A 72,089-nucleotide genomic window follows, 5' to 3' on the forward strand; every position below is an offset into this window, starting at 1 on the left:
AGTTTTTTATCTTTTTTTTTTTTTTTTTAGTTTACTCGAAATGGTCTTCCATGGACTTGGGTCGTTGGTATATTCATATACTCAATTAATAACCCATTTTTTTTTTTCCGGTGGTGTCTTTCAAATAATGATAATAATAATGATAATAATAATAATAATAATAATAATAATAATAATAATAATAATAATAATAATAATAATGACAATAATTACAGCTATGCAGCAATGTACAGTACACTGGCGGTCCCAGGCAGGGTAAGGGTTAGGGTTGGGATTAGGACTATCTTCTAACCCTAACCCTATCTTCGCTTGTGTACTGTACATTGCTTCATAACTGTGATTTTGTTGTTGTTGTTAAAAGACACCAAAGGTGGAAAATGGATTGCTAATTTCAGGCACACATGCAGAAATTACGCGACACCCAACCATTTATAACAAGCCTGGTGGTTCATACATGTACATGCAGGCAAGGTGAAAGCCCAATGAAATGTGTTTGTGTTTCCTTTCAAGCATTTTTTTCAGGGCTACATCACTGGACACCAGTTGCAATTTGGCTTATTCATTTTGACATTTTAAGGACAGGTGATGTCATGAGATCAAATTAAAATCATATCAATCTAGCTTTTAGAATGTAAGATTTAACATTGAATCGCAGATGAAGGCCATCTATAGTTGTAAATAAAGTAGCTTGTGCTAAATACAGACTCAGATCACTCATAAAAAAGCACGACCAATGCTACTCTTTTGGATATATTTTAAGGTCTTTTACATCCTGTTCTTCTTTACATGAGCATGACTTCAAATTGTCCTATTGCTGTCTTTTCCAGACATATTTTAATGAAAACTGATATTTTTTTTTTTATACTCCTGGTAACTGAGTCTGACAATGATATACAATATAGAATGATCATGCATTATTGAAACACTTGGCTTCAATTGTCAATGAAAACCACATCCCAGGATTGAAGGAGGAATGTTCTGTAAAGTGCTAATTATGTAAAATATGTACATTCAACCCCCAATGTCGAACTTTCCTGAAATGATTCATCTCTGCTCTGTAGTTCATATGAAAATATGTAATTCTCTCAAATTAGCATGGCTTGAGTAGTTTATGGAGTGAAGTAAAACATGGATAAAAATGCGGGTTAGACGTATAAAAAGGTGAATGAAGTGCCTTAAAAGTGGTCGGAAATTTACCTACAGAGAGTTACTAAAGAACACTTCATACTGTCTTAAACATTATCGTTGTGATATCATGAGTTTCAGAAATATATATACTTACACTACAATGGCAGCAACAGTTACCCTGTATGACATATCAATCCACTACTTTTTTTTTCATATACCAGAGTAGCAGCACAGTATAAGAAATATTGGGATTATCACATTATGCCATGACGAAAGTTCCCCTGTTTTCTTGCCTTTTGGTCGTTCTCTACCTTGTAGTCTCTTCTCAAATCTTACTTTATGATGTTCATCTTCTCGTGTCAAGGATATGATAATCAATGGATATTTCTTGAAATGCGGTTTTTTCTTTTGTTGATTCCTCCTCTTTTTAAATATAAGTTTACTTAAAGCCTCTGCTTTGTACATGTCCATATTCCGCGACACTTTAATGTACAAAGTCATTGTGTTTCATCAGATATGTAGAAGATTAAATGCAGTGAATGAAGTATTAATGCGCCCAGCCTTCGATAATGACGCGTCATTTTTCAAATTATGTTTTTGGTGTTATAAACATTTCAATTTTTAGCTCTTAGGAATAAAGTATCAAAAGACGGCCGCATGTGAGCATGAATTCCATGTATTCTTGCTAAATCTTGGAGTTTTCAGGGTGTTGCCAGTTTCTCTCAATATTATTGATAGGCTTGATTTCTTATTGCCATCTTTATTTTTCGTCATACATCTCCTGACCACTCACCACAATGAAGACAATACTGATGCCACATAAAATAATAAAAAGTATGATATTAGAAAAAGGATAAATGACTGTACAATCTCCTTGAATTACAGTAAATATGAGAAATGACTGAACTTGAATTAGATTAATTGGTGTACAATCTACCACTTATTTGGCCTTTAAGCATTTTAGCTAGATTCATTTATTCCAGATTTATTACATATTCTTCATGTTCTTTGGTCGTCTTTATGCAGTGTTTTTTTTTTATTTACCTATCCATTCGGATGCCACAATCAAAGCCAACAAATAATTACGTTTCTTTATTCGCTCATTTTGAATTTTGCGCTGTTGTTGATTGTTATTGTTTTTCCCCTGCACCCTTGCCGTAGCTGACGAAAAAATCTGAAGTGAATCTGAGAAAATGTACCGTAGTAGTCTTTCCAAATTCTCCTAGTATTAATGAGACGACTGTATTAATCATGTTGAGAGTTTGAGCTAATAAGATTATGTACAATGTGAGCAATGTTGATTTAAAAAAGAAAATTACATTTAATTCTTTTTTTCATGCAATTACTTTTCAGAAGAGAGAAGACTGAACTTAAAGGGAAGGTAAACCCAAAGAGCAATGTGGACTGAGTGAAAGCAGCAACATCAGTAGAACACATCAGTGAAAGTTTGAGGAAAATCAGATAATCGATGCAAAAGTTATGAATTTTTAAAGTTTTGGTGTTGGAACCTCTGGATGAGGAGACTACTAGAGGTTATGACGTATGAGTGGACAACAATACAAAGAAAATATAAAGGAAATTCAACAAAATTCATTTTTCTAGCATTATGAAAAGGCACTTGACTAACCTCTTTCAGAAGGCAGGGGGAATAATTGCTACCCTTAACATATGTCAGTATCAAGTTGATGGAATTTGTAATTTTCATAAAAAATGCATTTTTTGTGGAACTTTCTTTATATTTTCTTTATACTGTTGTCCTCTCATACGTCATAACCTCGAGTAGTCTCCTCATCCAGCGGTTCCAACACCAAAACTTGAAAGATTCATAACTTTTGCATGGATCGTCCGATTTTCTTAAAACTTTCACAGATGTGTTTTAATAATTTTGCTGCTTTCACTCAATCCACATTACTTTTTGGGTTTTCCTTCCCTTTAACAATCTAGAACCTCAGGCTCTGAACAGGGTTTCCGACTCGACCGAAAACGTTTACTCAGTTGAGGGTATCGCCAATACGTAGGTACCGTGCGCAGAGCAGCGTTTTAGACGCATTATGGGATAGCTCATGTTGCAAACTAGCCCCGGTTTTGGCAGCACATGCACTTACAACACGCTCTGTCTTTATACAGATGTATTTTTTTGTTGAAGATTTCTTCGCCTTCCATCATGTGACCAGCACATTGAAGCCTTGCAGTAGTAAACCATGACTCTAGTGACCGCAAATCAGTAAAGCTTAGACACTTTCAACTCTTTTAAGCTGAATTATAGCCAAGAAAAAAAAAAGGGGGGGGGGGGGGCTAACAACGGAAAAGCAGACAAAGAACTCCATTGAATCGTATGGGAACTGCGACTCGCATTAGACAACCGGAAGCGAACAATGGACTGAGGAATCCCACAGTGCACCTGTGACTGAGCTCTATAGGGCTCACAGGGGTAAATAATTCCCCATAGAGACGTGTGTTAAAATTCTAATTTCCAAAAAATTCTGTAAAATAACTGGGAGAAATGAGGTGTTTCAGCTTTACTGACCTGGATAAGTGAGATATACCCTTTCATCCATCCAATTTCCAGGGTGGGTTCTTCTGCTCAAATTCTGTCCAAGGGTCCGCAAAGCCAGACTACGAGCTCTTGTCACTCAAAAAATCACCTATTTTCCCTACACGTACCCAATGAAATATAGTCCCCTCAAATTCCATCAGAAAAGCTTTCATCTTCCAACCAAAATGCAGTTTGTAGAGGAATTCATACTCAATATCTACAGCTATTCAGTTTTTTGCCAAACTACATCATTGATTTTTAATTAATTTTGTTTTCTTCATTTATTTTGGTATCTTTGGTACGAATTTGTGAAGGGGTCTGGGACATTCCATTTTATTTACAGGTGTGAGCCCTTTAGCGTGCGCAGGAGTTTTTTACGTCATTGGCGATAGCGAGAATTGACGAAGGCAGTGTGGTTGAGAGCGAAATGATTGGCACGCCCTCTGCGGCAGGACTGGTGGCATCGCTGCGGCTGCAGGTTCCCCTTCGACTACCGGCAATGGTCACGTCAACAGAGGATTGCCGAGCATACATTCATATGCGGACGTGGAGTTCCGCGGCGATGAACTCATCAGTCCGTCGTCAGACTACGGAACTGCTGAAAGTTGAATAGACAGGTTTATTCCATTAGATTTCTTGGTATAACTGTAGACAGTTAGCTTTCTTGGAAACAACATATAGATTGTATAATTATACCGTACAATTTCCAGTAACATAGGTGTAATTAATAAAGTAAAGTTTTGCTTTCCTGTTAAAACGTTGTTATTGTTCTATTCAACGTTAATTTTACCTTATTTAATGTATGGAATTATAGTATGGGGAAGTACACATTCAACTTATTTGGATAGATTATTTTTGTTACAAAAAAAAAGCACTTCGAGTAATATGTAATACCTCCAGATGTTACCATACTGACGGTTTATTTGTGGAGAATAAGGTTTTGAAAGTAAGGGATTTGTATTATTATTACCTTGGTCGAATTATGTACAGTTTGCATAACAATTCACTTCCTTTAGTTTTTGAAAATATGTTTAATAAGAATAAAAATATTCATAAATACCCCACTCGTCAAACAGATGAGTATCATTTGCCCCTTACCAGAACTCTATTTACAAAATCCACGTTATTTACAGTAGCCCAAATTTTGGAATTCCCTCGAGAAAAATATAAAAAATTATATTAGTTTGAAATCATTCTCTAGTAATCTAAAGAAATATTTGACTAGCTCATATGTACCCCATGATTAGTTTGACTGTTTGGAATTTTTTTTTTTCTTCACCCTGCATCGAGAATGCTGACCTGCCCTTCGCTCTCTCTACTCCCCCCTCTCTCTCCCTCCCTCCCTCTCTTTCCCTACTCTCTTCTGTGTGTGCACAATGTATGTAAAAGTAAGCATGTGTGTGTACGTGCGTGTGTGTACGTATGTGTGTGTGTGTGTGTGCTTGTGTATGTGTGTGTATGTGTGTGTGTACGTATGTTTGTGTGTGTGTGTGCTTGTGTATGTGTGTGTGTGTGTGTGTGTGTGTATGTGTGTGTGTGTGAGTGTATGTGTATGTGTATGTGTACGTGTGAAAGCGTATGCTTCATGTTACCATTCGATTCGATTGAATGAAAACTGTATACTTTCTATGATTAGCTTGTACGGTACATGTATCGTAGTATTGTGTTATAAAGCCATGTATAATTAATATATTGCAGTAATGTAACGTAGGTGAGGGGACTGCACTATACAAGTTCGCTTTTTAGCAGCCCCTCAATTTTCATTTCCATCAAGTTCTTTAAGAACCAATATGTATTATTATGTTCCAAGATATGTAATCATTTGAAGAATATTACCTGTTTATATTGATTGGAAATGAAAAAAAAAATGCATGTGAACATGAATATGTGAAATGAAAAAAAAAAAAAAAAAGCGTCAGAGGCAGTGGTGGTGACGCCGATATAACTGATGGTGCTGCAGGCCCCAGTGCTCACGGAACGGAAGGTATACGCTCAAATGATCGATATTATTTTGTTTTGGAATCTCCAAATGACAGCGTGTCTGCTCTAGCAGCTCCACTGCATTCACAAATAAGCGATGAAGCAAAAACCGTAGGGTCTGGCGAATGCCACTACAACTCTGAAACTGATACAGCAGGCACAGGTCTGCAAAACGTTGGACAAAGAGATAGTCGCGAAGGATGCTCATCATGATAACGCGGCCCTCTCCGACAGAGGACGCTGTTTCGCTGCATTCCTTCGTGTCAACAACGTCTGGTTACGTGAACGGTGATTTCAACGCAGTTCCCACTGGGTTGACTGAGAACACATTGTTCAAAGCGAGGGCTAAAGCGTTAGAGCAGACCACTGGAGCAAACGCTCAAGAGGAAACTAATCATCTTCCAGCTGAGACAGATGTTGCCGGTGTCGGCAGGCCGAGTGGCGATGACGATGGAAATGGAAACTGTATAGCGAAAGATTCCGTGCCTCTGTCTGCAAAGACACCAACTCCGCGCTACATGAACACCGATTTTCATGCAATTCCAGAAATGATTTTTATTCCGCCTCCACGACGACTCAGAAGTAGGGAAGGTGTGACATTTACCAACGGTAGTTATTGACTTAATAACCTTATCGTAACGGAGAATGAAACCGAAATGTAAATTATGGTTTTATTTTTCAGATGAAATAAGTGCAGTGATATTGATGGGATACAACGGTGAAAAATATGACGAAAATCGGACAATCCGATCAAAAAATTCAGCATATTTTGATTTTCCTAACATAATGAAAGAGCACTTGGGTTACTTCTTTCAGATAGCAGGATGAATGTACAAGTTCAAGGAAAGTGTACTCGTTAAAAAAAAAAAAAAAAGAATTACTGTGAAATTCTCTATACTTTCTGTACAATATTGTTTTTATACAGTGGCAGTCTCTGAGTGGTGCAGCCTTCTTTTTCCGGCAATTGAGACTCTGAAACTAAATAAATCTAAATAAAATTTTGAACGGATCTTCCGATTTTCCTTCTGCTGGATTCCCGTAATCCAATATATATTTATATTGTGTTTGTATATGTATCATGGAAATCATACCACTTTCATCATATTTACAAACCACCTCTTTCTTCATATTAACAAACCATGCTGTACGCCATTGTGTATGTGGTAGTAATTGTATTTTTATATCGTTGATGTGAATATGACAAAGGTAACACCTTTTTGGAGCATCAATACGATCAGCAAATGTGCAGCCATTATCATAAAGTCATTTCTGGTTTCACCAACACAGGCAGGATCGGCATTGTTTTACTAATCCAATCATGGACACATTGGGACTAAAAGAAAAGAAAAAAATGAGAGAGAGAGAGAAAAACAACAACACGAGTACCGTTAAAGGACAAGTCCACCTCCATAGACATGTGAATGGAGTAAATGCAACGATACTTTGTGGAATACATAAATGAGAGTTTGAAGTTTATTGGATAATCCATTCACAAGTTATGCATTTTTAATGTTTCTACTCAGTCACTGCTGGATGAGAAGACTACTACAGCCTGTGATGTCACATGTGTACAACGATGTAAAAAACATGAAAAAATCCGCATATTTTCACTCTTCTCGCATGATAAAAGAATACATGACTTCCCTCATTCAGAAGGCAAGGGGAATAATGTTACCTTTAAGATACGTCAGAGATAAGTTGAGGAAATGCGCACTCCTTTCAAAAAAAAAAAAAAAATATATATATTTTTTTTTTGTGAAATTGCCTTTGTATTTTCCTTATAGCGTTCAATGCATGTGACATCATACGCTATATTAGTCTTCTCATCCAGCAGTGACTTTGCAGATGCTTTAGAAATTCATAACTTTTGAATGGATTGTCAGATTTTCCCCAAACTTTCACTGATATGTTCTACTAATATTGCTGCATTCATTCAATCTACATGTATGTGGACTTGTCCGTATACAACAGTGACAAACAGAAATGTGCGTTTCTTTACATGACCTAGCATTCCAGGCACGAATCCCTCTAATCTTTTTCATGAAATGCTAAGTTTTGAATTTGAAAATGTCAAAATTCTTTCTTCTCATAATGGTATGGTTATTAATGTGTATGTGTTCGTGAGTGTGCATTTTGAAAAAACATATGTTTAACTAAATTTGTAAATAATAAAAAGAAAACAAAAATGAATTATTTCCTGTGTAAATTATGTTGAGTTGAGTGGACAAAGTTGTGATCGCATGACACTGATAACACAGTCTGGTTTCACAATGTGACGCTACGTTGGTACCTGAAATTCTGAACGTCACGACTTTAGTATAATGCTGGCATTGCTTTGAAAGCTTGAAGTCTTCACTTTCAAAATCTGCCCTTAACTTGAAATTCATGTCAGGCGACAGTATGTTGGTTATATAATGCAGGGTCACATATATATGATTAACACAACAACAAAAAAGGAAAAATTGCTACGACTTTATAGAGAGCTCTTTTCGTTTCTTAAAACGCTTTACTTTCAGCTCTAATGGCTTTTTAAAGGATAACGCTGCTTTTGAAAAATAGAATTAGTCATGAATAGAATGTGTTAAAATACTACGCATAATTTCAGCTTATTCCGATAGTAACTTCTTTGTTGCTATGCAGATTTACTTATTTTCCTTTTGTCCCATTTACTGCAAAAAGCTAATCTGTTTATTTAAAAGTTAAGCACTTGAATAGACTTAAACTTTAGAAGCTCTTTTCTCAGTAAACAGTTTTATTGAGTGTGTACATTCTTTCTATCATTTTTTTTATATGTGGTCAAGCCCACATATTGCTAAGATATTAGCAAGAGGTAACCCCTCCAGAGATTGACCCTGGCACCCCATCTTCGAATGGAAGAGTCCAACACTTTCTTAAGGGTTGTTATCTCCTCTGCGGGGTGAAAGCATTCAAGACTTGCTTTTCACTACAAGAAGTCTGCCATCTCTCTCTCTCCATCTAAGGTGAGTTCAAACATTTTATGGTATATTTGCTACAGTTACTTCGTAAAGATTTTAATAGTGAGCAACTAATATCATCAGAAGTAGACATTTTATCCTGAGTAGATGCTATTGAAGGTATACAAAAGAATGGATTCCAAGAGAGCGCTCTACGCAGGTTACAAAAGTTGAGACATAAATGGCAAGCCTGAGAAATTCTACAAATTCGATAAATGCAGCCGAGTTGGCCATTACCAATATAGTTTCATTGTGAATAGCCAGTAGATTAATTGCTTTAAAAATGGACCACTTGGTCAGTTAAGCTCTACGTGTTTTGCGATTGTCTCATGAAAATAATGTCCTTGGTTATATTGTATACTCTGTAAATTGACGAAGGAAACGGGACAATTATGTCAGTTATCCAATATGTTTCACAAACTATCCAATAACTCAGTAAAGCTAAAACTACAGGGTATATAGTGTTGCATATTGTCATAAGAAAAATGCAGTACTCGATGAGGCGTACAGGAGGGTATATAATGTGGGCCTGTTCAATAATAATTCTATTCTAGAAAATATTGCGAGTTGTTATGTCTGTCTGTGCATGCAGTGATGGTATGCATGTGGCTAGTGTAATGATGTGGCTCAATGTGCACTGCAATATCAGGGCATAATTATAAGATTGTAGAATTAGACGCTGTAGTGAAGAAAAGTCAGTGTACGCTTCATTCTAACAGACCCCATCAAGACAAAGAAATCTCAGTGGTCTCCAAAGAAAGGCACGCAGTGGAAAAGATAACAGTTTGATGGGCTAGGGGTACTTTCACACGGGAAGACTAACACACCACATGAGACAGCGTATGCGGGAATGTCCCTCGAGGGAATTTGTTGAGACTGGTGTTGAATGTTATAATTGTGTGTAGTGTAGATACTGTGTGCCATAATTTGACAATCCAGGTTGAGGGATGAGTAATAGATGACTGTCTCACACAATTCTAAGTTAGATACTCCTCTTTAAGTTTTGAAGTGTTACAGTATATATATGATAATACAGGATTGTATTTTCGCTAATGAAATTGAGTTGTGTGTTGTGGGTGTCAGCAGAAATAAGTAGGGTTATTATTAGGTATACGAGTTTGATGGGGGAGACGGAACTAGAATTAGAGTGTGAACACTCCTCCCACTGCCGGAGTGAAAACCACCGGTATGCACACCAGCGAGCCAGTGGTTCTCGCTTCAGCCCTGTGGTCGGATGTTGATGTGATGTGGTCACTCCTCTCCTGTCTCTCGCCAAGGTTGAGATAACTCTGTACCTCGGCAGTGTAGATAGCTTGCTACTTTCTTCCCCCTGCCTAAACAAAGTCTTTGTTTTAAGTTTTGGACACCACTTGGGAAAGTGAGAGAGTTTATCTCCTCCTTTTGAGGAGTGCTGGGGAAAAGAGAGGAGATGTTTTATTTTATTTTAGTTCAGGAAGACAAGTTAGAAAAGAACCAGTCAGTGCAGGTTGGTAGTAGAAATTTAAAACAAATGTCAGTGTTATTATATGTAGCCTGAAAGAATCCAGTCATTTGAGTCATCGAATTGTTTTAAAGTGAGAAGGAATAAGTTTAAGGGCTATTTCCATATGGATTGTTATTTGTTTTGGAACAGAATGGCTTAGACAAGAGAACAAACATTTTTTAATTAGTTACATAAGGAGTTGGCAGGATAAATTGATTGGAATAATGTTGAAGTTAGATTAAGTGAGTTGTAATTTTATGACTAATCATGATTTGTTTATTTGTAGCGCCGATGAATTATAGGCATTGATATGGATGTACCATAGAACTGCATTCTTACCTATCGCACAGCTCTATGGGATGTAATCGGTAATAGAGATAGGAAAGGGATCAGTGAGAGATTGTGTTATAAATCATATACCTAATGAGTAACCGCTTTACAGCTAAATAAAGAAGGGTGTATTGATTTAGTTGTTTACAGCTGGGAATAGGGTAGGCAGACTTAATAACAGAGTATATCACATATGTTGTTTTGTTTTCACACAGAGTGAGCAGTTCTCACTCGTAATTACAGGCTGGTAGCACTAAGCAGATGTTGTGTAAACACGGTGTGCTGACATAGAGCCGTAATTGTTGTACATGATTTTGTTTATAAGTTGTTTGTGTTTTATCATTGGAGTATTCATCTGGTCATTAACGGAATAAAAGATTCAAGACTTGCTTTTCACCACAAGAAGTCTGCCATCTCTCTCTCTCTCCATCTAAGGTCTACGAGTGCGAATGAGCGAGAGGTGGGCTACATATATAGTTAGGAATAATCACACCCACTTGTATTCAGTTATATATCCTTTTAAAGCTTAGAGTCTGCTCTTCTAGAATCTGCCGTTAACTTAGAATGAATATCTGGCTATCATTTGGTGTTTTTGTGATACAGGGTCACATTATTATGGAAATAATTATATTTACAATATAAACGCATAATTATATTTAATATTGTTATTTTTTGACTTATTTTGCATGATGATGCTTTACATATTATACAACATAAAGTGATCTGTAAACATACACACACACACTCACAAATAATATGTACTGTATGTATAAAATTAGATTAAGTATATCTATTATGTTTTATACACGCCATATATATATATATATATATATATATATGAAGAGTTTGTTTGCAAAAACCGATAAGTCCATATTTACCAAATGGAGATATTTGCGATTAAAGGTCAAGAAAAATAAAGGGAATAATAAGAAAATTTTTGCTTCTTTTGACCATAACTTCAAAAATATACTATTATATGTAGTGACCAATATATCATTTAAAAGGTATTATTTTGTACTTTATGACAGAGATCGTACTTCAAAATCTTCAAAAATGGACTTATCGGTTTTTGCAAACAAACCCTTCATATATATATATATATATATATATATATATATATATATATATATATATATATATGTACACGGTATCATTCAAACATTCACACCAAAAACAACAACACAGATTAGCATGGAAAACGTACTGATAGAAGTGAACAAATACCAATGCATAGGGAATTACATTTATTTCCATCCAACCCAAATATAAGCAACCCTACATGTCAACCATTTACAAGCAACCACCAAAAATATGAACACTTACATTACTCACATTGAGCCTGTGATATTGATAAGTACAATTGTGACGATACCGCATAATAATGTGCATTTTTCTATCCATTGATATACACCCACATCGTCCTTTTTAAGACACGTGCCACTATCTGAAAAAAAAAATCACTGTTTCGTAGCCAAAGTACTATTAAGCTGTTCTAAAGTATGATAATATAGGAATGGTGGAATCGCTGTAGAAAGCAATGTCTCTATTGAGTTAAGATAGTGCTTACACATATCTATGGGAGAAACCTATCTAAAAGCCAAGCCTTACGTCTCGTGTAAGTCTATTAGAAAACTAAGAATTGCTTATACTACCAAAAAACAAAGAACAGAAAAACAACAACAATCACGTGCTGAACATGGATACAACTCTCTAACACTCTTTTAAATGTATAATACTTCTGTTAGTATCATAGTAATATGTAATCATGGTATACATGGACACATGGATATTTGGGATGATGAGTGTAAATGGCAATGACATCCAGCGTCTAATTCATTTTCAATCAAAAGAGCAGTGGATATGAGTAACTTATCATAACATCACAACAATATCAATACCACACATCAAACATATGTCTTAGCAACATTTGACCGGAAGAATGATTCGAGTTAATAAGAACTGCAAAATATTACGTTCGGGCAGATACAGTACAGAGTCAAACGTTAAAGGAATAAAAAAAATGGGTGAATCGTAACATATGTCAATCTATAGAATTATTTCTCATTAGAACGTGACATCGATAATACATTGCAATAACCATTTCGTAAGTATCAGAATCAAATGATTGCCACAGTGGAAATGAGTGAATGAATGAGTACAACAAACAAACTCGGAAATATAATATGGACATTTTTACAGAAAGGAGATGTGATACTTAAAAGTAAATGTCAAGGTCACATTTCTAAAAAAAAAAAAAAAAAAAAATATCGGAATGTTCTGGCACCTTGAGTGTGCATCTTACATCAATCGATAATGAGTTATTACGAGTAGCATTGAAACAGAATTGAATGAACTTCACAGTGAAATTGAGTGAACGGATGAGTATAACAAACTAAATCGAAAATATAATGTGGACAATTTTGCAGAATATTACCTAAAAGTAAATGTCAAGTTCACATTTATTTAAAAAAAATCGGAATGTTCTGGCATCTTGAGCGTGCATCTTACACCAACCGATAATGAGTTATTACGAGTAGCATTGGAACAGAATTGAATGAATTTCACAGAGAAATTGAGTGAATGAATGAGTATAACAAACTAATTCGAAAATATAATGTGGACAATTTTGCAGAATGGAAAAGTGATACCTTAACTCTTTATGTGCCACGTTCGCACGTCCGACTCAGTCGACGGCGTGCCAACTTCGCATATTCTGCTCAACAAACAAAACCGGCAAAACCGATAGATAAATCAGCTAATCTCTGCTAATCCCGCGGCACAATGAAAGCGTATCTCGTGCTTTTGTTTCTCTCATATACATGTACGGCCTACATTCTATGTGGTGATTGACTATCAAGCGGTGTTCCCAACTAGATTTGCTCCTACATTCTAAGTTACTGTCACGGTTTTACGTGCAAAAGTCATGTCTTTACAGTAAAGTAGCAAGTGGTCATTTAAAAGAAAACTGAAAATAGATTCGTCATATAACATTGTATAATTTATATCGAAACAAAGCTTGGCATTCCTCTTTAATTTTGCCTTCTATTATGCCCATCTAAACAGAAATTTGTAGAAGTTATAGAAATTGGAAAAACAGAATTCCTTCTCAAAGCATGACTACCTTCCTGTCTCAGAATAACGTGGCACACATGGGGTTTCCACCGTGGCACATAAAGAGTTAAGGTAATTTGCAAGTTCACTTTTCTAAATAAGAATATCGGAATGTTCTGATATCGGAATGTTCTGGCACCTTGAGTGTGCATCATACAGAAACCAATAATGAGTTATTCCGAGTAGTATAGTTAACAAAAACAGGCAGTTTATCAGAAAAAAAGAAACTCTAGAAATTCCTTTGATTGGGGAAGGATTGTTGTTCATCATTCAGCCACATTTTCAATCAAGCAAACAATGATTTGAAAATCACATCAAAACCATCAATACACAAAAAGGTGTACAATCAAATAGTAACATAACATGTTTAATCATGTACTTAACAGTTTTCGTCCGGAAGCCGAGGGGGCTAAGTACTTTTTCTCTGATATAGTTTTTTTTTTTTTTTTGGTTTTTTGTTTGTTTGTTTGTTTGTTTGGTTTTTTTTTTTTTTTTTGGGGGGGGGGGTAAAATGCAGTGGATGCGTTAGGTCTCTGTATAAAAGAAATCCTCATGCTGTTGTTAGACAAATATGTAACACTCTTCACCTATGCCATTTCAATACTGAAAGCTCATCATCATTTCCATGTGCTTGCCAACATATGTACAGTATATTCACAAGGAATTGATCTCGGAGTAAATAACAAATTTCCTTGGCTGTTGATTTTTTTCCTATCATTTGTTATACAATGTGTGCAATGACAATTCGTCAGACTAAGAAAATAAATGCTTTGAATAACTGTAAGAAATTACCCAAGATATAGAGAGCAAAACTTCTGACATTAAAAGTAATTGTCACCAGGTAAATACTGTAACAGCAATTCATTGTATTATCTGTGAAAAAAACACACACACACATTTCGAGTACATATACATTATTTTCTGACAATGTTAATGAATCTTAGGTAGGGGAGCAAACCTGCGTAACACTTTGCAAACGAAAAACAAGGGAAAATATAACGGTATTCTGCAACTTTACAATAATTCAATAGATAGTAACATATGAAAAACAAATCTTTGTTTATTTCATAGTTCTCTTCGAGAAAAAAAAATGTGTCAATAATAACAAGGCTTATCAAATGACATAAGAAGATCGTTACATACATAGCTACATTTTACACGAGATCATAATGTGTGCGTGTATACATAGAAATTCAACGATATGATTTATCAACATCTTCAAGCCACGTCAAAAGGTATGCCTAGATGGCGTTGGTATAAACTCTAAGAGCGTCTCCAAACAGGGTTATCAATTTTCATATGTAACTCAATTCTGAGCAAAACATTATTTTGTTGTGACTACGGATAATGCGCATTCCGTTCAGCATACCACTTTTCTCATACTATACACACATGTAGATGGTATCAACAGGCATACCGTGAGTGAAGACATACTGTCACAGCACGCACAGATGTATGCTAGAAACATGAAGTGTAAGTGCAATTTCATTTGTTTCCTATGAAACCGACTTATTGATATCAATTTATCTGTATGGCAAAAATATACTATTTCGGATACATGTATAGCTGTCAATACAATCAATAAAAAAAAAATGTGCAGTCTTTTTCCAATATACTCGCAGAATTTCAGACTCTCGTAATATTGCCTGCTTGGACACTGTATTTTCCCTATTGTTCAAAGATAATGAGGCAACCTAGGCCCCGTTGCTAGAAACTTTGCGTTTAAACGCAACTTGCAACTGATTGTCACTAGCCAATCAAAATCATTGTTGCATGCATGTCTTCTTAATAGGGCAGACCCTGAGCCAATCAGAATGGCTGTTTCAAAATTAGCAATTATTTGCAATTGATTGCAACTTTCTTGCAACGGGGCCCTAGTGTTATAAAACGAAAAAAAAAATGATTTTACGTAGAGTCAACAAAACAAAAAGAAACAACTTTAGAAAACAACACGTCAAAGGACAATTTTTCTTCTTACTGGATGCCAGTATTTGTACATTCATCAAGAAACGTGACAACTATACACTTAAAATAGTATGACATAATCGAATTGCGTAAATGAAAGTAAATTTGTTTCTGCTTCCTACGGAACCGACATATTTCTACCCAAATGTCTCCTATGCGAAATGAAATATTATTTCAGATACATGTACAGGCGTAAATACAGTTCCTGAAAAAAAAAATAAAGCGTCGTCAAGATATAATAGGCAGTCTTCATTCAATATACTCGTCGAATTCCAGACTTACTCAGCGTTACACACAACACTACGATGTTTTACAATAGTGTACTATACTGATAAGGCAAATAAGTGTGATAAAATGTAAGACGAACTTAACGTACATTGGTCACGAACAGAAAAGAAAATTCTACAATATACAATACACTGCTGACGACAGGAAATCGAAAGAAGAAAAATGAATGGGGTAGATTTTACACCTCGTCATTATCCATACCTTCATCAATAAATGCGACTGCCCGATGTGTTACTATACCACAACGTAAAAATGCTGCACTTTATAGACACATTATATGTTTTCCAGCAAAAAAAAAAAAAAGATTCGTTGCAGAGAATTGTGAATTTCATTGATACGAAAGTTTAACTTCAACGTATTCTACCCTTTGTCAGCACAAAGATTACTCTGCTATAATGCCAACAGTTCTAACATCATCCCAAGCGTTTACCCTTTTTGTGCATAATATCATAAGTGTAGTAAAAAATAAGTTTGGTTGTGTGACCTCATTTGGTGCCAGGACCCAAATAAACTTTGTGCCGTGAATAAAGTCATTCTTGTTTTTTGATGCCCTGGTAATCAATTGTTCTTTCTTGGTACATAGCGATGATTTTTCTCTGACATATAGCATGTCGATATATTTGTAGAAGTATGTTTTTCTGTATGATATACACAGGAGCAAAAACCACTCTCGGATACCAATGAACCCAAAATGTGATATTTTTCAACTAAATCATGAATATATACAGTTGACAGATATATGGAAAATTCAATCCGATTACATAGGCAAAGTGATTGCATCCTGTTAAATAAACTCTCTGAAGTTGGTTCTCTTAAAAACTCACATACATATATTTCAGTTACATGAATACACTTTGACAATATATAAGAGAAACACACGTCATTAAAACATGCATAACCTTGACATACATAACCTTGCATACAATTATGTACATGACGTTGCATAAAATGACGGTATTTTTCCAACTGTATAATAAATTTAAATGAGGTTAGCAGATGGAGGACAAATCATTCAGAAAGATTTCAGACGAGAAAAAGTGTAGAAAACAGCAAGGACCTGACGGCATGGCATACACATGAACCTTAAGAACAGAGCTACGTTATACATGGCGACATAATGCATTTTATATTGACTAAGGCAGCAATGGAAGTAATTTTACATCATTACGTATAAAGTGTCTGTATTAAAATCAAATCTACACATACACACACACATACACACACATACAAAAAAGAGAACATAATGTCTCATGGCAAGGTCCTTTTTTTCACATCTTTCCCAAATCTGAGCAACAAAAAATTATTTTGTTCTAATTGAACATGATATGCATTTAGATCAGCATATTTCTTGATTTGTGGTCATTCATTTAGCAATATCCAAGCAAACATAAGTATAAGTATGGGCCTTCCGTGATTCAGGAAAGTCATACAACAGCCTTAGATGTATGACAGAGAACCTGAAATATAAGTAGAATATCATTTGGATTTCCTATTAAACAAATTATTACTTTCAATTTGTCTTGTATGACAAAAGAATCCAGATGCATGCGTTAGTTTTAATAAAATTTGTTAAAAAAAAGAAATATATACAGTCCTCTTCCAATATACTCGTGGAAGAAATGAATTTTAGTCTCACGCAGTGTAACATGTGAGAACGCAATATGTTCCATTACAAAAAAAAAAAAAAATACATGAATAATAAGGCAATACGTGGAACTAAGTGAAAACAAACTTACATGTAATCCTCACAAAATAAACGGCTAACGGATTTGGCTAAAGCAAATACTTCGATGCCGACATATATGTGAATCGACCCATACCATAAATCATGTGTAGTGATATTCTATGAAAATAATAATCGCTATTACGTATCGGTAAATTGATACTTCCTTGGAAAGCATGCCATGTGAAAAAAAAAAATCGTGCGTTCCATTCAATCCAGGACATTCAAGTTCATTCAGGCATTTTTTCCTAGAAATTACAACAAATGAATATTAATATCATCCTTAAAAACATACTTTCCAAAAATTATTTACTAATTTCTAAAAGAAAAAGATGTAAAAAAAAATAGTCATTTACATGTATAATACTTTGACAATGGAAACGAAACGCATGTATTTCTCTGCAAACAAGTAGATACGCTCGAAGAAATTGAAGTAACATTACCCAGACAAAGCACATGGTATTGTGCAACTGTTCATAAGTCAATTCAGAGTACGATGCTGAGGAGAAATCTTTTGCAAGATCTTTGAAAAGAAAAGAAGACAATGCATACAACAGAACAAAACTGTCGATAAGACATACAACATAATCTAACTATATTTCGGGTTTGTTTGTTTTTTTCCAATCAAAATTATAAACACCTGTAGACAGATATCGAGACAATATTAACAAAAGAGATGTACAATCGCAAATTTGTCTCTAATATCTTAACTTGAAGAAACAGTGTCTTGAAATAAATAAGCAAACATCCAAACTTTTGTACCATTGCACTTGCTGTTTCATCACCATTACCATCCTTAACTTCTACCAATAATACAATGTGTTGTTCTGATTACGATAGTGACATGACCGATTTTGTTCGGCATAAAATATGAATTAGCAGTTTGTTTCATTGAAATAACAGGAGGTATGAGCATGATTTGTGTCGTCCTTCATGAATGCCAAGTACTGCAACAGGCACTATGGAAGTAAATCGTCAAGATAATTATTCACCTAGACAGTGGAAAACTCGTATTTACGTAATGAATGTGTGGCGATTTTTTTTTTTTTTGTCAGACGAGATCATTACAATACCAGTGTGCAGTAGGCGGTAATGAATATCAAGGTAGATATAATCTAAAATTGTCATGTCACAGTTGAAAAAAAAAAACGGTTGGTTTCTAAGGACAGCACGTTTTGGTAAAAAAAAAAAAAATGTATGAATGTGTTTAGAAGGAAATTCCGAAGGATGTTAGTTATAAAAACACTTCATAGAAGCATTTTCATGGAACGCAGGATGACATGTAAGAATGACAATCTGTCCAAACCATAGATAATCGTTTGCACACAAGATGGCATTTTTTTTTTTTTGTTCTCATGGAAAAACACTTAAGTAATCCCGTTACTCTTTATGGAATTGATAGGTCGTACCACAAGAGTAAATGAAAGGCAAAGCCAAGAAAACAATCAAGAAAATAGGGATAACGATCAGAATGGTGTACAAGAAAAACAAGTGACAAGTACATTGAAGACATTCACGCAAACATATTCTTGATTAGATTGCTGCTGAGGTGTGATGCTGAATAATGAAAGCAAAGACTGCTAGTAGAATATTATGATGTGGAAATGGCAGACTGAGTGCAGTTATTATTCCATAAAGATGATTAAGTATCTGATTAGTAAGAGACGGGGCAGAACATGTGTGCAATTACTGTTGCCAGAAGCGGGATAGAGGACGCTTTTGTTTATTCTGAGAGCCGTTTTCTGATTTCTCCATGACTGCCATGATCTCTTTCAGAACTGGTTTGGAAGCAAAAAGAATGTACATGTGCTTTCCAGGGAGTAGGATCTTTTGGAATCGTGCGCTTGGATGTATCTCCTTCTTCCAGTTATCCAGGAGGTTTGGCGAGATGAAGTCATCATCCTTGCCTCCTAAAACGGTTAGACTGCAATGGAGCTTATCCTTGTGGACATGGCGGTACTTCTTACACATGACAATTGCAGCTTGAATGCTTGGAATGAGAGCATTTTTCCGACGAGCAGTACTGAAGGTGGAAGGCTCAAAGAAACTGAACTTGAAGGAGTTACCGTTTGCAGTCTGAGGTCTCGACGAATCCACATGGCTGTTGACGATGCGCTGCATCGTGCGATAGGTGTGACCATTTTCCTTCAGATCCTCTGGACGGGGATATTCCAGAGTTGGTGAGAACCACGAGCTGATGAAGAGGTGGGCGGGAGAGATGTTGTAGTTTTCTTTGAGGTAATGTGCCAGCTCAAAAGCGATGAGTCCACCGATACTATGTCCAAAGAAGACAAAATGACCGCGTATGAGTGTTGGCAAAATCAAGTCTGCAAGCTTCGTGACAATGTCTGTAAAATTCTGTAGTGGCTTCTCTTGTTCTCTACGTTCCCATCCAGGCATTTGGACAGTGATCATCTGGATATTTCGGTCATCTAGCTGGCGCTTCCATTTGGCAAACATAGTCGGACCTTCACCAACAGAAGGGAAGCATATCAGCTGAGCTGATGGTGTGGCCAAGCTACCATCCACATCAAGCCACAACTCATCCTGTAGAGTCTGGGTCGGGCTGATCATTGCATTTTCTTCCCCGTTCCCTTCGGCAGACATGATCCGTGTGTAGGTGGCCTCCGTCAGAGCTCTGAAAGTTAACGTGTCATTCAGAAACGACATTGCACTCAGGGTGACGCCAAATTGTTCATAGATGGCGTTGCTCAAATCAGAAGACAAATGAGAATCCAGACCGAGAGACACGAGAGTCGCTTCTTGGGAAATTTCTCCGCTGTAGCCAAGTGTGTTGGAAAGAATTGCAGCTAGAGAGGTGCTGATCAATGATTTGGCTTCCTCTCGACTTTCCCGCTTGATTTGCCTTACGAGGTCTCGTTCGCCTAGTTGTGCGTTGGCCTCAGGTGGTATTAGTGACTTCAAAACGGAAAATGCACCATCGGGGTGGGAGAAGTGACAAGAGACCATTACATGGAAAGCCTTGGAAAATTGTAATCCATCAAGGAATCCTACTACACCAATGACAGTGTAATCAGAAGAAAGTATGCCTTCCAACGCGTGTAAGATTTCTGAAGGGGATACACTAGCAAACCCTAATTTCATCCACATCTCTACCAGACCTTCCCTCGCTGCGAATCCCTCGGAACTGATCACACCAGGTAAGAGTGCCGTTGCGGGCAGCCCTCGGTTTCGTCTCATCGTGCAAAGTGACGAGAGGAACCTGTTAGTAGCACTGTAATTCCCTTGCCCTCTGTTTCCAAGCATCTCTGCAACTGAAGACACCATTACAAAGTACTTTAGTGGGAAGTTGAGCTTCGTCGTCAGCTGATGAAGAAGCAACGCACCATACCCCTTCGACATCATGACATCATCCCAGATTTCCCTAGTGAGATTATGCAGGTATGCATCGCTGTATTTTGTTGCGGCATGAAAAATTCCCTCCAGTTGGTGGTCTCTGTCCTCTTTTATTGCCAGTAGCGCAGTTTCAACGTCATGAGGTGAGCCAATGTCAGCCGACAAGTGCGTGATTTGGACCCCGATGTCCTGCAGTAGCTTGTATCGTCTGGACGTTTCGTCACTCGGGCTATTACGTGACAAAGCGTAAACACGGCGTGCCCCGCAATGTGCAAGCCATTCCACTAACGCGAGGCCGAAGCCTTTTGACCCACCTGTCACGAGGTAGGAAGCATCTGGATTTGCCTTGAATGTGGTGGTTTCGAAGTTTAGAGAAGCTGGAATCGTGTCTACGTCTATAGAGACGGTCACATTTTCAAGTGAAGCAGATAGCTGAGACAGTTTTGACAAAGGGGAAGATATGCATGCCGGTTGTACCTGAACTTCACCTCCATTATTGAAAAGGCTGAGAAGAGCAGATATTTCATCTTCTAATCCACTTAGCTGTCCAACGTGAATGTCACACGGAACGAAATTAACATTGGACGGAATTTGAGTCATTTTCATCGTCCCTGATGTTGTGCAACGGAACTGAATGATCGTTCCAAATGGGCGAAGCTTGCCTGCAAGTGCCGAAAGGCTTCTTCTGTCAAGATGAATTTTCCCAGAGAGTACGAGTACGTCGGCTGACAGATTATTGACATGAACATCAAGATTACCATCGGACACTTGAACAAAATGTTTTCCCCTGAGAAAACCTTGTTGTTCTAAGATTGCCTTGTCCGAGCTGGAGTGGACGAACACGCTAGTACCCTTCTCTAGAGCCATTTTTGTCGCTGCAATACCAACATGATCATGTTCAGACTCAAAACACACAATGACTGTGCCCTTAGCAGTCGACTTCAAAGCGTTTTGAAGAGCAAGAAAACAAGGTAAGTATTCCTTGACGATGCTGACCGCGTTGATGGGGGTAGTATTGACAGGGACTGGTATCACTTGTGATGCTCGTGCACTAATGGTGGTTGGCAGGTACTCGTCTGTACGAAATCCGATCACAATTTTACCTAATCCATACTCACTCCTTTCATTGCTTCTTGTTATTTCTCCCGCAAATAGGTAACCACATTTCATTGATTCATGTTCCACCTGTTGAGCGCAAAAGGCCAAGACTTTAACAAGGATTTCACCGTCGTTTGTATCATCAGGAGGTCTTTCTGTCTGTTCCACAAACAAGCGCTTCTTACTCAGTGTTTTGCTCAAGTTTATACGGCATCTGCTTGACTTTGTAGGAGTCGTGAAGTTGGACATGGACTGAACTTCAATTCGTTGTGCATGCACGTCAAATGGAATCCAAGTTCCTGTGCTCTCACAGTCATTCTTTCGTCGCAATGCTACATTATTTTCTGCCACTGTTGGTGTTTTCATGAAGTGAGACAGCCACAAAGCAGCTTCTGTACAGTTCTGTGAAGAGGGTAGATCAACAGTCATGAGACTGAATTCTGGATCTTCTTGCATTATTGTTAGGGAGAGAGATGAAGTAGGTGCCATGAGTGGATGGCATAGATCGTCTTCAACAACAGAATGGGCGCCACGGGTGATAATCCAAAATCGAGGTTTCGTTCCAGGAGATTGTGATGATAGAACACGGTAAAGACTCACTGGTATAAGTCCCACCACCTGTTGTGCATCTGAGAATTGGTCTTTATCGATACCGTCGATGGAGTCGAACTGGTGAACATCGAGAGCTGAAAGCATGATAACATGATTTAGTTCTGTCAGTGTTTGCAACAATTCTCCGAAATCGCGCTCCAGATCAGCTGAGTTCCATGGATCAAAGACAGTTATCTTCTCAGCCTCCAAACGTTTGATTAGTTCGGTGCAGATACCTAATTTATCTTTCACGATAACAACTGACCCACAAACACCAATTTTGACTTCATTGATATTCGACGTCGAATGTGTAAATCCTTTACTTTCTTCCATGGATGAACCAGGGATTGGACACCACTTCCTGCTCCATAGCTGCGCCTCTCCCACTGACTCACTGTTCACCTTTGCAAACGTCATGTTGTGAACGCGGGCAAACACTTGCTTGGTAGCTGCGTCAGCTAAAACAGCCTCCCCGTATGTAACGCCATCCACATCAAACGTATGCAAGTGGATTATCATTTTGGTTGGGGCTTTTCCCATGACTTGCATCTTTTCCACACTATGTGGGACCTGGAATTGGAAATTTGACAGAGTGTTTCTTTGTCGCGCTATTGCGGTCTGGCGAAGTAGTTCAGAGCCTCCGAATGCTTGGAAGATGCAATCGAAGAGAGCAGGATGGAAGCTGAAATGCTGGCAGTCACGAAAGATGACCTCAGGCACTGAGACGTAGACGACGGCTTCCCTGTAGTCCTGACTAAAATGGACGCTGTCAATGCCTCTAAACGCTTCGCCTAGATGAAAACCGCGTTGACAAAGCTCGTCGTAGAATTCGACATGACCAACCTTGAGAAGGTACTTTTTGTTGATAGCTTCCACTGACAGCCGTACGATCTTACAGACCTCTTGCAAGTGTTGAATGGAATTACTGATCTCGCTTGAAACGTCTACTACGGCCAAACTGTTGACAGTCCAAGTCTTGTCAGTATAGTTAAAGCTCCGTAAGGTGAAGAAAGCCTCTCTCATTCCCGTTTCCAGACTGACTTCTATTGGCTGTTTGTCTGGCGCGAAGATGAACTTCTCGAATTTCAAATCCTTAACTGTGATCAGGTTCATGTCAGGATAGATCTCTCTAGTTGCCGCCAGCATCGTTTCTACATATGCAGCTGCTGGGACAATGACAATTCCTTGGAGCTTGTGATCACGCAACCATGGTTGTGACGCTTGGGAATACTCTGAACGCCATATTTTTGGTGCCGTTTCATCGCTTAGGTGTGAGACAAGCAGACGTTTTCCGAGCAGAGGGTGACATTTAACAGGAAAGAGAAATACCTTTTCTGCTTTCTGCGTTGTACCTGAACACAACTCATGCTGCCATGGGTAGGTTGGAAGTGATATGACCTCGTAAGGTGGATCTTGGAAGAGATGCATGTGTTCAATCGGGTAGCCTTCAACATGCAATCTTGAGATCGATCGCAGAAGATGAAGCATATCATTCGCACGTGTATTGGTATCTGCAGGTCTTTGCAGGGTTCCCGAAACTACCACGTTGCTGTTGCTGGTAGATGATCTGACTGTGTCCTTAATGGAAGAAGATAAGACTGGATGCGGGCCGATCTCAAGGAAGCAGTTGAAACCATCCTGTAGAAGCTTCTCGATGGCGCCCATAAATCTAACAGGAGACCTTATGTTCATCCACCAATAAGAGGCATTGCTGACGTCGTTCTGATCCAAGTACTTGTTTGTGACAGAGGACACGAACAGAGCTTTCGGCGAAGTCCTCGCACTGTGCTTCCCTGCAGCGGAGTTAAGAAGCTTCACTTTGGCTAAGAAAGACCTGCGTATCTTTTCCTGCTGGAAGCTGTGGAAGGCGTTGTTTACTTTCAGCTTAATACACCGGACTCCTTCTTCACGCAGATATCCAGTAAATGCATCGATTGCCTCTGTATTTCCTGACACAACTATTTGCCTCCGACCGTTAATTGCTGCTACATCGATTTCATGTCCGTAGTTGCTGCTTTTGAGGCGTTCTTCAATTTCCTCAACGTCATGCAGAATGGCCACCATGGTCCCTTGCCCACTCGTTTTCTTCAGCTGGCACCCTCTAGTGTAGATGAGATGGACTGCCTCTTCAAGAGTCAAGTAGCCAGCTGCATGGGCTGCGGCCACCTCACCGACACTGTGGCCCACGATTGCGTCTGGAGTTATTCCTCGGGAACGGAAGAACTCGGTAAGGCCAATTTGAACAGCACAGAGACAGGGTTGTGCAATATCTGTAAATGTGATATAGATTAACAGAAACAAATTAATCGGTAGCAATTTTAGTTATTCAAACATGCGTTGCACTTCCAAATGTTATCGTTCTTTAAAGATTACAATCGTTCCTACAAGACCTATCATGAGATACTAAAAAAAAAAAAACACACAACTCAACGAAATAGGTGGATAGTATCTAGATGTGTCTTTTTCTCCCAAGCAAACTGAGGGTACCAATACCCTCCACAGACTACAGCTATGTCTTGACATACACTCATTGATGAGCTCTTGTTCTCTCATTATGAAGTCGGAGTTGTTGTTAATCGTTCTTCATTCAATATTAAGGAAAGCCCATGTCCAGTCCCTTAAAAGAAGCAACTTGTATTTATATATACATATAATTTATGTGACCTTGCATTTGTACAAAACAAAAAAGTCGCACGAAGTGATTTCACGCGAGGACTCAAAGTAGGTGAAATTGGCTAGCGTACTCAAACTTGAGTTCTTTATATTTTCTGAGAGATCAATTGTTATTCTGCTCCATTAGTCAAGATTTGATATCTTAAAGCGAATGGGAAATTGCGATTTTATTTTTTTTTTCTTCTAGAGTTAGAATACTGTAAAATACTGTGATAAGGTATGTTTTTGAGGTTCTTTTTTATTTCTCAAAAAAGAAACCCCTTACACACTTCTTACTGTCCAATCTTATATACTTTTCAAAGATGATGCTACTGCTTTAAAAGTCAATATTAGAAATGCGTGTCACTTGGCGTGCCAAATTTCAGGTTATTCTGTTATTTTCCACTTTTTTTAATGACGTTGTAAATTCTGATTGAGTGTTTGTTTGTTTGTTTGTTTGTTTGTTGTTCCTTTCACACCAGCTAGCACGGCTTGGTTTCAGGAGATTAGCGTATGATGGCCGTAATCTGGCAGAACTTTGCATCTTTTTTTCCCCCTTTACGCCAGAAATCGGCTCTAAAGATTCAATGTTACCACTTTCTAAACTAATTTACAATGAGTTGAATTTGTCTTCTTTTCTTAGTCATAATTGGTCTAAAGAATTAATTACCAGCAAAAAGAAAACAGTGGTTCGACCTTTTTAAGTTCATGTAGTAGTAGTTAAGAATTAAAAAAAATACACAGTTCAGCCAGATTACGAGCAGGAAAATTTCAGCGATCATAATCTGGCAGAATTGCCTATCTGGTCACGTGCCCGGGTTGATGATTTCATATACTAATAAAATATTCAATAAATTGTACTCGATCAAAAATATTCATTGTTTGGACACTGCATCCGCTGACTAGTAAGGGGATGTAAGGTAATATACTAAACAATCCGCAGAAAATAGACCAAGATAGGTAGTTCTGTCTGATTAACACGTGGTTAACCAGGACACGAGATACGTACATTGTAGTTCTGCCTGAAAGAGTTTATGATTTTCAGTAATTCAATAGAAATACCGCCAGGGGACATATTAATTGATGATTATTTCTCTTGAGCAAGTCAATAGTCTAAAATTTCTTGGTATTTGTGTAGATAATCAACTTACACAAAAAGATCATGATAAGTGTTCTCTGTAAAACTTCACGAAATATAGGTACAATTAGTACGCTGAAATATGTTTTTACCGTTTCCCACACTATCTATGGTTTAAGCTTTTACCCTATTAGAATTATTGTGGAATTTTAATATGGGGCAACACGCATCAATTCCTTTCGGGAAAAATATCATTGCAAACGAAGTCGTTGAGATTAATCATTTAACTTAAATCAGTGTGCTCATACTGAGTATTTTTTTGTGATAATAAATTATTAAAGATAAATGATCTACACTTATTTCAATGGGGTCAATTTATTTCTACTTATATACAAATTTAACCGCAAATATTTGATCAAATCTGTCGTCGCAATGATGCAGTATACAATGATCCTACTCGAAATTTCAGTGAACACCATTTACCATTTCTACGAACAATGCTCGCCCAAAATACAAAAGTTTTCACAAGCTTGAGGTTCTGGAACAGCCCTGATATTACTCTAAAAGATGGGTGATTTTTGAAAGCCTATACTTTTTCTAGGAACATTTCCAAACGTAGCGTCCTTTTTTTTTTTTTTTTTGCATGTCGAAACCAAATATCAGATACGTTACCAGAGGTAGCATCTTAGAGAAGTGTTGATCGTCTGCTTACTTCTTGCTTTTAAATGGCAATGCTTATGTAAAACTCCAAGCTTAAACATTTACAAACATCATGGCAAAAATTTGGAGTCAGCCTTGATCTAATCTGTGATAAAAATGATCGTAATTTTAAAAATGAAGGCTAAACAATAATCAAGAACATATGTGACCCTGCATCACAAAACCAACAAAAAGTAGACAGACATGGCTTTTTTGGTTAAGGACATTCTGAAAGAGCAGACTCTACGTTTTAAAATTATGTGTATCTCAATTCAAATTCAAATCTTAAACCTGGAAAGAAAGCAAACACTCTGGAAAAGTGTGAACTGAGAAAATAGGCTCTGAAGTACAGGGTCTATTCAAGCGCTTTAATAATCTTTACCAAGCCGTTCTAGCTGTGTGATGAGAGGGACAAAACATAGGATGTAAACAACCGGAGCATCAACAATGAAGAGATTATCAGATTAAACTAAAATTAAGCATGCTCTATTAAGACATTATTTCCATAATAACTTTATTCTTCAAAAGTTATCATCCTTTAAAGTGAAGAGTATGCAAAGGATTTCAAGAGAAGAAAGGGGGCCTCTAAGACAAAGCTAATAATTCTGCCCCCCCCCCCCCTAAAAAAGGGGTTGGAGAAAAACTGCTCAAAACACACTTTCCCATTCATGTTATGATTTCAAACTTACGAATAACGTAGAAGAAGGAAAGCTCTTCTAGAAAATATGAAAATCCAAAGATTGTCTAGGTTGACCAATTTCACCTTTTTGGAGTCCTTATATAAAATCAAGGGGTGCGACTTTTTGTTCGTTTTGTGATGAACAGTCACATATACATATTTCGGGTAAAATATGTTACCCTAATCTAACTTTTACCCGCATTTGAATTATATCAATAATCTCATTGATAAGGTATGAAACTTTATGAACAAGTATAATACTTCTCATAAATAGCAAATGCTAAAATCTCTGCCAGATTAAACACATCTCGGATTGAAAGAAGAACGGTGTGCGGTAACGTTTCTGACGCATCAGGCGTTCCGTTTGAATATAATCTTAAGCCCAACACCAATCATGCCAATATATTCATTTTAACTTGTAAGAAAATCACAATATGATTATTTTCGTTGGAACATCGAACTTCTAAACATAAAGAATGCTCTCGTCATAGATAGTAGATTAGATAACTATTCAATAAATCTTCTAAACGTAAAGAATGTTCTCGTCATAGATAGTAGATTAGATAACTCTTCAATAAATCTTTGAGATCAAATCAAAACACCAATCATGCCAGTATATCTATTTTAACTTGTAAGAAAATCACATTATGATTATTTTCGTTACAACATCGCACTTCTCATAAATAGCAAATACTTCTCATAAATAGCAAATGGTAAAATTTCTGCCAGATTAAATACATCTCGGATTGAAAGAAGAACGGTTTGTGGTAACGTTTCTGACGCATCAGACGTTCCGTTTGAATATAATCTTAAGCCAACACCAATCATGCCAATATATTCATTTTAACTTGTAAGAAAATCACATTATGATTATTTTCGTTAAAACATCGAACTTCTAAACGTAAAGAATGTTCTCGTCATAGATAGTAGATTCTTCTAAACGTAAGGAATGTTCTCGTCATAGATAGTAGATTAGATAACTCTTCAATAAATCTTTGAGATGTACGTGAAATACGAGAGCCAAGCAGGCACAATTCCACAATACTTCTTTTCTGATATACTTCCGAAATTGTGTTATTATGATGCACTGAAGACGATAAGACTGAAATTGGAAAGGACTTATGCAAATGATACACATTAATTCAATATTTTCCTTTATTTCTATTTGTAATGAATTAGGTCTCAAGATCCAATAAGCGATGGTAACGTATCTGACAAAGTACTTATGTTCATTGACATAAGATTTACATCAAACCCCGATCACTCAAACATGGATCAAAAACCTGATGCAAAACGTTCGACATCGAATCCTATCGTCATTTTCCGGACGTAAACCTGCAACGAAGGAAGTGCTCTTGACAAAACAAAGAAAAAGTCGCACCCCTAGATTTTAAGTGAGGACTCAAAAAAGGTGAAATGGTTCAATCAAGTAAATGTTGAGTTTTTCATATTTTCTGAAAGAACTATCCTTCTTCTACATTACTCTTCAGTTTGGTATCTTAACATGAATGGAAAAGTGTGTTTTAGCAGTTTTTCTACAACCCTTTTTGGGGGAAGAGTAGAATGATCAGGTGTGACTTTATTTTGGATATATCGGCCACTTCAAAACAGATTTTCATCAAATAAACTTCAAATTTCTCTTAGAACTATATGTCCTCGTAGCAAGTCATAAAGAGCACGCTGTCAACCGGTGAAAACCGCACGCGAAACTGCGTCGCTGTTTGACCTTACTGCACGATACATTTTATTGGTTATCGTATCTGACATATTTGACGGTAACGTATCTGATGCGCCGTTACCGTTCTCACACTTTTATCCACAACAGTTTCTCAAAAAAAAAAAAAAAAATGTGTGATTAATCATTACCTTTAGTATTCAAGAGTATCTGAGTTTTTTTTTTTTTTTTTTTTTTTTTACAGTATCCTTTTTTTTATTCTAAATGAAGCAAGGCTTAAGTAACGTATCTGGTATCAGCTCATTGTTACGTTAGGCTTCCGCGACTTCGGATCAGTATATTATTATTTCTTTTTTTTTTTTGTAACAAGAGAGTAAATGGATAATCCATGGTTCCATGTATGTGGAGGTTGAATTTGTTTAACACATGAAATTACACTGCCATTGGGCATTTTTTTTTTTTTTGATCTTCTTTCCAAAGTCTGAAAAAGGGTAACGTATCTGACGGCGATTTGGCGACATGGTAAAAATTATCTTTAAGAGAAATATCAAAACATCATTGTTATGCATCAATATTTTTTCATTCAGGCACTCGAGGGGCAATGGCATGAGGTACAAAAGATTATATATGAATGATATGATTACGAGTAACAACTTGTTATATGAGCACTTCCTTGTCTGGGGACATGGAGTATTTAGGGTTGCATCAAACTTAAAAGAAGCAACTTGTATATATATATACATATAATTTATGTGACCTTGCATTTGTACAAAACAAAAAAGTCGCACGAAGTGATTTCACGCGAGGACTCAAAGTAGGTGAAATTGGCTAGCGTACTCAAACTTGAGTTCTTTATATTTTCTGAGAGATCAATTGTTATTCTGCTCCATTAGTCAAGATTTGATATCTTAAAGCGAATGGGAAATTGCGATTTTATTTTTTTTTTCTTCTAGAGTTAGAATACTGTAAAATACTGTGATAAGGTATGTTTTTGAGGTTCTTTTTTATTTCTCAAAAAAGAAACCCCTTACACACTTCTTACTGTCCAATCTTATATACTTTTCAAAGATGATGCTACTGCTTTAAAAGTCAATATTAGAAATGCGTGTCACTTGGCGTGCCAAATTTCAGGTTATTCTGTTATTTTCCACTTTTTTTAATGACGTTGTAAATTCTGATTGAGTGTTTGTTTGTTTGTTTGTTTGTTTGTTGTTCCTTTCACACCAGCTAGCACGGCTTGGTTTCAGGAGATTAGCGTATGATGGCCGTAATCTGGCAGAACTTTGCATCTTTTTTTCCCCCTTTACGCCAGAAATCGGCTCTAAAGATTCAATGTTACCACTTTCTAAACTAATTTACAATGAGTTGAATTTGTCTTCTTTTCTTAGTCATAATTGGTCTAAAGAATTAATTACCAGCAAAAAGAAAACAGTGGTTCGACCTTTTTAAGTTCATGTAGTAGTAGTTAAGAATTAAAAAAAAATACACAGTTCAGCCAGATTACGAGCAGGAAAATTTCAGCGATCATAATCTGGCAGAATTGCCTATCTGGTCACGTGCCCGGGTTGATGATTTCATATACTAATAAAATATTCAATAAATTGTACTCGATCAAAAATATTCATTGTTTGGACACTGCATCCGCTGACTAGTAAGGGGATGTAAGGTAATATACTAAACAATCCGCAGAAAATAGACCAAGATAGGTAGTTCTGTCTGATTAACACGTGGTTAACCAGGACACGAGATACGTACATTGTAGTTCTGCCTGAAAGAGTTTATGATTTTCAGTAATTCAATAGAAATACCGCCAGGGGACATATTAATTGATGATTATTTCTCTTGAGCAAGTCAATAGTCTAAAATTTCTTGGTATTTGTGTAGATAATCAACTTACACAAAAAGATCATGATAAGTGTTCTCTGTAAAACTTCACGAAATATAGGTACAATTAGTACGCTGAAATATGTTTTTACCGTTTCCCACACTATCTATGGTTTAAGCTTTTACCCTATTAGAATTATTGTGGAATTTTAATATGGGGCAACACGCATCAATTCCTTTCGGGAAAAATATCATTGCAAACGAAGTCGTTGAGATTAATCATTTAACTTAAATCAGTGTGCTTATACTGAGTATTTTTTTGTGATAATAAATTATTAAAGATAAATGATCTACACTTATTTCAATGGGGTCAATTTATTTCTACTTATATACAAATTTAACCGCAAATATTTGATCAAATCTGTCGTCGCAATGATGCAGTATACAATGATCCTACTCGAAATTTCAGTGAACACCATTTACCATTTCTACGAACAATGCTCGCCCAAAATACAAAAGTTTTCACAAGCTTGAGGTTCTGGAACAGCCCTGATATTACTCTAAAAGATGGGTGATTTTTGAAAGCCTATACTTTTTCTAGGAACATTTCCAAACGTAGCGTCCTTTTTTTTTTTTTTTGCATGTCGAAACCAAATATCAGATACGTTACCAGAGGTAGCATCTTAGAGAAGTGTTGATCGTCTGCTTACTTCTTGCTTTTAAATGGCAATGCTTATGTAAAACTCCAAGCTTAAACATTTACAAACATCATGGCAAAAATTTGGAGTCAGCCTTGATCTAATCTGTGATAAAAATGATCGTAATTTTAAAAATGAAGGCTAAACAATAATCAAGAACATATGTGACCCTGCATCACAAAACCAACAAAAAGTAGACAGACATGGCTTTTTTGGTTAAGGACATTCTGAAAGAGCAGACTCTACGTTTTAAAATTATGTGTATCTCAATTCAAATTCAAATCTTAAACCTGGAAAGAAAGCAAACACTCTGGAAAAGTGTGAACTGAGAAAATAGGCTCTGAAGTACAGGGTCTATTCAAGCGCTTTAATAATCTTTACCAAGCCGTTCTAGCTGTGTGATGAGAGGGACAAAACATAGGATGTAAACAACCGGAGCATCAACAATGAAGAGATTATCAGATTAAACTAAAATTAAGCATGCTCTATTAAGACATTATTTCCATAATAACTTTATTCTTCAAAAGTTATCATCCTTTAAAGTGAAGAGTATGCAAAGGATTTCAAGAGAAGAAAGGGGGCCTCTAAGACAAAGCTAATAATTCTGCCCCCCCCCCTAAAAAAGGGGTTGGAGAAAAACTGCTCAAAACACACTTTCCCATTCATGTTATGATTTCAAACTTACGAATAACGTAGAAGAAGGAAAGCTCTTCTAGAAAATATGAAAATCCAAAGATTGTCTAGGTTGACCAATTTCACCTTTTTGGAGTCCTTATATAAAATCAAGGGGTGCGACTTTTTGTTCGTTTTGTGATGAACAGTCACATATACATATTTCGGGTAAAATATGTTACCCTAATCTAACTTTTACCCGCATTTGAATTATATCAATAATCTCATTGATAAGGTATGAAACTTTATGAACAAGTATAATACTTCTCATAAATAGCAAATGCTAAAATCTCTGCCAGATTAAACACATCTCGGATTGAAAGAAGAACGGTGTGCGGTAACGTTTCTGACGCATCAGGCGTTCCGTTTGAATATAATCTTAAGCCCAACACCAATCATGCCAATATATTCATTTTAACTTGTAAGAAAATCACAATATGATTATTTTCGTTGGAACATCGAACTTCTAAACATAAAGAATGCTCTCGTCATAGATAGTAGATTAGATAACTATTCAATAAATCTTCTAAACGTAAAGAATGTTCTCGTCATAGATAGTAGATTAGATAACTCTTCAATAAATCTTTGAGATCAAATCAAAACACCAATCATGCCAGTATATCTATTTTAACTTGTAAGAAAATCACATTATGATTATTTTCGTTACAACATCGCACTTCTCATAAATAGCAAATACTTCTCATAAATAGCAAATGGTAAAATCTCTGCCAGATTAAATACATCTCGGATTGAAAGAAGAACGGTTTGTGGTAACGTTTCTGACGCATCAGACGTTCCGTTTGAATATAATCTTAAGCCAACACCAATCATGCCAATATATTCATTTTAACTTGTAAGAAAATCACATTATGATTATTTTCGTTAAAACATCGAACTTCTAAACGTAAAGAATGTTCTCGTCATAGATAGTAGATTCTTCTAAACGTAAGGAATGTTCTCGTCATAGATAGTAGATTAGATAACTCTTCAATAAATCTTTGAGATCAAACCAAAACACCAATTATGCCAATATATCCATTTCAACTTGTAAGAAAATCACATTATGATTATTTTCGTTAAAACATCGCACTTCCAAACGTAAAGAATGTTCTCGTCATAGATAGTAGATTAGATAACTCTTCAATAAATCTTTGAGATGTACGTGAAATACGAGAGCCAAGCAGGCACAATTCCACAATACTTCTTTTCTGATATACTTCCGAAATTGTGTTATTATGATGCACTGAAGACGATAAGACTGAAATTGGAAAGGACTTATGCAAATGATACACATTAATTCAATATTTTCCTTTATTTCTATTTGTAATGAATTAGGTCTCAAGATCCAATAAGCGATGGTAACGTATCTGACAAAGTACTTATGTTCATTGACATAAGATTTACATCAAACCCCGATCACTCAAACATGGATCAAAAACCTGATGCAAAACGTTCGACATCGAATCCTATCGTCATTTTCCGGACGTAAACCTGCAACGAAGGAAGTGCTCTTGACAAAACAAAGAAAAAGTCGCACCCCTAGATTTTAAGTGAGGACTCAAAAAAGGTGAAATGGTTCAATCAAGTAAATGTTGAGTTTTTTCATATTTTCTGAAAGAACTATCCTTCTTCTACATTACTCTTCAGTTTGGTATCTTAACATGAATGGAAAAGTGTGTTTTAGCAGTTTTTCTACAACCCTTTTTGGGGGAAGAGTAGAATGATCAGGTGTGACTTTATTTTGGATATATCGGCCACTTCAAAACAGATTTTCATCAAATAAACTTCAAATTTCTCTTAGAACTATATGTCCTCGTAGCAAGTCATAAAGAGCACGCTGTCAACCGGTGAAAACCGCACGCGAAACTGCGTCGCTGTTTGACCTTACTGCACGATACATTTTATTGGTTATCGTATCTGACATATTTGACGGTAACGTATCTGATGCGCCGTTACCGTTCTCACACTTTTATCCACAACAGTTTCTCAAAAAAAAAAATGTGTGATTAATCATTACCTTTAGTATTCAAGAGTATCTGAGTTTTTTTTTTTTTTTTTTTTTTTTTTACAGTATCCTTTTTTTTATTCTAAATGAAGCAAGGCTTAAGTAACGTATCTGGTATCAGCTCATTGTTACGTTAGGCTTCCGCGACTTCGGATCAGTATATTATTATTTCTTTTTTTTTTTGTAACAAGAGAGTAAATGGATAATCCATGGTTCCATGTATGTGGAGGTTGAATTTGTTTAACACATGAAATTACACTGCCATTGGGCATTTTTTTTTTTTTGATCTTCTTTCCAAAGTCTGAAAAAGGGTAACGTATCTGACGGCGATTTGGCGACATGGTAAAAATTATCTTTAAGAGAAATATCAAAACATCATTGTTATGCATCAATATTTTTTCATTCAGGCACTCGAGGGGCAATGGCATGAGGTACAAAAGATTATATATGAATGATATGATTACGAGTAACAACTTGTTATATGAGCACTTCCTTGTCTGGGGACATGGAGTATTTAGGGTTGCATCAAACTTCGGATCGTATTTATAATAATTATCCCGGATGTCCCACCAGCTTTGTTAATATGTATTTTACAGGTCTAACTTCTCAGATGAATTAAAAAAATATATATATATATTTCTGAGGAACAAAATATCAATTTAAACTGTATGAACATGCTGGCGGCACGAAAATTACTGTTTTGCACACATTTGGGACAATGACCCTAACGAAAACGTAATTCATAACAGTCCTGCTTGAATAACAAAAGGACCCTAGCGTCTGTAAGACTACAGATCTTGAGATCTATTATTAATGTATTCCTAAATGGTTAAGATAAAACTTTTACCCTGTAAATTCTAGAGTATTTATATTACAGACGTAAAGACTGTCTATGCTGAATTAATTCTAGAAAAAATAGAAGTAATTAAAGACACAAGAATAGGCGATTCGGCCTAGTAACAGCACGATAAACTTAATGGATCTTCATAGTACTGGAATAACTGTAAAAGTGTTAGCGTTTAGCCTATTTCTAACTTCTATACGAGTGGATCGAAAATGCTATTGTTATGGACGGTATTATCCTTCATGCTCATTTAACTTCTAGGCCCGAATTCACGAAGTTGGTTCAAATGAAACCATGGTTTAAAACATGGAAAGAAAAAAAAACATGGAGCGCCAAGTGTGGAATGGAATATTTCGTTACGAAATTAGTCATTTCGTCGACGAAATGATTTTTTTTTTTTTAACGAAATGACATTTTGTAACTAAATGGCATTTCGTCCACAAAATGATAATTTCGTTAACGAAACGGTCATTTTGTCGCCAAATGGCTAATTTCGTAACGAAACATTCCTTGCGACACTTGGCTCTCCATGTTTTTTTTTTTCCTATGGTTTAAACCATGGTTTCATTTGTACCCCCTTCGTAAATTCGGACCCTAGAGATCAATCTGATAGATCCAAGACAACTAAGCATTTATTGTAATAAAAGCTATAGATTACGGATAGGCTTAATCAGCAGCGCAGTGTCACATTGTGGTTTATATAGCGTATGTTACGGCACATTTTGGTAAATCGGCACATTTTGGTAATTTACCAAAATGTGCCGATAGTGCACCTACACCTGACGGGATCAACAGTTACCAAAATGTGCAGTTAAAGGTGGATTTGCCTGCACATTTTGGACAATCTGCACATTTTGGTAACTGAACTAAAACCCAATGGATGGGCTTGAGATTTATAATACGGTCAAGGAACTAAGGTGATATGGTCCTGCAGTAAAGACAGGCAAGACACTTATTTAGCTCATCCGAGCTGAAGGCTCGAGTAAGCTCTTGCGCTTGCTTTTCTTGCAGGTAAACTATGCTGTGTGACCTGCGTGCCAGGTGCGTGGGGCTGACAAATCAGTGAAGGAATTCCTCTGAAGGAATAGCAGAAGTACCATAGAATGTCATTAATTTGGCCGCATACGGGGACTGCGAAATACATGCATGGGAGTTGCCTGCGAGGTGCTGCTGCTAGGGGCCTCCTACTGGCGTTCTGCGTGTACCTCTGCGGGCAATTCCCACGACTCACCCGGAAAAAGTTTTGGTCATGCTGTAAACTTAGCTACGGGTAAATCGGACTTGCGTGCGCACCTCCGGGCAAATACAGGCAAGATACGCGCCAGGTACTGTCTGGTGCGGACCAACTGCGGAGAGCTCCGGGTAGCAAATTTGCTTCCCCGCAAGTCAAACTTCCCCAGATACGGAATGACAAGGCCTTCAGCATGTTCAAAATATGTTCCGAGTGAGTTGCGGGGGTACACGCAAAACACCAGTAGGAGACCCTTACCGGTAGCACCTTGCAGACAACTCCAACGCAGGTACTTCGCAGTACCCGTAAGTCGCTCGTAACAGAAAAGGATCGGTTTCAAAGTTCTCACGCAGGTGAAGCGGAATACACGCAAGTAGAAGGTAAGTAGCACGCGTCTAGCAAATAAGACACAAGTGCAAAACTCGAAAACATTCTTGTCCGCCCGCAGAAAATGTTCCTGCGTGCTGAAAAATCCCTACTCGCAACAAGCCCGCGTAGCTTGTCCGGAAAGGTGTGACACGGCCTTACAGGCCATACACGGCCGTGTCAGGCCTTACAGGCCGTGTCACATCTTTCCGGGCAAGCCTTGCGTGCGACTTGCGAAGAACAATTTTGACTACCCGGAGGTCCCCGCAGATGACCTGCACGTAACATTACCTAGCACGTATCTCACCCGTAGTCGCCCGGAGGTGCGCATGCAAATCCTTTTACCCGTAACCATGTTGAGGCCTTGTCACACCTTTCCGGGCAAGCTACGTGGGCTTGTTGCGTGTGAGGATTTTCCACCATACCGGACAATTTCTGAGGGCGGACAAGGATTTGGGCGAGTTGTGCATGTGTCTTCCTTGCTGGATGCGTGCTACTTATGTTCTTCTTGCGGGTATTCTGTGTTGCCTGTGTGCCAGGCGCGTGGGGGCTGACAACTCAGAAATTCATCTGAAGGAATTAAGAAGTCCAACAGAAATGACAGAATGTCATTATCTTCGCCGCGCTGACCGCACACGGGGACTGCGAAGTACCTGCCGTGGGAGTTGCCTGCGAAGTGCTGCTCAAAACTTGGCTGCGGGTAAATCGGACTTGCGTGCGCAGCTCCAGGCAACTACGGGCGAGATGATTTTCCTGCGTGCTGGAAAAACCTTACTCGCAACAAGCCCGCCTAGCTTGCCCGGAAAGGTGTGACACGGCCTTTAGACTGCCGAACTCATTCGGTGTGGACAAAAACCAACTGCACTTACAATTTATTTTCGTGATGATTGTGGAGGAGCAGAAAGTTACCAAAATGTGCCGTCAATGTCCTACACATTTGGTAAATTTACCAAAATGTGCAGTTACCAATATGTGCCGTAACATAGTTACAGCACATTTTGGTAACTGTACATTTTGGTAATTTACCAAAATGTGCAATTTTCCAAAATGTGCAGTAACAGCGTAGCCTGTCGCATAGTACATTGATTTCACGTACACTAACAAGGACAAGTTTAGTGCTGCAGTAGAATCTACTAAGTAGGCCAAAAGTTGACTGGAGCGTGGTGTCAGACAAAAACAAACTATAACGTTTGTAAGATCTAGAAATTTCCTGCAACTTTGTCGGGGATCTTAAATGAGGCTTTGCCTAACGTGGTCCATAGTAATGTTTTCTTGCGGTCGAACTGTACTCTTCTCCCCGATCTGCCCTTGTTAAGGTTTTTGCTTGAACCAGTTTCCCTGTATTTGTAGCACATTTCTGAGTATTGTCGCCTTCCGTGGTGCTCGTTGATTGAATTCTGCCTCGATTTCATCTTGTGCACTGTTCAGATTTTGATCAGATTTCGTCATTTTTCACTGAACGCATCAGGAAGGATCCCCAAGTCCTGAACAAAAGAAAACCTTTGCAGATTAACGCCCGTGGTTGAAAGACAGTAGATATCATTTGCCCCACTTGAATACTTACAATAGTTGATAACAAATTGTGTTAGGTAAACCTACATAACTACACAAAACTTGGATGGAGCCGTTTCCTGATGTTCATATCTTTATGATTATTTGATCATATCTCATAAAATGTCCTCCATTTGTAGAAAATGAATTGTAGATTACGGTTATTAGGATATAAACAATATTATGTTGTAGTTGTAATATTATTATCTCATCTATAGTGCCATGAGGTTTTTCTGTGTGTGTGTGGGACACGCTGTATATGGGATATGTATTGCATTTTTACATTATATAAAGAGAGAAAGAGAGAGGTATTTACCAGTTGCCTCCATTTTGCTCTGATCTTCCTCAACCGTCAGCATGTACGTCAGTGACCACTTTGTTCCACACTTGGTGAGAATTTTGTCGATGTTCTGTTGTCAGAAAAGTAGGATTAAACTAATCGATCTATGATATGTATTATTTACCTGCTCAAAGAGAAATTGTATAATAATAAGTTATTTCAATTCTTTAACAATTTCACTTTAAAATAATGTGTGCTTTACAGTTTTTATACTTTTTGATGTGTTACATTTGATTTAATTCGTTTTCTATAGTCTCTTTGCGTCATTATATTTTAAATTCAATTTAAATTTCTATTCGTATTTTACGCAAAAATAGCACAGAAAAAAATACAATTATTTAATACAAAAATAAAAAAGCATAAACTGAACGGAATTAAGCAGAATGTACAACACTCTGTCACAATATTCACAGAGAACTCCAACGTTACGAGAAATCCTAATACAGGTACATTGAACAAGGTCGTTTTTATGTCAGGGTTTGATCATACAGGAATTCAAGAAGCGGCGTAAGAAACTCTCTTGTTTCTTTGGCTACAGTTGGCACCACAACTTTGGTTATGGTTGTTGTGCAACTGCTCTGAAAAATGGTTCCCTAGCTTTAGTACCACGAACAGATATCTTTTGATTCATTATTGGTATTATTTGATAAATATAAGACATTTGTTAAAAAACAAAACAAAACAAAACGATAAGTGCATTTGCATGAAAATTGACCGATATGATTGTGATTTCATTGTGGAAGCAATCTTACGATAAACCTAGTTTGGGGCAAAACAACTTTTTCTTTTTATTCCTGGGTAGCAACTTCTGCCTGGATTTTATTTTTAAAGGGACTCCAATAATAAACAAGTTATAAGCTCGTCAGTTGTACCCTCCATGAACTATCCCCCTCCCCCCACCCACGGTTTGATTAATTTGAGACAATTATTATAAATCACACATGGTTTATTCTGATTTCAATTCCTATATCAAATAATACTATTTCATTTACAGACGTGAACATTTGAAATAATGATAATAATAATTGATATAATTTATAAAGCGCCAGAAGCTACTCTGTGTAGGAGAGTGCTCTAGGCGCGGAAGAAAGAGAAAGTGAAGGAGATAAAAAACATACAAATATCAAAATACATGTAATGAGTAATCAAATGGAGGCCTTTAACAGGTGAGTGTTGAGACTGCTTTTAAAGGAATCTGATGAAGATTTTTTTTTTTTTTTTTTTTTTTATGGCTGAAGGTAAGTTATTGCATAAGGTGGGAGCAGCATGGCCAAAGGCACGTGTGCCCCATATTGTAGTGAATCTTGGAATTATAAGAGAACCGGAGTTGGATGAGCGTAGAGATCTAGCAGGGATGTAATTGTGGAGTAAGTCAATGTTATACTGAGGAGCAGCGCCCTGAATGCAATGGAAAGTCAGAAGTAAAATTTTAAAAATAATGCGATCTTTGACTTGTAACCAATGAAGTGATCTCAAAATATGGGTGGTGTGAGTGTGCTTCTTAGATAGTGTAATGATGCGTGCTGCCGCGTTTTGAAGCCTCTGTAGCAGAGAGAGCTGAGTTTGTGGTAAGTTACAGAGACGGAGTTTCCAAAATCAAGCCTAGAGGATATCAAAGCATGGACTAATTTTTCGGTAGAAGATCGGTTCAAATATTTTCTAATGAAGCCGATATTGCGAAGCTGGTATCTTACAGATCTACAAATGCTAGAAACTTGATGAGACATTGTCATATTACAATCTAGCATTACACCCAGGTTGCAACAGGTTTGGGACACATTAATAGACATGCCGGAAAAAGAGATGGAATTTATGTCAATTTTACCCAAATGTGTCTTCGAACCAAACATGAAAAAACTCAGGATTTAGCCGTATTCAATTTCAAAGAATGTGAGTTCAGCCATGAATAAACATCTTTCATTGCATTCTCAATCTGACTCAAAGCATGTAAGGCATCGGCCTGGTTAGGTTTGAAAGATAAATAAAATTGAATGTCATCAGCGTATATGTGATAATTAATTGTGTGCTGACGCAATATGTGTTCCAGTGTAGTATTCATAAATCATGCGTTTTGATTGTATATGATTTAGGTGGAAATTAAGAAGAAATGAAAAGTGAAAAACAAATAGTACACGAAATTCGTTATCTGTATCAAAATAAACTATTCAAATAATCTATTGTACCTGAACCTACACAGATAAATTGAACAATGCTGCGTCGAGGATCCGTAAGATACAATTTTTCAATCTGCGTTGGAGTAAAATGTGATCGTGTCATCAACAAACAACAATGAATGTTTCATAGTAGCTAGAATGATTTTGAGGTGTCACTTGCACATTGAAAGAAAGCAAAGTGTCTATTATCGAACCTTCAGACAATTCACTAAAAAGAAATTGCTCGAATCATTGAAAATGTATATATTTATATTGTTTTCTTCCAGTTTCTGGACAGATGATTGCCTTGCACTGCAATCCCCGTAACTCCGCATGTTATAGCAAAACATCTGAACACCTTGTACCATTGATCTTCTACTTAGCACGTGAAACTAAATTCACAAAATGAATTACACAAACAACAAATAAAGACCTAACTAGCCCTTCACAACCACCCAGATAAATCCACAAACATATAAATCTATGTCCTATGACTTTGAAAGATTTCCTAGATTAGAGACCGGTCGTTAGTTTGAAAACAAAAACGAATGATTCATATTTGTACAAAAATTTTGCAATATTTTATACTGTCAGAACCACTCAGATGAGAGTGAAAAATTACAAAATAATGCAAATAAATAAGGATAGAAGAAAATGAATTTGCAAATACCTCGATAACTTTCCTGAACCCTGAATCATCTGTCATGAGACGTCGAGCCATGCCCCACCACTGAGATCCCATCCCGGAGTAAACAAACACCAACCGATGGACGGACATATTTCCATCTCTTGCACGTCCTTCTGTGACAGTATCGATGGCCTTGGCGTCTTGGTTGAGTTTGAGCTGAATCTGCTCTTTGGCATCTCTTGGTGAAGTTGCGATGATGCACATACGGTGCTCAAGATGTGTAGAGCGCGCGCCCGCGGTGTACAAGGCGTTTTTGTAGAGCACCTCGTCGTCTCGTATCACTTCAGTCAAGAAGTTTTCCCAGTCCCGGAGATAACTCCTGAGTGCATCCTTGCTTGCTGCTGAAAGGAACAGAATCGCCGTGGCTTCCGCCACCCTGTCTTTTTGCGCGACTTGAACTTTTTCGTGCCCTTCTAGGACAATATGGGCGTTGGCGCCTCCGAAGCCAAACGCACTACATCCAACCAAACGCTTGGCTCCTTCTGGCCATGCTGTCAGTTCCGTTGGCACACGGATGTTTAGGTTGATGTAGTCAACGTTGTCCTTCCAGCTCACGAAGTGGACCTGTTTTGGAATCTGTTCATGTTGCAAGCAAAGAGCGAGCTTGATGACACCAGCTACTCCTGCTGCTGCCTCTGTGTGCCCATAATTTGTCTTTGCAGAGCCAACGTATAGGGGATGCTGATAAAACGAGCGCTTTAACCCCATAACTTCTCCGATTGCATTGGCTTCGATTGTGTCTCCAACCTTAGTGCCCGTGCCGTGTGCTTCAAGAAGAGTTACGTCACATGGATTTACCATAGCATCATCATATGCCTTTTCAAGAAGGGCAACCTGCGCATCGTAGCTTGGACGAGCAATACCGGATGTGCGACCGTCGTTGCTTAATGCGCCTCCTCGGATGACGGCATAGATCCTGTCTCCATCTTCAATGGCTCGTTGTAGAGGCTTGAGAACAACGGCTCCTACACCTTCCCCCCTAGCGAATCCGTCAGCTGACTTGTCGAATGTCTTGCTCTTTCCATCTCGTGAAACGACGTCACTTTGACAGAAACCGACACTTGCCGTTGGAATAAGATTGATGTTCACACCACCCGCAACAGCCATGTCACACTGTCCTTTTCTTAAACCGTCACATGCAAGAAGAATGCTATACAATGAAGAGGAGCAAGCTGTGTTCACTGTCAGACTAGGTCCATGAAAGTCATACTCGTAAGAGATCCTATTGGATACCATACATGAATTTGTGCCCGTATTCGAGTAAGAGTTGATGTTGTCGTATGGAAGTGATATCATGACAGCATACTCAGTAGCAGTAACTCCCATATACACCCCTGTGTTCGATCCGCGCACCGACTGAGCGGAGATTCCTGCATCTTGCAAGGTTTCCCATACTACCTCAAGAAGAAGCCTGATCTGTGGGTCCATGTGATTTGCCTCGTCTGCAATAGAGAAAATTACCAGTTAGGCAAAGACGTATTTTTCAATGGGAATTTGGGTTGAAACGATTGGCATGATTATTACTTTTCAACATCCAAAACTATAGGTGACAAGTTACAGCTGCGTCACGAGCAATTTTGTATGTAAAATGCATAAATCAGCTTATCGATGTTTAGTGCTAGTTTCAAAATTCACAGCAACAAAAAATGTGCCTTGTTTCTTATATACACAATAGCTCTTAGAGAGGAAAGCATGTGATCAAGCATCAGAAATCATGTAGGCATAAATGCCGACATACATGTCAGACTTATCAATGACCCTAATTACTATACATGGTTTAGCACACACAGTCATGAGCAGACATATCAACCTACTCTCTTACACATTATACACGCTTTTAAAAATGTATACCATAACAATGCAAAATACGAAAAATCATTAGATTCACGAGTATAAGAAACATGAGGATACTCCCTAGCAGTCTCTCGCAGAAAGACAAGTTTACCATAGAAAACAAGAAAAATGCAATTCTCAGAACCGAAATAAAATTTAACAATATCTATACAAAAATTAACCTAAAAGATTTTCATGCAGCTGAGATGGTCACATCAAGAAATAAATATTACAGCAACTATATTTGCTTATACCTAAATCCTATTTCTGAACATTCCGTGCATTTTGTAATGTGTCTAATAATGAATTCCCTACATGTGCCCCTGTGAAACAAAAGCACTTTTGAACCATGAAAGAGTTGGTATTGAAAGGACCACATTGAGTTCGTAACCTGAACAAATATTGTGAGAATGTCCCTCACAGACCATTTCTATCTCATTAACCGTAAGAGCTGTAGCTAAAATATGTACACATTTAAACGATAATGTTGCTAAGACATAATCTCGCCGAGGCTGAAATGATTGCAATTAAAGTTCTGTGAGTAAATCAGCCCCAACACTATTAACATAATCAAATTGGGTTTCACCTCTCTTGTTGCTCTTATTTCGCACACATAACAAATTATCCAATGATTTAGACGTACAATGGCTCCAAACAGAATGAGCATAGTCCATGCAAGGTTGTATTAACGTGAGATACAGGAAGGTTCAATACGTTTTGATGCCCAAACTGACGCATTTTCTGTAATAGATAAGTTTTCCAACTTCTTTGTGAACTAATGTATCTGACTATACCATAACAACCTGTCAGCAATTCTAATACCTAAAACAGGGCTCCACACTAACTTTTTTTTGGTGGCCCGATGGGGCCACCAAAATCATCAATTTGGGACACCAAATCTGCCCTTTTTGAAATTTGGTGGCCCGACTTTCATTTTTGGTGGCCCCGGGCCACCGGGCCACCGTTAGTGTCGAGCCCTGCCTAAAATATATCTGATGCTTTGTACTTGCTCTATACGTTTCGCAATGATAAAAAAAAGATATTTTTTCATTGTAATTTCATTTCAATTTATTTTCATATTTCTCACATATATCACAATAAAGTATATAAATACGAAAATTATACAAAACATAATTTAGATGAGACTTCATCGGAATGTACAGAAGTTTGATTTGGTAGAAACACAAGGTATTTAGCTGAAGAATTGTGCAAAATTTGACTAAAGCATGAAACCTTCCCCATTGTTAGAACATGCTATAAGATTGATTTTAAGATCGGGAGGTAAGTCTGAATTGACCTCTGATGACCTCCAGAGGTCACCAGAGGTCAATGACCTCAAAATGTAAGAAAATTGATATTTTGCATCGTTGGTTAATGATAAACACAGTAATGATGTACTAAAACTTGATTTTTATCACAGTGAAATTGTCTCTATGTTCAGCAGAGCCTTGACAGGTTTCTACCTTTGACCTCTAATGACCTCAAGTGGTCAATGACCTCAAAATGTCAGAAAATTGGTATTTTGCATTATTGGTTAATGATTAACACGGTAATAGTGTATTAAACCTAATTTTTGTTACAGTGGAATTGTCCTCATGTTCCACAGAGCCCTGACAGGTTTCTACTTTCGACCTCTGATGACCTCCAGAGGTCAATGACCTCAAAATGTCAGAAAATTGATATTTTAATGCGTCACTCATTATTGAAACACGGTAATTATGTAATAGAATTTGATTTTTGTGAGTGGAATTACTTCAATGTTCCACAGAGCCTTTTAAGTCAGGTTTCTCCCTTTGACCTCTGATGACCTCAGATGACCTATCATGAGGTCAATGACCTGAAAATATCAGAACATTGATATTTAGTGCAATTAGTTGATGATAAACATGATTAAGATGTCACATTCATTTGTATTACAATTGAATTGTTTTCCTATTCCAAAGAGCAAGAGAAATTACTCATGGGATTGTGCCTCAATCTTTGACCTCTGAGGACTTTGACAGGACAATTACCTCAAAATATCAGAATATTTTATGTACAGTCAATGGTCAACTTATACCCAATGTACAATCATGCATTATGCTATTAGCATTTATGCTATGGTAGAAAAATCTTGTCATTCCAAGGAACATTGGTCATTACCCTGTGCATTATATCCAACTTTGACCTCAGGACAATGAGAGGTCACTGACCTTATAGGATATCAGAATTTGTGAAGGCATACCTGTATTGATGTTTGGCTTCATTGGTTTAATCGTAAATGCTCTATGTACAAATCCGCCTTGACGTTTTGATCAAAGTATGTATGCATATTCCACAGAGCATTGGTTTATAGTAACAGGTCTCTGGAATGTGAGAGGTCAATTGCTTCAGAAATAAAGCTTTAAGTGTCTTGAGTGATGGCAGTGGCCTCAAATATAAATTTTATGCTTGGGTTAGTTATGCAGACTAGCAAATATGGCCATTATCTCCACACTCGAGGAAAATAAGGCCCATGAGACTGACATACATCAGAGCGTTTAATCTATTCAGTGTAGGTCTCATCATAGACCTATTTCCCCAATATGTCGGACTCATTATGGGACTGGTTTGCTTATAGTATAAAGCTCATGGGCAATATTTGCATAGTTAGTAGCTGGTGGGCCTGTATTGGCCAATGTCAAGCTTGTGGGTTGTTACAGTATGACTGCGATGAATGAGTCATGGTCCTGGAGTATACAGTCCACAGCTGCGACATCATGAACCATCTTTAAAACTTTGACAGACTGTGAGGCCCAACATGCATTCCACACGAAGCAATCCTGTGTTTTGCAACTAACTATTGCCATCAGAGACCTACCCAGGGAATAGATAAGCATCCATGGCAAACCATGGAGAAAGCGGATTGTGCAAAATATTTTGGAGTCTACTCCCAAAAGAAGCTCAGCTGGAATCACATCCCCACAGCAGCTTAAAAAGGGTATACTTCAGCCACAGACTCTCCCCAGACGAAGATATCATAAAATTCTACTCCACACTGCTCACGACTGTCCTTGAATATGCATGCATCATCTGGGATCCATTCACCCAGACAAACATCATGAAGTTTGGAATGATCCAGAGAAGATTATACATGCACTCTTCAGCTGCAATGATCATAATTATGCAAAACAAGCAGTGTTACAGCCACACTGGAAAAAAAAAAAACTACAATGGCAATCCCTGTAAGAAAGTACAGCACAGGTAAATTCAGCGATGATGTTATGCAACAAGAACTCCACAATATCCACTCCGCATGAAGTTGTGTCTCCATTGCTGCATTCTTCAAAAAGGGCAAATGACCAGAAATGGCAGGCTTCATTTGCAAGAACACAAAGTAGGCCTACTCCCAAAGAAGTTTTTTTTTTTCTTTTTTTATTATCTTTTTTAATCGCTACCCTAGGCCACTATCTCTTGTATCTCTTTGAAACACTTCAGGAGAGAGATACTCAATATTCAGCTCTGCTATCTGGATTATATTTTTTTCTACATGTACAAATAAACACTTGGCAAAACGAACAACTTTCACATCAAAATATAAGCGAGAATACTAAAAAAGAAATAGATGTAATAATATGCAAAACAAACCAGGCCTACATCATAAGGTATACAAGGAAGAAAATCACCTTATTGATAAACAATTTACTTTAACTGGGATAGCGACCACTGAACAATATTGTTTCTAACAATTATCTTCTTTTCAACAAGTGAATAAAACACTTTATGCACATACCGGGACATCAGTTTAGAGGAGTGGTGGGGTGGTGGCAGGGGAAGTTGACCCCCACCCCAATAAATTCTGAGATGTGGACTTTGTTTTGTTTTGTTGTTGTTTTGTTGTTGTTTTTTAGCTTTTTAGACAGAAAACTGCCCAAGTTTTTCACTTAAAGTCTGCATATGATTGTTGAACTTTAATTCTGAAATGCAAAAACTCCCTTCTGTGAGAGGGGATATCTCCTTCCAAAAGACTCCTTCTCCCTTTTTGGTTCCTTCCATAGATAAAGCATACTTTGGGGATTGATAATTTTAATTTCCTAATTCTATGAAAAAGTTTTTAAGACATATTTTAATTTTAATTCTAAAAATGAAAAAGCTTTCCTATATACATTATAACATATGCACGAGTGTTTATCTTGGAGGGCAAGAGGCAGTTGCCCCGCTTCCCGTGAAAATATGGGAAGGGGAGTATTGGAGACATAAAACTTTGCCTCCAAGTATTTCCTCAGATGCGGACTTTTTTTAAAACTTTTTTTTTTTGATAGAATATAAATTGTCTGAACATTTCACCTATAGTATGCACCAGATTAAAAAGCAAAATTTCTCACTATCGCTTTACTTCTCTCGCTATATAAACCTCCCCTCCATGCATTGTTTATGGCTACACATTTGGTGATGGATTTTTTTTTTTCAAAATGGTAGTTCAACCAAGAGAAGCACACTGAATTGCAAAACAAAAGAATGCAAAAGCTCCATAATGTGGGAGGGGGATACCTCAAACCACATCCTTCCCTCGATTGGTCTCCCTCCATAGATGGCTGACTTACTACACCTCTCTGATACAAATTTCAAGAGCTACAAGAGCTCTCTCGAAAGGGAGTGGAATACCCTACCCTCTCCAACGCTGCCCTTGCTGGGTTCCCATCCATATAGATTTGGTACACTTTGGCGATCCATGATTTTCCAAATATTCCACAAAACGTATGCATCAGATTCTAAAAATTGAAAAACTTCGTCTTGGGGGGGGGGGGGGTGAGATGCGCCCACACCCCATCAACTTCCCTATAAGTGATGACGCACACGTTTAACAAGAGCTGCACTAAATCACTGATTTCAGGTCTAAAACTGCAAAAATCCAATCCCCCACCCCCATCCTTCCCCTCCACTGCACTCCTTTGCACCATGAACTAAATGCTTACACATGTTTTCAAGTCCCCCTCCCCCCTCCACGTGAAAACAGATTGGCACCCCTTGCTCTGTGCACATACCCGATGTAGATAATTACCTGAAAAGTTCTGCGGAATGAGTAGCCACTTTTTGGTAACAGAAATGCATGGTTTGTAAGCCCTACATTTTAAACAATTAACTATTAGCTATCGCAATATAATATCAATATCATCGCATTTCATTGGAGGTCTTTGACCTTGTGTGATTTTCGTAGGTGAAAGGTTATGGCTCATTAATAAACAGGGCCTACGAATGCTCTCTAGATCAAAATCATGTTTACCATTAATGATGCCAAAATATTCTGATACTTTGAGGTCATTGACCTCTCAAGATCATCAGAGGAAAAAGGCAGAAACTCGTCTGTGCCTTGGAATATGAAGACAATGTCATTGTAAAACAGATATGCTTGTTTTGTAAATCTTAACAATGTTTACCATTAACCAATGACATCACAGATCAAGATTATGACATTTTGAGGTCATTGACCTCTAAAGGTCATCAGAGGTCAAAGGTATAAACCTGTCAATGCTCTGTCGAATCAGAAAATGGTTTCCCTGAAGTATAGATGCATGTTTAATGCATCAAAACCATATATATCATTCACAAATGTCTCAAAACATCAATATTTTGATATTTAAAGTTCATTGACCTCTGGAGGTCATCACAGGTCAAAGGTAAACACCTGTCAATGCTCTGTTGAATCAGAAAATAATTCATCTGCAGTATAAATGCATGTTTAGTGCAACATAACCATATCTATCATTCACAAATGTCTCCCGCAACATCAATATCTTGATATCTAAAGTTCATTGACCTCTGGAGGTCATCAGAGGTCAAATCAGACTTCGATGCACTAACACTGGTGAACGTTTAATGCTTTAGTCAAATTTTGCACAATTCTCGTGATTTTGAGGGCTTAACCGCTCTACTAAGGTCTGTATGCATGCGAATTAAATTGTGGTCATAATGCGAAAAAAATATGATGGGGCCTGCGTAAAAGCATTAGCTTGTACAGCCGCAGGTCCCGTGAGTAATCAGATTAGGGGAAGTTTAAAATGCGGATGTTTTTTTTTTTTTTTTTTTTAAGACCAACTATAACTGGGGAAACCGATTAAAACAAACAAAACAAAAAATCCAATTAAATATATGTCAGTAAATAAAGATACAGGAAGGTCACATGTTGCAGCAGTATAACCTACTACATAGACCCCGTTTACAGTGCGAGGCTCGGCCGCGGCTCGGCCGCGGCCGAGTCCAGCCCCGCTTCAGTGTAAACGCGCAAAAGGCCAAATGCGAGGCCAAAATTGGCCTCGCATTTGGCCTCGCTCTGGAGGTGGTCTCGGCCGCGGCCGAGCCGCGGCCAAGCCCTGCCTTTTCTTGGTGTAAACGCAAACTGGGCCAAATGCGCGGCCAATTGCGCGGCCAGTTTTAGTCTGGCTTCCAAACCCTCTGCCTGTATCTTTCGCTGTTCAGGATATTAACCCCCTCAACGTCGAAAACTAGTATAGTTTAAGGTGGTTTTGTCCTGCAAAGGATTTTTTTTTTTCCTTCGGCAAAGGCCGTTGCCCGAACGGCGACTTCGTCGCCACGGAATTCAGTTGGCAAAGGGTCTGAAAACCAGACAATACCAAATTGCGTTAGTTTACAAGCAGAGCGCCACTACGACCAAATAATGAAAGGTTTGAATCGAAAGCGCGGCCGAGCCCAGCAGTGTAAACGGACAAAATTGCGAGGCTCGGCCGCGCAATTGAGGCCGGGCTCGGCCGCGGCCGAGCCGCGGCCGAGCCCGGCCCCGCACTGTAAACGGGGTCTTAGTAAGGACATTGGTAGAACAACAACTGGGATTGCAGAGATTCAAGGGGTGTGTTGCAGAGTATAGAAAATGGCGTAACTGTATGACATAAATACATAAGTAGAAGGTGGAATAATGATGAGATTTGTCGTGAATGTAAACAATACCGTGTACTAGGGAAATAAAGCTCAGGAGTAACATTCCAGCGTGGGTCCTAAAACCAAGCATTCCGTGTGACCATAGTAACCGACAGCTGTCACGCGCGAGAATTTCGATAACCGAGTGGAACAATAGGTGCATGAAGAGCGCAACAGGCAGACTGATCAAACATAGTGTTCATGGTTAGGATCCCGCCTGACTACTAATAAGGGATAGACAAGGGGTAACATAAAGAGCAATAAGAACTATACACTATGCATGCCGTACAATGTAGCTGCTAAGAAGATATTGCTTCAGTTTTCGTTTGAATGAGGTTACAGTGGTACAACCAGGGAGGTGTTACAGAGATGGAGTGGCAACTCTTCGTAATTCATGCAAACACATGTTTGGGTTCAAGACGTTACAAAGGGCTGTCTAGTATTCCATTACGCTTTGAAGTCATGCTCGGCACCGCTCCAGTTGCAAGACGAAGTTCGGAGACGAAGAACGCATTTCACCTTTCGTTGAATTACAAGCTTTATTTCACCGTAAAATTTTAAATGAAATACTCGAATTGATTAAGAATAGTTTAGGAAAGAATTCAATAATATTAACATGTATTTCCAGTTTCTTCGTAATTCGCAAATTGAAAGGAAATGAAAATTAGGCCCTCTTAAAAACCTAATTTTTTCTATAATGCGCACATTTCCGCATGTTAATTTTCTTTCTGTTAATAAGGGGATATTTTGATCGAATAAAGTACTCCTTTAAAGCGTGTTCCAGCGTGTTTTTAAACTATTTGCTGTTAAAATTGTGAGTTTTACACTGCATTTTGATTCGCTGCTCCAATTCAAGGTACACAGATTCATTGTTGCCATCACATTGAAAGAGAGAGCGAGTTGGAGTAGGAGCAAATATTTCAAGATGTGAGAGCGCTCGTCCCGATTATTGATGCTCTCTTTTGTCAAAGCACATGGGTAACACCTGTAGTTGAACGCATAACTTCTCGGCGGTGCCGCGCATGACTTCAAAGGAGAGCTTTAGTTGCCTCTCCTTCTCTAGCACCTCCCTGGTACAACTTACAAGTTCCGTAGGGAGTTCGTTCCAATATTTGGGCCCAGTGAACATAATGTTGTTGGGTTTTTTTTTTTCGCGAAAATTGTTCGGGTACGTGGAAGGTGATATGCGTAACGTTGACGAGTTGGATAATCATGGACTGTATAATTTCTTGTAAACATTTGGGAAAATACGTCTGGTAATTGGCCAGTTGAAAATTGAAACATAAACAGGCCAACGTTGCAATGAAATAACTCGGGAATTTTCAAAATTTTTTTACTAACAAAAAGTTCGTTCGTGTGGGATAAATATCCAGTGTGTTTAACAATTCTAACAGCGCGTTTTTGTACAAGAGAATCGATAAGGTTTTTAGAAGCATTTCCCCACGCCAGAATCCCATAGTTGAAATAGGGAGATATCAAAGTTGAATATATGCTCTGTAGAATATTACATGGAAAATAATAGCTAAGTTTGTTAAGAACCCCGGTATTTCTAGCAATAATTCTGCTTACATAATTAACATGGGTTCTCCAAGATAAATCACTATCGATATAAAGACCCAAAAATTTTGTACTGTTGACCTGTGACAGATCAATGCTGTTTATCTTGACAGAGAGAGGTAACACAGGTGGCGAATTACTGAATTAATATACTGACTTTTTTCAATGTTTAAGGATTATTTGTTCGCAAAAATCCAAGATTGAACAGAAACAAGTTCTTTATTTATTATATTTATAAGCGCATCAGGATTTTGATGAGAGAAGAACAAATATAAGGTCAAATATTAAGGTCATATTTCTTTGATGTATTCGAAAGCATTGCTTTGGTCTTTCTGATTGATCCTTAACTTATTCTTTATATAAAAAGGTATGAATTATTCAGGTCTAATTGCAAACGTAACGATGCCTCATCAACTTTCCTACTTGTGGTATAAAATACGTCATCCGCACAAAAATCACATCATGAGAATCTAAGAACTGAGATATATCATTCATAAATAACAAAACTCAAATGTGTCCAAAAATGCTTCCCTGGGGCATGTACACCTTATCTAATATAACAAAACTTTGACTTCGATCATGTTAATAACCTGGGAACCATGTATACTCATATCCAAGAATTTCGGACCATTACAGATTGGTCAGCAAAATATTCACATCAATGCTATTGAAACATTTTGATACTTCAAGAAAATTTACGACTACAAATTGATAGTTATTAAACCATTCGTACCAGTCATCCGCAACACGATGCAAATGAGTTTGGATTGAGCTTGGGAAGAAAAGCAAATTGATCGATATTCATAAATTGTTACTTTGAAGATAATTATATTAGAAATTCCCGTTTGTTTGTTTATTTGTTTTGTTTTGTTTTGTTTTGCTTTTGTTTTTTAGGGGATGTCTTTCTACAAGAGATTAGATATGTTGAAAACTATATATATTGACCTATAATTGGTAGGGTCATTTTGAACTGTTGCCTTCATAAACAGGTGTAGTTCTTGCTTTCTTCCTATCTGCAGGTACTTGACCGGATGTTAGGCTTTCAGTAATCAAACTGCAACAAGGCATATTTTAAGTATCATGCGGCAGAAGAAAGACAAAGATCAAATCAAATGGGCTCGGGCCCCCACCTTTTTTTTTTTCTTTTTTTCTTTTTTTTTTTACAAGGAAAGAGCGTAAGTGGCAATAGAAATAAATTAGATAGAGCCAGTGGGGTGTGAGCGTGGTAAGTTAACCCGGAAGTGGCACCAGAAATTGCTCTGAAAACTTTTTCTTTTCTTGTTAGGTCATGAAACCCGGCAGTGCCCCCACCGCCCCACTTTTGAAAACGCTCCGCCGGCCCTGTAATTTACGGAGTCCATAAGGTTCATCCAGCTGGACAAGCTGGAAAATGTTTAAGGGTATTTTTACTGAATTGAAGTGGAAAACTGACGAACAGACAACTATAATTAGCCTATGAAAGTGCTTAGCGGAGGATAATACATTATGTTTATAGGAAATTACGAAAACTAAATACCTGGGGACATTTTGAAGAACTGCCTGTCAAATAACTCTGGGTGCTCGGTGAGGTATCCCCCGCACACGTTGTACATCTTTCCAGGACGCTTTTCACCGGGACAGAGGAAGAACGACTCATCGAAGCGATCAGGAGGGAGGGATGTCGTGCAGTCCACCCCCTTGGCCAGAGTGTCCCAAAATTTGTAGACGCCATTGGTGCGGTTAGCGAATCGACATCCGATCCCTACGATGGCAACTTTGTCTTCTATCGGCATCGAGGAGTCAGCAGGAAAATTCATGGAGTTCATGTGTTTCCTGGCGTCCATGTCAGCAATTCACCTGTTTGAATAGTGCATAATGTATAAAGATCCATTCAGGCTTCAGATATATTAATGATGCTTTCTTACTCAGAGTTAAATTGTATACAGGTTTCTTCGAGGTGTGGCTGGACTCAAGGATAACTCATTATGATTCAGAATTTCGAGGAAAACAAGAATAGGCCTTCTCACTTTCCTTCTCGGTTTACTGTACTTCGCCCCCCCCCCCCCCCCTCCATTGAGAAAAAACAAAGTGTCATTCAGTCTTGTTAAAGAGATTATTTACCATTTGCAGATGAAACATAAAACCAGTCTAAGTGCTTGAAAACAGTTGTAAAATGTGAGTTTCTGATGTAAACAGCCAATGTAAAAATTTGAATCAGTATAATTAATAATGAAGTATTGTTAATATTCAGAATGTGAACGATAGTTATAATATAATAAAAAAAAAGTTTCTGATGAAACCTGTCTACAGTCATGGTTTATTGAGAAAAATCGTGACAAATCCTTACATTTATGCTTTACTGCGAAAATTTTACAGGGTAAAATGTTTTGTGATGCAACTGACATACACGCATCACATGTCATATCTCGAACATTTCTTGAATCGCCGCTCTCAGTGCTTGACAGTTAAAATCTGACCATACGTCTTCCATAGGAAAATTTCAACAACAACAAAAAATGTATAAATTGGGACCAATTCCCCCCCCCCTCAGTACACACAGGGCCCACTTCTTGTTGTGTGATCTGCCGTGAACACAAGCTGAAGCGACAGTAACCAATATACTTACCCATGACACTAACGGAGCTTATCACTGCAATTCTTGAGAAGAATATTTGGCATGACCCCCTTTACTGTTGTTGTTATTGTTTTTGCTCTTTTTTTTGGGGGGGGGGGGACGGTGCCTAGCTCACTCCCCATCACCTGTGAAGCATTGTACACATGGGGACCTTCCAAATGGGCAATCGTGCCCACTTGCACAGATACACAATTTATCTCGCTAGGAATAACACCTTTCAAGTTTGGTTAAAATCTGACCACGTTTTGTCGAAAAGAAGATGAACATACGAATATTGGGCCATAATTTCGACATCTTCCCACGCAGACACATCATCGGATCTGCCATGGACAAACTTTACATTACAGATAATAATCTATTCACTCATTCTTACAACTTAGCGCTCATCTTTTCATTACATCTTTAAAAAAACAACAACAACAAATCCCTCAATTAGAGGGCTTTTTACGTCCCCTCTCCCAGCATTGCGCCCCTTCGGGCAGTGCAGAGGGAGTGTCTGCCGGTGCAAATATATACTCACTCTATCGATGATACCTTCAAAATTTGTTCAACATTTGGCCATGCATTTTCTAGATGAAGATGCAAATGTAAAATTTGAGGCCAACCCCCCGCCCCCCTCCCATTTGCACAGGGCCAAAGGCGGTTCTCCCGGATCCACCATCAACATACCGGTGCATGTGAAACTACAGTTACCATTTTACTCATAGCTCAAGCACTATCTCACTCATTTCTGGTTCTAGAGAAAAAGAACTATAATATAGTTTCATGCACTTTATAGATAAACACATGGAGATTTCCTTTTCCAAAGGTGCTAAATCTACTCTTGATGGAAGGAGAAAACCTGAGTTGTTAATTTTCATGCTTCTTATTGTTCTCATACCACTACTTTATGTCCCCAAAGTAGCTGATAATGTGTTTTAGACAATATACCTCGGAAAATATATGCTTTTTTTAACGATTCGATACCTCGTTTGACTTTTTGGATATAGGACTTTGGGTAACAAGAAAAAAAAAATAAAAAAGCGAAATACTTCGCGAAATCAAATGGGCTGATTTGATAGTGACTAATTTTCTGTTTATTCATACTTTGTGTATTTTTCGAGGTGATTTGTTATTTGTACACATTATCCTGCTTCCTCCAACTTCCCAAAGAATTGTATGCACTTAAATGAAACATTTCACAGCTAATCATTTAGTAATATGTGGGGCATCTGTCAATCTATGCGGGCGGGAAAACAAGCCAACCTAGCCTTTTATACTTATGCGGTAAACGTGTAGTCATGCATGCTCACTATTCGGATCAGAAGAACACTTTATCTCCTCCCAAAATCAGAAATGGGACCCAAGTGACCGGGATTTTGTTGTTTTGTTTTTCTTATCATTTTGTGAAAAGGTATCACCAATAACTTTTCAACTAGGTAACCCCAATACACGTTAATGAAATACCTAAATACATGTTTCAAACACACACGCACGCACGCATAAAGCCATAAAACACTTACTCGGAGATTTTGAAAAAAAAAAAAAAAAGTACCAGTACCCGAAACCTCAAATGTTGGTCGAAGGTGAATCAAATTGAGGTCATGCCGTCATTTTCCGGTTTTTTTTTTTCCATAGCTAATCAAGATTAAATAATCTCAACATAGGAAGTATATACACGCTTCGAATCATATAAAACTTTTAAAAGAAATATGTGTCAGGTTACTTTAAAGCACACAAGTAGCAACAAAACTGCTTGAGCTATTACACAGAAATGCAAAATGGCCGCAACTCTGTGAAAGCATAATACTAGTAATTTCTCGATCGTTGATTTTTAAACAGGATTAAAATCTGTCTTTTTTTTTTCTTTAAAGGAATTAAATCGATACTATAGATTGTAGAAATTTCGGACACCCATACTGTATGTGTCTATGTATCACAAAACCAACATAAATTCGCATGCACTGACTTTGCGTGATGACTCAAAATAGGTGAAACGCGTCAATTTTCAGTCAGTTTTGACTTCTTTTTTTTTTACTTTTTTCTGAAAGAGCAATTCTTTTATACATTGTTCTAAAATGTAAGGTCATAAAAAATGGAATTTGTATTTCAGCATTATTTCTAGAACCCCCATTTTTGTAAATATTTTGATTGGGCATGAATTTCAGTTCCCTTGTCTTTTCTTAGGAACGCTTTAAACACTTCCATTTGCTACTTTAATAACTTTTGAAAGGATATTAATGTTCCTTGAAAGTTGGTTTATCCAAAGAGAAATCGACGCGAAGCATCTTACCACGGTTTCGAAAAGATTACCGAAATAGAGGATAAATTTGGCGTTTACAATGAAATATATTTAGTTTTTGACGTACATTAGTGTACGTTAAATGAGAAATCCATTAACAGTAGGACGCGATAATATAGGTTTTCCCGTCCAATTTCTAATTTTTGTCAGTCTATTTGATAAAAGGTTCATTCAATTTAGCAAAAATCCTCGTCACTGCAAATTTTGTCATTCAAAATTGCAAGTTGGTCGTTCAATTTAGCATTTCGATCAATGAAATTTGCACATGTACCTTTCGAATTCGCAAAACGGGCATTCAAATTAGTACGTGCTCTTCAGTCATTCAAACTCGCCAGCACTGGCGGAAAAGGGTATTTCAGTCAGTCAGTTTTGCGTAACTTTTTGTTTCATCCACGCAAAAGTATCACATTTTTGACCCTATACAACTCGAGTTTGTTGTTCTGTAACGCCACTTTTCTTCCATACATGTCTTTTTAGGCCTACATGTGCCAATACTACAGATTAACTTCATCTTCTTACAGTCATGACAGCACAAGATAGATACAGACGTATTTCTCAGGAAGATAAAACAAGAATTACAGGAACTTGATGATCATAACGTTGACTTCCTAGAAGTGGCCGACACACTCGGAATAAAGCGCTCAACGGCCAGTTGTAGCCACATGCACTATCTTCGGACTGGAAGACTCAATAAGCCAATTAAGGCAAAAAAAAAAAGAAAAACTGTTGCCAAATTCTCTAAAATAAATGCGAAAATATGAAATGCAATGACGCTTTCAAAACAATAACAATGTTGAAAAAATACAGAAAGAACCTAAGCAAAGACATGCGTGCTAAATTGACTGGAAAAGATGTTAAATTGGAAGCCCAAAAAATGAATTCGAATGAACGAGTGATGCATGTCCGTGATCATGTGTCTGTGTCATGCTAAATTGAATAACGAATAACGAAATCGTGCTTGGTTGACGAGTTTCAGTTGAAAAAGTGTTAATTAGAATGAGGCTAAAGGATAATTTGAATGCTTCAAAACGAAATTGAAATACCGAACATGGCATCTACGCTAATTTTTGCTAAATTGAATGCAGCAATTAGGAATTGGACTGACAAAAGTGCGAAATTGGCCGGGAAAAGCCAATATAATAGCACATGGATTGGTTTAATACTTTCTGGACATTGAAATTGTTCCATGCAATTATCATAGTTTGTGATTCTTATTTTAGAGGTAATTCAAATCTATTGGGGGGGGGGGTGTTATGCATGTACACGAAAACCCTTGTAACAGCCGTGGAATGAGACTAATATGCAAGCTACGCATGCGTAATTGCTAATAAACCACTCTTGAATCTGCATCTGTTGTATAGATAAATACGTATATCTTTATTCATATTATATATATATATATATATATATATATATATATATATATATATATATATATTATATATATATATATATATATATATATATATATATATATATATATATATATATTATATATATATATACAGTGTATATATGACCGTGCATCACAAAACGAACAAATAGTCGTACACACTGATTTTGCGTGAGGACTGAAAATAAGTGAAATGGGTCAACCTAGCCGATCTTAACTTTTTCATATTTTCTGAAAGAGCAAGTCTTCTTCTACATTATGCTAAAATTGGGGATCATAAAACGGGCAGGGAAGTGTGTGTGTTTTTTTAAGCAGTTTATCTCGAACATTTTTGGTAGAATAGTGTGATTAGGCGTGTCTGTAGCATTTAGAGTCACCTTTTCATTTCTGGAAAACCTTGTACACACTCTTCACTTTCAACTCTAATAACTTTTGAAAGGATAATGCTACTGCTTTGAAAGTTAGCATTGATTATAAACCAAATATTTTAATGAGGCATGCTCAATTTCAGTTTAATCCTATAATCCCTTCATTGTTGTTACTCTGGTGGTTTACTTCCTGTTTTTTGTCCCATTCATCGCACAGCCAGCACGGCTTGGTAAAGATTAAGCGCTTGAATAGACACTGTACTTCAGAGCCTCTTTTCTCAGTTCACAGTTTTGGTGAGTTTGTGCTTTCTTTCCAATATTTAGATAGGTTAGGAGAATCCTTTTGATTTGAGTTTATGCACCATTTTAAAGCTTAAAGACCTAATAAAATGCTTGCAAAATGTTTTAATATGCAAAAGAAATGTAAAATATATGTCATGATTATCAATGTAAATATGTTGTCAGTGTCGTTCCGGTTTTTATCGCTTCTAGAGACTCCCCCAAATATCACATTTTTGGAGGACCCCGTTGTAGCTTTTGCGAAAAAGATAGTCACGTGACCAACACCCTGAACCGATTGATGACGTATAGGCACGGAGTTGTGCTCAGTTAGCAGACGCCGCTCAGCACAAGCACTCAGATTACTAGCTTGGTACACGCGCGTACACGATAGCTAGCCCGGCCAGGCCCGGGCCCCGCGGGATGTGCGCATTACCACGTACATTATCACTAAGTTAGCTTGCACAGATACGTGGTACCTCGAGCATGATGTCTTCCCCTATATGGGTAAACTTCGACATTGATGATGATGATGAAGACTGCAGCTCTGACGATAGCGGAGAGGAAGAGGAGGCGCATGAAGTTGAAGGGGAAGATGGGGAGGGAGAGGCAGCCGATGAACCAGAACGTTATCGTGGGGCTGCACCTTACCGATATGAACCAGCTGCATCTCCCCCGCTGCCAGTGCAAGAGCGTATGAACATGGCACCAAGCCCGAGAATAGACCTCACGGAAACGATCGCCTGGGAAATACAGAGTGGTATGTCTGGTATGCCCCCATATGGTTAAACGTTAGAAAGGATATACTGTATTCTACATGATTGACATTGTAAGTTGTAACTGTCTAGAGTCTAGTAAGTAGATTAGAAGAACAGGCCCAGCTCGCTCACAAAGTGAGCGGCTACTCCGGCCGCAGCAAGCAAGCGGGAGCGTCCCGGCCGTGGCCTGGCCCGTTGGCCGGCGCTTACAAGTTTACTACCAGTAGTAGTCTAGTACTAGTAGTAGATCTAGTAGCAGTCTACTAGTAGTTATAGTAGTCTACTAGTAGTAGTAGTCTACTAGTACTACTACTAGTAGTAGTACTATTACCACTACGGCACTAGGTCTAGTAGACTAGTAAGTAGTAATAGCAGAATCTTTGGTAGTAGTACAGAGGCTACACTCTAACGCCTAACGGTTAGGGGGATATGTTGTTACAGGGTGGGTCGTGGCTAAAAAAGAAAAAAAAAAGGCCTAACCAGTTTCCCATAGTGAGTTTCTGCAATATGATCAGTAATTTAGATGCGTCATTTTCTAAGAAAAACGATACCAAGAATGATCGTCAATTTTGGTTGAGTAGTTTTTGTTTTATGCTAAAAATCATACTGTGGAAGGAAGCCCAAACGCCGTGCTTTACCGATGAATGCCACGGTGGGGCTGGATTCACGAGTAGGTCTAGGCCTATAAAGCAGGCGAGTCGCCGTTTTATAGTATTAGTACAGACACGCAGTGGTGGTGGGGCTATCGTGAAATAGGCCCCACCGCACTGCGCGTGCACCGTACCCGTGCGTTTATAGCAAGCAAGGGTAGGTCCTCCTAGGGTTTAGGGTTAGGTAGGGTTGTATTTATGGTTAAATTGGCCGTTAAATTAGTCGAGCCGAGGGCCATATTATGAAGTCATTTTCGCCGCATTCACGAGTATTCACTGTGGAAGGCAGCCCACCGCCGTGCTTACCTACCGAGATGAACGCCACACGGTGGGGCTGAAACAGGCGAGTCGCCGTAGTTAATGGGTACAGACACGCAGTGGTGGGGCCTATTTCACGAGTTTGCCGAAAATAATGGATATCCAAGCGTACCACAGTTGTAATCTGTATTATTGGCAGTATTAAATCCGATACAGTTCATTAAATATTCTTTTGTCTAAAGGCTTAGCCAATGATAATAGTGCAGCGCAGCACCTGATATGCGCTCGCTAGCTCGCTCCCCCGCCAGCGCTAGCCAGTGCATCCGCCGGCCGGCTGTCGCTACGCTGCGCTAGCATAGCCTTGCCAGCTCGCTCGTGAACGACTCCGTTCGTACGTTCTTAGACGTTATCACAATTTAGAAGTGATAGTGCGCCGCATGCGGTGAAAGTATAGCAAGTTTTCCAAAACCGAGGAAATTGCATCCATTATGTTAACAAATATAGAACAAAATTCAGAACAGTAAAAAACCCCGCACAACCATAGAATTACTTAGAATTTAACATTTAATATTATTACATCATTGAGAAAAAAATGCCTAAACCATTTTATTAGGTCTTTAAAGTATGCTCTTTCAGAAAATGGCCTTAACTAAACATTCATGTCTGGCGACTTTTTGTTTGTTTTGTGGTGCAGGGTCACATATATATGTATATATATATATAATGTATACATATAAACAGTATAAATCAAAACTGCATTATTTTGTTACCGTTGTGTGATGAAAGGGACAAAACACAGGATGTCAACCACAGGAGCAACAGCAATGAAGGGATTATGAGATCAAAGCCTTACAATCGTTGCGAGTGGTTTGTGCGGCACGGAGACGAACACAACACGCTGCCTCCCCCATTCTGTATCAAATGTAGTGACACCGAATGAGAATGGCGCTGGCTCAATGGGTCAGCAAACAACACTCTAGACTACAAATCTCCGTACACAAATTCGCTGTCCGAGCCACGAGAGCTTCCGAATGGACGCACACTCTCAGTGCGCATGCGCATGAAGAGAGGCCAAAAGAGCCACGCGTCTCTTGGCCTCTCTCCTCCAATCACCGCAGCTCGCGTTCACAATGTTTATGTATGATGCGTACACACACACACGCACACACACACACACACGTGTCTCAGTGGCAGCATTGTTCCACACGTTTATGGTATATAGCACCGAGTCTGGCATTGCCCAATTGCATGCGCAGAATTCGGTCGTTCGGGAGTTTACGTACCATTAGGGATGACGATCGTCCGACCTTAAAGGTACTAGCCCACATTTGCAAACCCACGAAAATCAGAACTGCATAAAACAGGTCCAATATGACTTCAAGTACAAGTTATAACAGTAACATACCTCACCTGTCGCTCTTTGTCTATACCATTCGATAAAAGAGAGAAAATCATCGTTTTAAAATCAATTTTCAAACCGGGTCAACCCGACCCAAAATCGAATTACGAGCGCGGGCTATAGCTACGTACATTGTACATGTAACACGTACGTGGACCGGAGCTAGCGAGCGTTATACGCATGCACACGGATTACGGTGCATTTTCATTTATTTTTATGAAAGTAATGGACTAATTGGAACGAAATTTTGCACAGGTGTTACTGCAATCATACCCAAACTCCATGCTAACTATGAGACCAATTGCTGCAGGTTTACAAATGTGGGCTAATACCTTTAAGCTGAAATTGTGCGTGTTCTATTATATGATATGATCACTTTCAAAGCAGTAGCATTATCCTGTCTAAAGTTATTAGACTTGGAAGTGAAGAGTGTACAAAGGATTTCAAGAAATGAAAGGTGGTCTCTATTACAAACCTGACCATTCTACTCTCCCCCCAAAAAAGGGGTTGTACAAAAACTGCTGAAAACACACTTTGCCATTTGTGTTATGATCCCAAACTAAAGAATAATGTAGAAGAAAGATAGCTCTTTCAGAAAATATGAAAACCTCAAGATTGACTCAGTTGACCCACTCCTGATTTGAGTCCTCATGTAAAATCAAGAGGTGCGACTTTTTGTTTGTTTTGTGATGCACGGTCACATATTTGCCCCAAATGATGTGCAAGTCGAATCTCTTTATACAGATAGTGCATGCTCTATGATGCACTATTATACAAAATGATGCACAGGATAGAGTGCATTAGTGTAGGCGTATAGTGCACTCGAGGGTATTTACAATTGTGAAACATGCAATCGGCTTCGCCTCGTGCATGTTGCACTACATTGTGAATACCCGAGAGTGAACTACGCCTCCACTAACGCCACGAAATAATTCTGTGCATCATTTGTTTTATAAAATGGGTCGAAAATTCGAAAACTAACAGCATTTTTCAGCGTTTTCCACGTACCTTTGTGGGTCAAGACGTCCGAAGATGTTCGTCCCAAACATTTACGCACGTCGCACTCGGAAATCCCGCACATACAGTATACTAGTAAGTATAATGGGGGTTGGGTTTCCAGACACTTAAAGGGGCCCTGAAATCCAAATGCATGTTGATATGTGTTGATTCATAATACCTTCAACATCACTTTTGCGGTGAAACGAATATCTAGAAACATTCCATATATTTTTAATGATTTTTTCTTTTATTTTTCTTCAGATTACTTGGGAACGCCCACAAAAAATCCTTCCAAAGCAATCAATATTCACATTCTTGAGATGACATCGTCTGTCAATCATTGCTGAAGTGCTGAAATGTTTAACAAAAGACATTGGAATGCACCTTCCCCGCGACTCAGCATAACTTTCATGTTCCCTCGCCATGTCTTTTGTTAGTCACATTAATATGACAGAAACATGCAAGTTATGCTGAGCCAAGGGGAAGGTGCATTCCAATGTCTTTTGTTAAACATTTCAGCACTTTAGCAATGATTGACAGATGATGTCATCTCAAGAATATGAATATTGATTGGTTTGGAAGGATTTTATGTGGGCGTTCCCAAGTAATCTGAAGAAAAATAAAAGAAAAAATCATTAAAAATATATGGAATGTTTCTAGATATTCCTTTCACCGCAAAAGTGATGTTGAAGGTATTATAAATCAACACAGATCAACATGCATTTGGATTTCAGGGCCCCTTTAAGTTCCCGCATGAAAACTTACTAATTTTACATAGAATATGCACACCCTTTACCTTAAAGACTTGATATAGACCCCTCATATACGCCTACTAGACAACATACTCTGAAAACGGCGTGAGAATTAACCTGCTAAATCGTTGGATTTGCCCTTCAAAGTGACTCCATGTACGCGTCCAGTCCCACAACGCTTGGTCTATGTACATACGTACGTACGCCATATACTTTGCGCCACACATGTTATGCACAAGGGAAGAAAGGCCGGCCGGCCGGCAGCCCGAACTAGAAGTTATTTACAGGATTGACAGCGCGTATGCATGCAATTCACCAAAGGAGCCGCCGCGCGCACAGCTGATGATCGGCAATAGGATTTAACACGCAGTGCAATGGGACTAGAATAAAGGAAGCACATGTGACTCATTTCAGCGCTTCCTATTGGCTACATTCTTGAACCCATTTTATAAACTGGATTGGAGAACGACAAATACTAAATTATAACGAGTGTTGTTTTGTTTCACCGAGGCCGCAGGCCGAGGTGAATAGAACTGCACGAGGGATAATTTAGTATTTGGAGTTCTATAGTCCAGTACTGGTGCATCAATAGAACATGCACTAATTGTTATAGTAAATAGGTCCCTCGATCTAGAGCTCTACAAGTATTTCCGTAGGTCTAGGCCCTAATTTAGATCTAACAAGACTCACCGTACCGCCGGCACTGCACTACCGTAGTTTACAAACTGTACACAGCGTGCGACGCTAGTACAGCCGTGTATGCGTATAACTACACTTCACAGAGCAGACTCGCTTATAAAACTCCTACATTCTGCGTCCAGAGCTCTACGTAGCTACGCGCGCATGACGTTGAAATGCTTGGCCCTGTCTTACTACGTCCATCGGCCCTCCCTAATAGGCCTTGCGCGAATCTCTTCGTACATAAAGCGTAGGCACGCACTGCAATGTAAGCGTTATAGTGGCACGGTCGTGCCACTATAACAAAATTTCTGCACAATCACGTGATACTATCCAAAATCACAACGGAAATTTCACTCTACCTATTTATTATTATTTGTTATGGTTTAAATTTCTCAAAGTCACCGCATGGGGGCGCTAACAACATTGATAAATATTATGAGACCTGTGATGTATCGTTTGGGATAGGTAATTGTATAGTTATCACATTTCATATTTCCATAATATTAGAATTTTAAGTTCGCAGATTGATTATAATCTATGATGAACAAATGTGACCCGCTACAACAAAAGGATCCTAAAGTCGCTGACGGGTGAGCCGAGAAAATCGAGTTTGAAGTCAGATCATCAAAATCCGTCAAAGCATTCAGATTTCTGTTTTTGACATAATTTTGTAGTCTAATGTATCTTCTATCATCTACCGAAATTTCGGAGCCAAATGATTAAAGGAAAGGCAAGAACATAGCTTTTTCCTGGGTCATGATTTTCCGACATTCAACGGGACAGAAACGTTTCCGAAGATTGGGATTTAGCGCCAAAGCTAGACTCTGCCCCTAGCAACGGGGGAGAGATCTCATTAGTCTGTGCGTGGCATCCTGGTTACTGATTGGTCGTGCGTAGACTGCTGGCGCTAAGCTTGAATGAACATCGCGGAGGTTGCTATAGGAGCGTACCTTCTATTGTCAAACGGTGAAAACCGTCGTGCTTCCCCTCGAACATGATAGCGTCGGAAGGAAAACTTTGAAGGCGGTTTTCTCGAGATGCTGATTTCTTAAACCACTCGACATGCGCTAATAAAATCATTGATATCTCCGCAACCGAGTACTTTTATGAGTCATGTTATATATGACATTAAAGTGGAAGAGCAAGGGAATAATGTCATGTCATTTTCAGAAATTTGTCCTCCCCCGACTATCGGATCCTTTTGTTGCAGCGGGTCACAAATGATATTACAGGCATAACTTTGGTGAAGGAATGAAAATGACACAAAATAGAAGGGCAATCTTTGGAAAATACCGTTGTTTTCAATTATTTCTATTATATATATTGTTTTATGTTTTTGTAACATAAAAACAAAGGAAATAATAGACAAAAACATGTCAGAGCCATAGGTACTTCACATTTTGCTACTTCAGCAAATTTTAGCCAGGAAACGCGCATTTCATGCACTGTAATATTGTTAATTGAAATTGGAACAGAAAAATATGCAAAATCTGACTGACATGGTTGTCAGTTTTTGGTTGCCATGGCAACCAGGAGTATCAAATATAGCTGAATCATATAGCAAAATGTTTGCAATAAAAGTTTAGGAAAAGTCACTAAATTTGGTTGAAATTGGATTAAGCGCGAAGGAGTGGTAACTAAAAATCTGGTGGGGGAGGGCACAACGTGCCCCCCCCCCCTTGGGTTTTATATGGTTAAGCTGTATAATATCCCTGATGCAGTATTCACCTCATTTGGTACGCATCCCTCAAGCATAATGCATTCGCTAACAAGAAGGACCAACACACAGCTTGGTCGAATAGAGAAACAAAGAGGGAAAAGACAACCCAAGAATAGTATGCCCAGTATGCCAATGGCCGAACACAGAACTCACTTCGGAAATGCAGATTTATCATTAGTATCATTATTTGATGATTACGATGATGATGATGATGATGATGATGATGATGACGATGATGATGACGGTTATTATTACTGTCATCATCTTCATCATCAATATTATTATTATTGTTATCATTTTTATCAGCACTATTATCATTACTATTATTATGTTGTTGTTGTTAGTCGAACTTTTTTTTCACATTAAGATATCTGAAAACTATTATGGAATGCATTTTTTCTCTCTTTTTTTTAACCTCAGATGTAAGCAACTTGCAGTTATAGTTTCTCGTCTGAGACAAATCTAGGCCCCGTTCCATAAAACTTGTTATGAGAAATTAAGAGATGCCACATTTCTATGAAAAATTTGCTCTCAGCCAGCCAGATGCAAGGATTTCAGTACCTAATAACAGCTATTGTAATTTGTTATTGATAACAAGTTTTATGAAACGGGGCCCTGAACACTACATCGCACACACTTTTGCACACACACACACACATGGACACACATGTACATAAATATACATGAACACAAACAATGGTCGTCATCATTGCACTCATGATAACGTGACTTTTAATGCAAAAGCCTTTGACGGCAAAACAGTGTTGAAACTTATTTGTGATGGTGGTGACTCTACTGAAGCGATGGGATCGATGATTCAATGAAACCAGCCACCTTCTTTACTGAGTTTTTCGCGAGTTGAATCAGCCATGACGGATCAGGCGCAGAAACTTCCAAGGCAGACTAAAGGCCCGGTCACACCGCCAGAACTTTGCTGGAGCGTTCCTGGAGCGGTGAAAAAAAAAAAATCATCACCGCTCGTAACCGTTCACCACCGTTTAACAGAAGTTGGCCCCCGTTAAATACGCTCGGCCACCGCTGATGGTCCATCCTACCGTTCCGAAAGTTTTGAGCTGCACAAAATATTGTGAGCGGTGAGGAGCGGGCAATTTTCCGCTCCGGCAAAGTTCACCACCGCTCCAACAACGCCAAGTCAAAGTTTGGCACCGCTAGACGCAAGTTCGTGGACACTTGGGTCCGCTAGGCCAACGCAGAAATCTTGAACGCTGGACCACCGCTGCTTCGCCAGCTTTGCCCGGGCGGTGATTAAACGTTGCACAAACTTTGGTTTAGCGGTTGTAAGCGTTTTACGAGCGGACACGGGATTGCTGGAACGGTGTCGGGCGTTGAAGCAGCGATCCATTGCGGTGATGAACTTTGGTTTGGCGTTGGTATGGAGGTGTCGGAGCGGGACCAGAATTTGGCTTTAAATACGGGAAGAAATGAACCAGGAGCCCATTTGGAATTGAGCTGCCGTTGAGTGCAGACCTCATTTATATCGAATTTGCTCAAATGTTGAAGTAAAGTACATAACAGTATTTTTTCACAGTTGTTAAATATTTCTTGACACAACCAGTGGGCCACATATATTTACCAGACTCCATTGGTTCCGCTGCCTGCTCAGTAATGATCTTCTTGGAGGCTGCTGCCTTTCTTTCTCCAGCCTTCCTCTTCTTTTGTCCACGTGGCATGATGAACTTCAGTTATCGACTTCTATCAAAAATCTATCAGAACTTCTATCAAAGCGATCCGTTAAGGTCCGTAGTTGAAAGCGGTATGCCTCTAAACCAACTTTAAACCCCCACCGAGCCAACGCCCGCATGCGCAGAACGCCGCTCTATCAACCCTCGAGTCACCGCTAAACCAACGCTCGCTACCGCTCGCTACCGTTAAACCAACGCTAAAGCAACGCCGGCTTCAGCGGTGCACAGCTAAGGCAACGCCCGTGTTTTCGATTTTTTTTTTCCCCATTTTGTGCGCGGTGACGAGCGTTGTCGAAATTCGGCCCCCTCTCCCTACCGTTCAAGGAACGCTCCAACAAAGTTCGGGCGGTGTTAGTGACTGGGCCTTAAGGGCAATGATAATGAGGTTGAGTGCCAACATTGAAGTTTAAAATCATGGCAAGGACATGTTCAACGAATTTATGAGTGAAACTCAAACTGAATTAATCACCCTAGTTCAGCTGCATCACCTACGGCTAATAACGGAAGTCTAAAATGAACAGAGGTGCAAAGTTCTGAGTGTAACTCCTGTCCAAAGATAGACCAATAAAAAGCTAATTCATCTCTGAAACTTGACTTTGAAAGCTTTCATTGTTTTTTGTTTTTTTTTTTAAGTGTTCCTACTGTTTGGTCCTTTCTTAGATTACTGACGTCACTCCCACTAACAACCAGTTTGCATTATATTATGTAGATAACAAATTTCGGTTGTAAATGAGTATCGTGTTCACTGTTGTACGTTGTATCTGATGTTAATGGTGATCTTCCCGAATATATTATACAACACTCTCTCACACACACACACACTCATGTACACGCGCACACACACATCTTCCCATACTTACTTACACATCCACTTCCAGATGCATAGCGAATTCATGCATAATACATATACAATTTGCCTGTATCAGGGGATGCACACACACAAGCGGGAAGGTGAGACCTCCGTGAGTACCCGTACGCCTACACCGTATAGGCATGTACACGCATACACGTGCTCGCGTGTTATACACAATACTATTCTATACATACAATACAATGGCCAGTTATTCATGTGCGTGTATGAAATAGCAAGATTAAGAACAAAACAAAAATGTCACACAAACGTCTATAATCTGTACTCAAAACCTTCATAAAACAAAGAGGTATGGGGAAATCACCTCCAGCATGTAAAAACGGGTAAAAGGATCGAGGTACCGCTACAGACAAAATAAACAAACAGACAAACAAACAAACAAACAAAAAAAGGTACCCGCACTCCTTCCCGTGCAGGGTCACATAAATAACTTATATATGTGTTATTTCCATACCACCTTACCCTGGACTTTAAAGCAAAAATGATAAAGTCCGAAGTTGTTGTTTAAAACACTGCAAAGATTTACAGTTTTGGATAAATAACGGTAGTTTGTTAAACAGTTTTGCCCCGGTAACTGCTCAGGTGCGAACCTTAAAATCTGTCTTACATCTGGGAATAGATAAAGGACTATTAATAGCATATCGCGTAGAATAATAAACTGGTCGTTTACTAATACATGAATTCAAATACATCGGAGATTTATTATTCAATATTTTCAAAACCATTAAACACTGTTGGTATTTAATCCTTTGTTGCACTGTTCAACAAATTCAAAATACTGATAAGGTTGCTTTGTGGGGTAGAATAATCTGCACGTAGTATTAATCGTGCATACCTATTTTGTAACTTTTGCAATTTTGCTATGTTTGCTTTAGAGGTATTTCCCCATACGGTGTTACAATAATCTATATGCGGCAGTATCAACGAATAATATAACTTTCTTAAAAGTCTCTTGGATAAATAGTGCTGAACTCGTCGAATGCAAGCAATCGTATTTGACACCTTTTTTTACGATATCATGTATGTGTGAAGACCATGATAAATGTTTATCTATCGTAACACCAAGATACTTGATGTTATCTACTGATTCTAACAGATTGCTGTTGTATTTGATGGAAATATCAGTATTTTGAATTTTTCTCCTTAAAAGTATCGTTTTTGTTTTAGCTGCATTTAAGCACATACCATTGCATTGAAACCATTGAACTACACGATTGAAATCTTTTTGCAGATTGTTTTAACATGATTGTTGATCCTTTGCATGATTACACAATGCCGTGTCATCTGCATACAGGGAGATATTTGTCTCCGGATGGAGGTTTAGATTACAAATATCATTGACGTACAAACAAAATATCAGCGGTCCCAAAATGGAACCTTGTGGGACACCAGATTTCATTGTGAGATAATTACTCATGGTTCCCTGTATACTAGTACAGTGTTGCCTATTCAAAAAGCATGACTTAAACCACGCCAATTCAACCCCCTTGATGCCGTAACATCACATTTTTTTTTTTTTTGAAAAATCAGATGATGAGGTATAAGATCAAAGGCCCTTTTCAAATCTAGGAAAACGGCACCTGTGACACTGCCTTTATCCATGTTGTCAAGATTTTTCTCTATTATATGTGTTAAGCATGTGAGAGTTAAATGACCAGGTCTAAATCCGGATTGACACTCGCTTAGCATTGATTGTTTGTTCAAATATGTAGATAATTGCGTATGCACAGCTTTTTCGAGAATTTGGGACAATACTGGCAGCACAGAGATGGGTCTATAATTACCTAGTTGCATTCGATTCCTCCTTTGTGAATAGGAGTTATTTTGCAATTTTAAACTCGCTCGGAAAACAGCCAAATTCTAATGAACAGTTAAACAGCATTGTCAAAGCACCAGCTATGTAAGGAGCAGCTATTTTAAGCAACCTTTAAGGTATGTCATCAACTCCAACTGCTTTAGACGTATCAAGATGGGATAGTTCCTTTAATACAAATTCTTCCTTGAGTTCAACAAACTTAAATACATTTTCAGTCTGATGTAACGTCTTTAATGCATTTGCATTAAGGTTTCGGGTGTCCGTATTACCTAAAATTTCATTTTGTACATTATTAAAAACTTTATTAAAAAGTTCAGCAACTTTTTCTTTCTCTTCAATAATTTCATTATTAAAAAAAAATCAATTTCAGAACTTAGATCTTTTTTTAGGCAACAATTGTTTCAATACTCTCCATGATGTTTTCATATCACAATTCTTATTACATAAGATTTTATAATAATAATTTTTTTTATTTTTTTATAATTTTTTTTGATAATAACATTTGCTGCATTTCTCAAATTTCTGTACTTTTCCCAATAATCCAAACTTTTATACTTATCATATTTGCGCCTAAAATAATCACGATCACGTGCTATACTCAAATATTCATTCGTTATCCATGGTGTCCCTTTGGACCTTTTTTTACAGTGATGTAGGGAGCATGACGATTAATTAATGACATCGATGGTTAATGTCATCGTATGCTGCCCTCTGTCGCTGACAACTCTAAATGTGTGTGTGTGTGTGTGTCTGCTGTAAATACGAAATTAATTAGCAAGCATGCGCGCGCACACACGCACACACACACACACACACACATACAAACAAACAAACACACTTGTCGGGCATAGCTACTTTTGGTGCCCTGAGAGACGGCATGCAAAGACTATTCTTTCGTCTTGTCTAACCCGTTATCACGAGAAAATGCATACTCACTAGATGACATTGTGTGTAGTGATTTTAACAACGAATACAAAACCTTCTCAGAATGGAATATAAGTACAATATATTATCTACCAATTTACCGTAACAGTCATTTTTTTTTTATCTGCATTTGTTTTATTTTATTCTTTTTGAGGAAATTACATGCTAGCGAGCTGTTCATGCCAAGGGATGAATCCTAAAGGCTTATCCTACCTTACACTCGAGTCCTGAACTTTGACACGCCAAGACGTAATCGAACCGACACTCACCCTTTGTGCAGGTGCAGCTCTGGCCCCGCGAAGAGAAGGATGTGAAGCTTCGAAGTGCATGAGGGTAAGTGAGCCCTGACCTAATGCTGCCCTGCCTTTTATCTGGAATAGCCCAAGAGAATTGCAAGACCAATGTCCTTCTGCACGCCTATTTTCCCCACAGATGAATCTAATGTGGTCAGATGTTTTTGTTTTTCTTTCTTTGTCTAACAGTTGTTAGCCTCTGATTGGTTGGAGCAGGAACGATAGAAACAAAAGGAAGGCGGCTATAGGTACACCAGTGGCAGAAAGGAGTCCAGTGTTTTTCGCTCCTCCCACTAAAAGCTACTGACGCAGAGACGCATGCGCACTGA

The 72,089-nt window shown here is 38.2% G+C and overlaps 1 protein-coding gene across 1 annotated transcript; it reads right to left on the bottom strand.

Annotated features, from left to right (window-relative positions):
* Positions 1–19,205: 19,205 nt before the first annotated feature.
* Positions 19,206–53,824, bottom strand: LOC140233796 (phenolphthiocerol/phthiocerol polyketide synthase subunit C-like). Its single transcript, XM_072313890.1, has 4 exons — positions 53,518–53,824; positions 41,703–43,162; positions 38,856–38,949; positions 19,206–24,835 (listed from the first exon to the last, which is right to left on the bottom strand). Exons 1-4 carry the CDS (start codon positions 53,822–53,824, stop codon positions 19,206–19,208), a joined length of 7,491 nt encoding a protein of 2,496 aa, XP_072169991.1.
* Positions 53,825–72,089: the final 18,265 nt, after the last annotated feature.

This window comes from Diadema setosum, chromosome 10, assembly GCF_964275005.1.
Source record: "Diadema setosum chromosome 10, eeDiaSeto1, whole genome shotgun sequence".
Taxonomy (NCBI): Eukaryota; Metazoa; Echinodermata; class Echinoidea; order Diadematoida; family Diadematidae; genus Diadema; species Diadema setosum.

Bases quoted from the DNA above. Each gene is read 5' to 3' on its own strand.
- LOC140233796 (XM_072313890.1), bottom strand. From the start codon at position 53,824: ATGGACGCCAGGAAACACATGAACTCCATGAATTTTCCTGCTGACTCC. The intron at 38,950-41,702 runs GTATTTGCAAAT...TTCTGACAACAG, and splicing joins GGTTCAGGAAAGTTATCGAG to AACATCGACAAAATTCTCAC. The intron at 24,836-38,855 runs GTAAATACCTCT...TCACATTTACAG, and splicing joins GAGCAAAATGGAGGCAACTG to ATATTGCACAACCCTGTCTC.